Genomic DNA, 67,646 nt, shown 5'->3' on the forward strand with positions numbered 1-67,646 from the left:
CAGACCCAATTTAGGGTCCAGACCCCAATTTAGGGCCCAAACCCTAATTTAGGGCTGTGACCCCGGTTTAGGACCCAGACTCCAATTTAGGGTCCAGACCCCAATTTCAGGCCCAGACCCTGGTTTAGTACCCAGACCCCGGTTTAGGACCGTGACCCCAATTTAGGGTCCAGACCCCAATTTCAGGCCCAGACCCTGGTTTAGTACCCAGACCCCGGTTTAGGACCGTGACCCCAATTTAGGGCCCAGACCCCAATTAAGGACCATGACCCCGATTTAGGGCCCGGACCCAATTTAGGGCCCAAACCCTAATTTAGGACCGTGACCCCGGTTTAGGACCATGACCCCAATTTAGGGCCCAGACCGTGGTTTAGGGCCATGACCCTGGTTTAGGACCGTGACCCCAATTTCGGGATTAGACCCCATTTAGTACCCAGACCCCAGTTTAGGACCCAGACCCCAGTTTAGGACCCAGACCCCAATTTAGGGCCCAGACCCCAGTTTAGTACCCAGACCCCAGTTTAGGACCATGACCCCAATTTAGCGCCCAGACCCCAGTTAAGGACCATGACCCCAGTTTAGTACCCAGACCCCAGTTTAGGACCCAGACCCCGGTTTAGGACCCAGGCCCCGGTTTAACTCTGTGCCCCCTTTGGGTCCCCCTGTCCCCGCGGTGTCACGGGGTGCTGGCAGCTCCGTCACGTGGCCCCGGTGGCCCCGGCGCCGCCGGGCCCGGCCCAGGAAGGGGAAGTTGGGGTTTGGGGCCTTTCGGGGACTCTGGGGGTGCCACCGCCCAGTGCCGCCAGCGAGTGCCACCGCCATGTCCCTGCCCTCGGTGTACGGGGACAAACTGGCCGAGAAGCTGACGCTGCTCAACGAGCGGGGCCGGGGGGTCCTGGTGCGGGTCTACAACCTCAAAAAGGTCGGGGGACGCTCCTGGGGGACACCCGGGGGTCCCCAACACCGCCCGGCCCACGGGGAGCAGCCGAGGGCATCGGGGGAGAGAGGGACGGGGGGGTTTGGGGGATTTGGGGAGGGGGCACAGCCCAGGAAGGGTTTTAGGGGAGGTTTAGGGGGGCCCTGATCAGGGAGGGGCTTGGACAGGGGGGGTTTGGGGGGTCCCAGCCTTGAAGGAGAATTTTGGGGGGATCTGAGGAGGGGGAGGGCTCAGTTTTGGGGGGGGGGTTGGGGGTCCCAGCCTTAAGTGGGAATTTGGGGGTCCCAGCCCTGGGAGGTTTGGGGTGGGTGGGGTTTTGGGAAGGGTTTGGAGGGGATCTAAGGTTAGGGGGGGTCTCAGTTTTGGGGTTTTTTTGGGGGTGTCCCAGCCCTCAGAGGGGTTTTCGGGGTCATTTCGAGGGTTCTGATGCGGGGGTCCCCCAGACATTCTCGGACCCCCGTACGCGGCCACCCTTCCTCGGGGACAAGGCCATGGAGGCCTCGGCCAAGTTCATCCAGAAGAAATTCCCGCACCTGGACGTGCGGAGCTGCACCGTGAGCCACTGTCCCTGTGTCCCTGTGTCCCCGTGTCCCCGTGTCCCCATGTCCCCATCTCCCTGCTGTCCCTGTGTCCCTCTGTCCCCGTGTCCCTCTGTCCCCGTGTCCCTCTGTCCCCGGGTCCCCATCTCCCTGCTGTCCCTGTGTCACTCTGTCCCCGTGTCCCCGTGTCCCCGTGTCCCCGTGTCCCTCTGTCCCCATATTCCCGTGTCCCCGTGTCCCCGTGTCCCTCTGTCCCCATATTCCCGTGTCCCCGTGTCCCCGTGTCCCCGTATCCCCGTGTCCCCTTCTCCCTGCTGTCCCCATGTCCCCATGTCCCCATGTCTCTGTGTCCCTGTGTCCCTCTGTCCCCGTGTCCCCATCTCCCTGCTGTCCCCGTGTCCCCACTGTCCCCACCCCTGTGTCCCCACCCCCTGTGGGGATGTGCCACCCTACTCTGGGTGTCCCCATTGTCACCTCACCCTGGGTGTCCCCTCCTCGCACCCCTCCCCACTGTCCCCGGTGCCACCCTCTGTCCCCAGTGCCACCCCGCTGTCCTCTGGTGCCACCCCGCTGTCCCGTGTCCCCGCAGCAGCAGCTGGGCCCGGTGCACAGGGACAGAGGGGACATCGTGCGCGTGCTGGCACCGTTCTACCAAACCTTCCTGGACGTGCTGGAGTTCCGGGTGACCGCGACGGGACACCGGGAAACGGGGGGGACACCGGGGGGACACCGGGACACGGGGGGACACCGGGACACCGGGGGGACACCAGGACACGGGGGGACACCGGGACACCGGGGGGACACCGGGACACGGGGGGGACATAGGGGACAGGGGAACAAGGGGGACACCGGGGGGACATTGGGACACAGGGGGGACACTGGGGACAACGGGACACCGGGACACGGGGGGGACAGGGGGACAGGGGGACAGGGGACATAGAGGACACAGTGAACACAGGGGACACAGGGGACATGGGGGACACAGGGGACAGGCAGGGTCCCTCAGAGCCAGTGACACGGTGTGACATGGTGTGACACGGTGTGACACGGCGGTGACACGCGGCGCTGTCCCCAGGACCACGTGTACGAGCTGCTCAACACCATCGACGCCAGCCAGTGCTTCTTTGACATCGTGAGTGCCACCCCCTGTCCCCACGTCCCCTCTGTCCCCGTGTCCCCTCTGTCCCCTCTGTCCCCTCTGTCCCTGTGTCCCCTCTGTCCCCTCTGTCCCCGCTGTCCCCGCTGTCCCCTCTGTCCCCTCTGTCCCCGCTGTCCCCGCTGTCCCCTCTGTCCCCACTGTCCCCACTGTCCCCACTGTCCCCTCTGTCCCCACTGTCCCCACTGTCCCCACTGTCCCCTCTGTCCCCACTGTCCCCTCTGTCCCCTCTGTCCCCACTGTCCCCACTGTCCCCTCTGTCCACACTGTCCCCACTGTCCCCTCTGTCCCCTCTGTCCCCGCTGTCCCCGCTGTCCCCGCGGCCTCACGCTGTCCCCTCCCGCCAGCACATCAACCACGAGCTCACCAAGGCCTACCTGGACCTGGTTGTCACCTACGTGTCCCTGGTGCTGCTGCTGGCCCGCGCCGAGGAGCGGCGGCTGCTGCTGGGGCTCTACCACTGCGCGCACGAGATGAGCCACGGCGCCAGGTGCCACGCTGTGCCCACTGTGCCCGGTGTCCCCGGTGTCCCCGGTGTCCCCCGGTGTCCCCTGGTGTCCCCAGGGCGGTCCCTAGTGTGTCCCCAACACCACAACTGGCCCTGGGGCTGTCACCAGTGCCAGGGCTGTCCCCAGCGTGTCCCCAGTGCCAGGGCTGTCCCCAGTGTGTCCCCAGTGTGTCCTCAGTGCCAGGGTTGGCCCCAGCATGTCCCCAGTGCCAGTGTGGCCCCAGCGTGTCCCCAGTGCCGGGGTTGGCCCCAGCGTGTCCCCAGTGCCAGCGCTGTCCCCAGCGTGTCCCCAGCATGTCCCCAGCGTGTCCCCAGTGCCAGGGCTGGCCCCAGTGTGTCCCCAGCGTGTCCCCAGTGCCAGGGCTGGCCCCAGTGTGTCCCCAGTGTGTCCTCAGTGCCAGGGTCGGCCCCAGTGTGTCCCCAGTGCCAGTGTGGCCCCAGCGTGTCCCCAGCGTGTCCCCAGTGCCAGGGTCGGCCCCAGCGTGTCCCCAGTGCCAGGGCTGTCCCCAGCATGTCCCCAGCGTGTCCCCCAGTGCCAGGGCTGTCCCCAGCATGTCCCCAGCGTGTCCCCAGCGTGTCCCCCAGTGCCAGGGTCGGCCCCAGCGTGTCCCCAGCGTGTCCCCAGCGTGTCCCCAGCATGTCCCCGCCGTGTCCCCGCCGTGTCCCCGCAGCGAGCCCGGCTTCGCCCGCCTGGCGCAGATGGTGCTGGAGTACGAGCAGCCCCTGAAGAAGCTGCCCGAGGAGTTCGGGCCCCACACCAAGGTGGGTCGGGGGTCCCGCTGGGCGGCGGGGCCAGCGCGGCGGCCGGGCCGGTGTCCCCAGCGCTGGCTGTCCCCAGGCCGTGAGCAGCGCGCTGCTGTCCCTGCGGGCCCCGTTCGCGCGGCGCTGCCGGGACGCGGAGCTGTGGCGGCAGGAGCAGCTGCTGAGCCTGCTAGGACCCACGGGTGACCTGCTGAGCCCGGCCACGAGTGACAGCGTGAGTGACACGGGGATGGGGACATGGGGACAGGGACATGGGGACATGGGGACAGGGCTGGGACCCACGGGGGACAGGCTGAGCCTGGCCACAAGTGACAGTGTGAGTGATACGGGGACATGGGGACATGGGGACAGGGACATGGGGACATGGGGACAGGGCTGGGACCCACGGGTGACCTGCTGAGCCCGGCCACGAGTGACAGTGTGAGTGACACGGGGACGGGGACATGGAGACAGGGACATGGGGACATGGGGACAGGGCTGGGACCCACGGGGGACAGGCTGAGCCTGGCCACGAGTGACAGCGTGAGTGACACGGGGACATGGGGACATGGGGACAGGGCTGGGACCTGCTGGGGACACGCTGAGCCTGGCCACGAGTGACAGCATGAGTGACACGGGGACATGGGGACAGGGCTGGGACCCGCTGGGGACAGGCTGAGCCCGGCCACGAGTGACAGCGTGAGTGACACGGGGACGGGGACACAGGGACAGGGCTGGGACCCACGGGAGACAGGCTGAGCCCGGCCACGAGTGACACTGTGAGTGACACGGGGACGGGGACACGGGGACAGGGACATGGGGACATGGGGACACATGCCACGGGCACCGGGGTGTGCCAGCAGCCTGGGGATGGTGACACGGGGACACAGGGATGGGGACATGGGACAGTGGTGTGGTGGCACTGCTGTCCCCAGATGGCCTGTGAGTACCTGTCCCTGGAGGTGATGGAGCGCTGGATCATCTGTGAGTGCTGCCACCGCCCGGGTGTCCCCAAACCCTGGGCAGGGTCCCCAAACCCCCTGGGCAATGTCCCCAATCCCAGGCAGTGTCCCCAAACCCGTTGAGCAGTGTCCCCACACCCTGGGCAATGTCCCCAAACCCCCCGAGCAGTGTCCCCAAACCCCCTGGGCAATGTCCCCAATCCCAGGCAGTGTCCCCAAACCCGTTGAGCAGTGTCCCCACACCCTGGGCAATGTCCCCAAACCCCCTGAGCAATGTCCCCAAACCCCCTGGGCAGTGTCCCCACACCCTGGGCACTGTCCCAAACCCATGGTGCCCGTTTTGGGGTCCTTGGGTGTCCACTTTGGGGTCCCCGATGGGTGGGTGCACGTTCTGGGGTTCCTGGTGCCCTTTTGGGGTCCCTGAGGGTGGGTGCCCGTTTGGGGTCCCTGTGCCCGTTCCGGGTCCCCGTGCCCATTTTGGATCCCCGTGCCCATTTGGGGTCCCCGTGCCCATTCCGGGTCCCTGAGGGGTGGATGCCCGTTTTGGGGTCCCCGTGCCCGTTCCGGGTCCCTGAGGGTGGGTGCCCATTCCGGGTCCCCGTGCCCATTCCGGGTCCCCGTGCCCATTCCGGGTCCCCGTGCCCATTCCGGGTCCCCGTGCCCGTTCCGGGTCCCCGTGCCCATTCCGGGTCCCCGTGCCCGGTCCGGGTCCCCGTGCCCATTCCGGGTCCCCGTGCCTATTTGGGGTCCCCGTGCCCGTTCCGGGTCCCCGTGCCCGTTTGGGGTCCCTGAGGGGTGCGTGCCCCCAGTGGGGTTCCTGGTGTGCCCGGGGGCGCTGGCCGCCCCCCCGTGCCAGGAGCTGTGGCGCCAGGCGCTGCGCGGGTCCCTCGTGGTCACCCTGCTGCGCGACGAGGCCATCGCCGTGCACAAGGTCACCGAGGAGCTGCTGGGGGGGCTCAGGGGGTGAGCGGGGCACGGGGACACGGGGGACACGGGGGACACGGGGACACGGGGGGACACGGGGGACAGCGGGGACACGGGGGACACGGGGGACACGGGGGACACGGGGGAACACGGGGGGACACAGGGACACGGGGGACACGGGGGGACACGGGGGGACACGGGGGGACACGGGGGACACGGGGGACACGGGGGACAGCGGGGACACGGGGGACACGGGGGGACACGGGGACACGGGGGGACACGGGGGGACACGGGAACACGGGGACACGGGGGGACACGGGGGACACGGGGGGACAGCGGGGACACGGGGGGACACGGGGGGACACGGGGGGACATAGGGGACACGGGGGGACACGGGGACACGGGGGGACACGGGGGACACCGGGGGGACAGTGGGGGTGGCACTGCCCGGGGGGACACGGGGGGATAGTGGGGGCACGGGGGGGACAATGGGGGAATGGGGGTGGCACTGCCAGGGGGACAGTGGGGACACCGGGGGAGACAGTGCCAGGGTGGGGCTGGGGGTGTTCGGGGCACTTTGGGGGTGCCCGGGGGTCTCGGGGGTCTCGGGGTGCCCGGGGGGCTCGGGGGTCTCGGAGGTCTCGGGGGCCCCGGGGGTCTCGGGGGTCTCGGGGGTCTCGGGGTGCCCGGGGGTCTCGGGGTGCCCGGGGGGCTCGGGGGTCTCGGGGGTCTCGGGGTGCCCGGGGGTCTCGGGGGTCTCGGGGGTCTCGGGGGCCCCGGGGGTCTCGGGGGTCTCGGGGGGCCCGGGGGTCTCGGGGGTCTCGGGGGTCTCGGGGGGCCCGGGGGTCTCGGGGGTCTCGGGGTGCCCAGGGGTCTCGGGGGTCTCGGGGGGTCTCGGGGGCCCCGGGGGTCTCGGGGGTCTCGGGGGGCCCGGGGGTCTCGGGGGTCTCGGGGGTCTCGGGGGTCTCGGGGGGCCCGGGGGTCCCCCAGGGCCGTGCCAGGTGCCCGGTGCCCCTCGCCAGGTTCGGGAAACGCGTGGCCGACGTCAAGGAGTGCCGGGAGCACGCGGCGGCTCACAGGTCTGCAGGGGATTTTGGGGGTCCCGGGGGTTCGGGGGATCCCGGGGGTTTGGGGGAGCTGCGAGGTCCCAGAGCTCCCCAAAACCGGGGGGGGGGTCTCTGCCTCAGTTTCTCCCTCACCGCCCCCTTTGCCACACTCGCTGTCCCCTGGGGATGCCCGGGGGTTCGCGCGGGTTCTGGGGTGCCCGGGGGGGTCCCCGGGGTGACCCTGGCTGTGACCCCCCCCCTTATCCCCCCCTGCCCCCATCCTGAGCCCCCCAAATCCCCTCAACCCTCCCCCATCCCCATGGGGCCACCCCGGGGTCCTGCGGGGGGTTCTGCCCCCTCCCCCTGTCCCCCTCGGCTCCCCCCGAGACCCCGCGACCCCCGAGACCCTCAGGGACCCCCGGGGACCCCCCGAGACCCTCAGGGACCCCAAGGGTCCCCCCAAACCCGCCGTGCCCCCCAGCCCGGCGCTGCACCGGGGCCAGCGCTCGTTCCTGCGCGGGGCCGTGCGGGAGCTCGCGGCGCTGCTGGAGGATCAGCCCGGGCTGCTGGGACCCAAGGTGGGCTCCGGGGGGATTTGGGGGAGTTTGGGGGGGATTTGGGAAATTTTGAGGGGGTTTGAGGAGATTTGGGGGGGATTTTGAGGGGCATTTGAGAGATTCGGGGGGGGATTTGGGGAGATTTTGGAGAGATTTGGGGAGATTTTGGAGAGATTTTGGAGAGATTTTGGAGAGATTTTGGAGAGGTTTGGGGAGATTTTGGGGGGATTTTGGAATATTGCGGGGAGTTTAGAGGGAATTTTGGGGGATTTGGGGAGATTTTGGGAGGGCTTTGGGAGATTTGGAGATTTCGGGGAGTTTGGAGGGGATTCGAGAGATTTTGTGGGGTTTTTGGGAGATTTTGGGGGATTTTTAGGGGAATTTGAGAGATCTTGGGGAGATTTTGGAGATTTTGGCGGTTTTGGGGGGGGGGTTGAGAGATCTGGGGGGAATTTGAGAGATTTGGGGGATTTTGGAGGGGAATTTGGGGCGATGTGGGCGGTCCCGACCCCCTGTCCGTCCCCCCCAGGCCCTGCTGGTGTTCGTGGCGCTGTCGCTGTGTCGCGATGAGCTGAGCTGGCTGTCGCGACATGCCGAGCATGTGACCAAGAGCAAGAGCCCCGAGGACTTCAGCGACAGGTGGGGACAGAGGGGACAGAGGGGACACTGGGGACACTGGGGACATTGGGGGACAATGGGGACAGTGGGGATATTGGGGACACTGGGGAACATTGGGGACACTGGGGACAGGGGGGACATTGGGGACAGGGGGGACATTGGGGACAGGGGGGATATTGGGGACACTGGGGACATTGGGGACATTGGGGACAGGGGGGACATTGGGGACATTGGGGACAGGGGGGACATTGGGGGGACACTGGGGACAGGGGGGACAGGGGGGACAGGGGGGACATTGGGGACATTGGGGACACTGGCGACATTGGGGACATTGGGGGGTTGGAGACATTGGGGACATTGGGGACAGGGGAGACATTGGGGACATTGAGGACACTGGGGACATTGGGGACATTGGGGGGTTGGAGACATTGGGGACATTGGGGACAGGGGGGACATTGGGGACATTGGGGACACTGGGGAACATTGGGGACATTGGGGACATTGAGGACACTGGCGACATTGGGGACATTGGGGGGTTGGAGACATTGGGGACATTGGGGACAGGGGGGACATTGGGGACACTGGGGAACAATGGGGACATTGGGGACATTGAGGACACTGGGGACAGGGGGGACAGGGGGGACAGGGGGGACAGAGGGGACGGGGGGACACAGAGGACAGGAGGGGACAGAGGGGACATTGGGGACAGAGGGGACGGGAGGGACAGAGGGGACAGAGGGGACGGGAGGGACAGAGGAGACGGGGGGGACAGGAGTGGGGACCCCTCGAGTTTGGGGGGGTTTGGTGGTTTTTTGGGGGTGCCCCGGGAGTCCCTGGAATGGGCTCAGCAGTTTGGGGGTGCCCGGGGGACCCCTAGATGCGCTCAGCAGTTTGGGGGTGCCCGGGGGGAGCCCTAGATGCGCTCAGCAGTTTGGGGGTGCCCGGGGGGACCCCTAGATGCTCTCAGCAGTTTGGGGGTGCCCGGGAGGAGCCCTAGATGCGCTCAGCAGTTTGGGGGTGCCCGGGGGGAGCCCTAGATGCGCTCGGCAGTTTGGGGGTGCCGGGGGTCCCTGCCGGCCCGGGGGTCTGACCGCCCCGCTCAGCCGCATCGCGGAGCTGCTGTTCCTGCTGGAGCGGCTGCGGGCGCTGCTGCGGCGGCACCGGCGGCTCCTGCGCCGCTACCACCGGCACTTCCTGGCCCGCTTCGACGCCCTGGTGCTCAGCGACGTCGTGCAGGTACGGCACCGGGGCTGGCCCCGTCCCCCGAGCCCCCTCCGGGCCGGCGCCGTGCCCTGAGGCCGCCGTGTCCCCGCAGAACCTCCCGGTGTGTCCCGAGGAGGAGTCCGTGATCCTCTCGTCCTTCGTCAGCTCCCTCTCGGCGCTCTCGGCCAAGGAAGGTGCGGGGCTGTCCCCTCCCAGCTCGGGCTGTCACCTCCCGGCTGGAATTGTCCCCTCCCGGCCCGGGTTGTCACCTCCCAACTTGAATTGTCCCCCCTCAGCTCGAATTGTCACCTCCCAGATGGGATTATCCCCTCCCTGCCCGCATTGTCCCCTCCCAGCCCGAATGTCCCCTCACCGTGCCCCGCTGTCCCGGGAGCTCTGGGACAATCCCGGGCACCCCCAAGGGTGGTGGCTCCAGGGGGGTCCCCTGCGGTGGCACTGCCACCCCCAGCGCTGTCCCCGTGTCCCCACAGTCGATGACCAGGAGCAGTTTGACTTCACCGCGCTGCGCCTGGACTGGCTCCGGCTCCAGGTGGTGGCACTGTCCCTGTCCCTGTCCCTGTCCCTGTCCCTGTCCCCATCCCTGTCCCATCCCTGTCCCTGTGCCCATGTCCCCGTGTCCCTGTCCCTGTCCCATGTCCCTGTCCCTGTCCCATCCCTGTCCCTGTGCCCATGTCCCCGTGTCCCTGTCCCTGTCCCATGTCCCTGTCCCTGTCCCATCCCTGTCCCTGTGCCCATGTCCCCGTATCCCTGTCCCTGTCCCTGTTCCCATGTCCCCATCCCTGTCCCCATCCCTGTCCCATCCCTGTCCCTGTGCCCATGTCCCCGTGTCCCCATCCCCGTCCCTGTCCCTGTGTCCCCATCCCTGTCCCCGTGTCCCTGTCCCCATGTCCCCATCCCTGTCCCCCTGTCCCCATGTCCCCCTGTCCCCCTGTCCCAGGCCTACACCAGCGTGGCCAAGGCGCCGCTGCCGCTGGTGTCTCACGGGGACGTGGCGCGGGCCATGGGCCTGGTGGTGTTCCACACGCGCCTGCTGGACCAGCCCGAGGAGCTGCTGGAGGAGACCTCGGACCTGTCCCAGCTCTGGTGAGCCCGGCCGGGCCTGCTCCTTCCACCCCAGATCCCATATTCCCACCTTTTCCCACCCCAGATCCCATTTCTGCCCCTTCCACCCCAGATCCCATATTCCCACCTTTTCCCACCCCAGATCCCATTTTCTGCCCCTTCCACCCCAGATCCCATATTCCCACCTTTTCCCACCCCAGATCCCATTTTCTGCCCCTTCCACCCCAGATCCCATTTCCCCACCCTTTTCCACCCCAGATCCCATTTTGCTGCCCTTTTCCCATCCCAGATCCCATTTCCCCACCCCATAGCCCATTCCCACCCCGTATCCCATTTTTAACCCCTTTCCCACCCCGGCCCGGCGCAGTTTCCACGCGCGCTCCCTGGAGCGGATGTTCTCGGCGGCGCTGGACGAGCCGTCCATGCTGCGCTTCGCCATCGCCTTCCCGCTGCTCTGCGCCCACTTCTCGCGCTGCCCACACCCCATGTGCCCCGAGGAGGTGGGTGATGCCCGGGGGGGTCCGGGGGGTCCCCCGGCCCCGTCCCGGCTCTGAGGGGTCCCGGTGTCCCCCCCCAGTACCCCCAGCTGGAGGCGGCGGCGCTGGGGCTCTGCCACAAGTTCCTGGAGGAGCTGGCACGGGTGGGCAGCGCCTGTGTCCTGGACGCCTGCGCCGAGCAGCACAACCTGAGCCAGCAGGTCTGGGGGCCTCGGGGTCTGGAGGGTCTGGGGGGTCTGGGACCTTTGGGGGGCTTGGGAGAGTCGGGAGGATCTGGGACTTTTGGAGGGATTGGTGATCCCTGGGGCCTTCAGGACCTTTGGGGTCTTGGTGGCCTTTGGGGTCTCCAGGATCTTTGGGGTCTTGGTGAACTTTGGGGGTTTCAGGACCTTTGGGGGTTTCAGGATCTTTGGGGTCTTGGTGGCCTCTGGGGTCTCCAGGACCTCTGGGGTCTCTGTGGCCACTGGGGTCTCCGTGGCCTTTCTGTCCCCTCGTCCTCCTGTCCCCACCAAACCCTCGGGATGGGGAAGTTCCTCCATGGGGGCCAAACCTGCTGGGGCATCCCTTGTCCCAGCCTTGGGGACGGTGGCCTGTGGTCATGGTGGCCCCATTTGGGGTGTCCCCATGTCCCCATGTCCCCATGTCCCCATGTCCCCACGGCCCTGTCCCCATGTCCCCATGCCCCATGTCCCCATGGCCCTGTCCCCACCCCGCAGCTCCTGCCCAAGCACTGCGCGGCCACCATCAGCAGAGCCCGCGTCAAGAAAACCCCGAAGCAGCCGCCCCGCAAGGGGGACCCCCAAAGGGACAAGCCGGGCACAGAGAGCCAGCGGCGGGACCGGACCCTGACCACCAAGTGAGCGTCACCCAGGGCAGGGATTGTCCCCAGGGTCACGGGTCTGGGGACTTTGGTGGTCTGCAGAGCCTCTGGGGGCTTGGTGGCCTTTGGGGGCTTTGGGACCTTTTTGGGCTTGGTGGCTTTTGGTGGCTTCAGGAGCTCACCTGGAGCTACCAGAGCTTGGGTGTGGAGTGGAGACATGGTGTGATTGTCCCCATGGGACACAGATTGTCCCCCCGGGGTCACACTATGATTGTCCCCCTGGGGTCACACCACGATTGTCCCCCAGCATGGACAAGCTGCACCTGACCCTGTCCGAGCTGGCCCTGAGCTTCAACCACGTCCCCAACTTCACCGTGTTTGGGCACACGGTGACACCGGCCGAGTACCTGAGCAGCCACCTGGAGACACGCCTGACCAGGTGGGGACACGCCGGGGACACGCAGAGGACACACGGGGCCGGGGGGAAACACGGGGACCAGGGGACATGTGGGGGACACACGGGACTGAGGGGACAACGCCATGTCCCTCACCCCCTGTGTCCCCGCAGGGCCATTGTGGCCATGGCTGGCTACAGCCAGGCCACGCAGGAGGTGGCCCGGCCCTCGGAGGTGCTGGCCGGGCTGGTGGCCTACATGGGGCAGGTGCAGCGGCTGGGCCAGCTGGTGGCCCTGGACACGGGGCGGCTGCTGCGCGCCGTGCTGCTGCAGCAGAGCCAGCCCCGCGACGCCGGCGGGCAGCCCACGCTGGCTGCCATCTACACCGACTGGTCAGTGCCACCACGGGGGGACACGGGGACGGGCGGTGAGGGTCACCCATGGGGGGGACACGGGGACGGGCGGTGAGGGTCACCACGGGGGAGACATGGGGATGGTATGGTCAGTGACACCACGGGGGGACACGGGGACGGGCGGTGAGGGTCACCACGGGGGGACACAGGGACGGGTGGTCAGTGACACCACGGGGGGACACGGGGACGGGCGGTGAGGGTCACCACAGGGGAGACATGGGGATGGTATGGTCAGTGACACCATGGGGGGGACACGGGGACGGGCGGTGAGGGTCACCACGGGGGGACACGGGGACGGGTGGTGAGGGTCACCCATGGGGGGACATGGGGATGGTATGGTCAGTGACACCATGGGGGGGACACGGGGACGGGCGGTGAGGGTCACCATGGGGGGACATGGGGATGGGTGGTCAGTGACACCACTGGGGGTCACGGGGACAGGGTGGTCAGTGTCACCCATAGCTGGGGGACATGGGGACAGGGTGGTCAGTGTCGGGACGGGGTGGTCACGGTCACCCACAGGGAGTGGGGACACAGGGACGGGGTGGTGGCAGCAGGGACACGGGGATGGGGGTGGTGGTGGCAGCAGGGTGACGCTGCTGTGGGGTCATGGTGGCAATGCCGAGGGTGACACTGCCATGGGTGACAGTGCCAGTGCCATAGGTGACACTGCCATGGGTGACAGTGCCATGGGTGGCACTGCCATGGGTAACAGTGCCATGGGTGGCACTGCCATGGGTGGCACTGCCACGGGTGCCATGCCGCGGGTGCCAGTGCCGTGTCCCCAGGTACCTGGAGGCCCTGCTGCGCCAGGCCAGCACCGGCGCCGTGCTGCTGTCCCCAGCCCTGCAGGCCTTCACCACCGTGCCCCGCGAGGAGCAGCCCCCGTTCAGCGCCGCCGAGTTCTCCGACGTCTCAGGTGGGGTTGGGGGGCTCGGGGGGGCTGTCCCCACCTGTCCCCACCCTGTCCCCACCTGTCCCCACCTGTCCCTCCCACGGCAGAGCTGCGGGCGCTGGCCGAGCTGATCGGGCCCTACGGGATGCGGTTCCTGAGCGAGAACCTGATGTGGCACGTGGGGTCCCAGGTCACTGAGCTGAAGGTACCGCGGGGCTGGGACAGGGACGGGGACAGGGACAGGGACAGGGACAGGGACAGGGACAGGGACAGGGACGGGGACAGGGACGGGGATAGGGACGGGGACAGGGACGGGGACAGGGACAGGGACAGGGACAGGGACAGGGACAGGGGAGAGGGGACAGGGACAGGGACAGGGACAGGGACAGGGATGGGGACAGGGACAGAGACAGGGGAGAGGGGACAGGGACAGGGGAGAGGGGACAGGGACAGGGACAGGGACAGGGACAGGGACAGGGACAGGGGAGAGGGGACAGGAACAGAGACAGGACAGGGACAGGGACAGGGATGGGGACAGGGACAGGGACAGGGGAGAGGGGACAGGGACAGGGACAGAGACAGGGGAGAGGGGACAGGAACAGAGACAGGACGGGGACAGGGACAGGGACAGGGATGGGGACAGGGACAGGGACAGGGGAGAGGGGACAGGAACAGAGACAGGACAGGGACAGGGACAGGGACAGGGATGGGGACAGGGACAGGGACAGGGGAGAGGGGACAGGAACAGAGACAGGACAGGGACAGGGACAGGGACAGGGGCTGGGACAGGGGATGGGGCTGCTGGCACCATGACAGGGCAGGCAGGGCCACCCTGGTGCCACCCCAGCCCATCCCTGCACATCCCCTGGGCTCAGTGGGAGGGTTGGAGATGCCAGGTCCAGCTGTGTCCTCCAGTGTCCCCAGTGTCCCCGTGTCCCCGTGTCCCCGCAGAAGCTGGTGGCTGAGAACATGGACACGCTGGTGCAGCTGCGCTGCTGCAGGGCCGAGCAGAGGCCGGCGCTGCTGCCCCGCCTGAGCTGTGAGTGTCACCCAGGGGTGTCACCCAGGGGTGTCACCCACCCCCACTCGGGGGTGTCACACGTGTCACCCCGCTGCCCCTCGCGTGTCCCCGCAGCGGCTGAGAACGTGCTGAAGCGCATGACCATCATCGGGGAGATCCTGAGCTTCCGCGCCATGGCCCAGCAGGGCCTCCGGGAGGTGGGACCCCCGAACGGGGCACCCCCGGACCCTGGCACCCCCGAGACCCCCCAGGACACGCCCGGACCCTGGCACCCCCTGGGACCCCCCCAGGAAACTCCCGGACCTTGGGACCCCCGATCGGGGCACCCCCGGACCCTGGGACCCCCTGAGACCCTCCAGGACCCCCCAGACCCTGGGACCCCAGATCGGGGCACCCCCGGACCCTGGGACCCCTCGAGACCCCCCCAGCACACCCCTGGACCCTGGGTCCCCCCGAGACCCCCCAGGACACCCCCGGACCCTGGGACCCCCTGGGACCCCCCAGGGCACTCTGCACCCGGGACACCCCCAGACCTGGGACCTCCCTGGGACCCTCAATCCCCCCATTTGGGGACACAGGACCCCCCTCATTTGGGGACCCCAGACTCCCGTGACCCCCATTTGGGGGCCCCGGGCCCCATTTGGGGCCCCCGGCCCCCCGTGACCCCCCGGCCCCCCAGGTGTTCTCCCAGCACTGCCCCTTCCTGACGGGCCCCATCGAGTGCCTGGCGGAGCTGGTGACCCCCGACACCGACATCCAGGTGGGGACAGGGACACGGCCGTGGGGGTGGCGCCGCGTGGCACCGCGTGACACCGCATGTCCCCTGTCCCCGCGTGTGTCCCCAGGTCACCCTGAGCATCTTCGAGCTGGCCTCGGCCGCGGGGGTCCCGTGCGAGGTGGACCCGGCGCTGGTGGCCGCCCTGGCCAGCGGCAGGACAGGTGGGGGTGGCTCTGGGGACACGGCGGGGTGGCACTGTCACCCGGGTGGCGCTGTCACTGGCTGTCCCCTGTCCCTGCAGAGGGCTCGTCCCCCGAGGAGGAGTACAAGGTGTCCTGCCTGCTGCTGGTGTTCGTGGCCGTGTCCCTGCCGCTGCTGGCCGCGGACCCCGCGTCGCTCTACAGCCCCGAGCTGGACGGTGAGGGCTGTGTCACCGTCACTGTCACCGTCACTGTCACTGTCACTGTGTCACTGTGTCACTGTGTCCCCTCTAAAGCCCCGAGCTGGACGGTGTGGGCTGTGTCACCATCACTGTCACCGTCACTGTCACTGTCACTGTCACTGTCACTGTCACTGTCACTGTGTCCCCTCTACAGCCCTGAGCTGGACGGTGAGGGCTGTGTCACTGTCACTGTCACCGTCACTGTCACTGTCACTGTGTCACTGTGTCCCCTCTACAGCCCTGAGCTGGACGGTGAGGGCTGTGTCACTGTCACTGTCACCGTCACTGTCACTGTCACTGTGTCACTGTGTCCCTTCTACAGCCCTGAGCTGGACGGTGAGGGCTGTGTCACTGTCACCATCACCGTCACTGTCACTGTCACTGTCACCGTCACTGTCACTGTCACTGTGTCACTGTGTCCCCTCTACAGCCCTGAGCTGGACGGTGAGGGCTGTGTCACCGTCACCGTCACTGTCACTGTCACTGTCACTGTCACTGTCACTGTGTCACTGTGTCCCCTCTACAGCCCTGAGCTGGACGGTGAGGGCTGTGTCACCGTCACCATCACCGTCACTGTCACTGTCACTGTGTCACTGTGTCCCCTCTACAGCCCTGAGCTGGACGGTGAGGGCTGTGTCACCGTCACTGTCACTGTCACTGTCACTGTCACTGTGTCCCCTCTACAGCCTTGAGCTGGACGGTGAGGGCTGTGTCACCGTCACTGTCACCACCACTGTCACCACCACTGTCACTGTCACTGTGTGACTGTGTCCCCTCTACAGCCCTGAGCTGGACGGTGAGGGCTGTGTCACCGTCACTGTCACCGTCACTGTCACTGTCACTGTCACTGTCACTGTCACTGTCACTGTCACTGTCACTGTCACTGTCACTGTGTCCCCTCTACAGCCCTGAGCTGGACGGTGAGGGCTGTGTCACCGTCACTGTCACTGTCACTGTCACTGTCACTGTCACTGTCACTGTGTCACTGTGTCCCCTCTACAGCCCCGAGCTGGACGGTGAGGGCTGTGTCACTGTCACCGTCACTGTCACTGTGACTGTGTCACTGTGTCCCCTCTACAGCCCCGAGCTGGACGGTGAGGGCTGTGTCACTGTCACTGTGTCACTGTGTCATTGTGTTCCCTGTCCCTGTGTCCCTGTGTCACCGTGTCCCCACGTCCCCATGCTGGCCGTTCTCACCGTCCCATTGTCACAGCAGAGGGTTTGGTGGCACATGGGGACACCGGGTCTGTCACCGAGGCAGGTGGCACAGCGGAGACTCTGGGCTGTCCCCAACCCCCTCCTGTGTCCCCAACCCTCCCCTGTGTCCCCGGCCTTCCCGAACCCCCAGTCCCCCCAGTGCCACCTTTACTCACTGCCGTCCCCGCGTGTCCCCGCGTGTCCCCGCGTGTCCCCAGGCCACCAGAACAACGTGCACTGCCTGGCCAAGGCCATCGTGCAGCTCTCGGCCGCGCTCTTCACCGTGCACGGCAAGAACATCGAGACGCACCTGAAGGAGTTCCTGCTGGTGAGCCGGGCTGTCCCTGTCCCCTGTCACCTCCTGTCCCTGTCCCTGTCCCCTCTTGTCCCCTGTCCTGCTGGTGAGCCGGGCTGTCCCTGTCCCCTGTCACCTCCTGTCCCCTGTCCCTGTCCCCTGTCCTGCTGGTGAGCTGGGCTGTCCCTGTCCCCTGTCCCTGTCCCTGTCCCCTCCTGTCCCTGTCCTGCTGGTGAGCCGGGCTGTCCCTGTCCCCTGTCACCTCCTGTCCCTGTCCCCATGTCCCTGTCCCCATATCCCCAATATCCCCATGTCCCCATGTCCCCATGTCCCTGTCCCCTCTGTCACCTCCTGTCCCTGTCCCCATGTCCCTGTCCCCATATCCCCAATATCCCCCTGTCCCCATGTCCCCATGTCCCTGTCCCTGTCCCCTGTCACCTCCTGTCCCTGTCCCTGTCCCCATGTCCCCATGTCCCCATGTCCCACTGTCCCCATGTCCCCATGTCCCCACTGTCCCCATATCCCCAATATCCCCATGTCCCTGTCCCCTCTGTCACCTCCTGTCCCTGTCCCCATGTCCCTGTCCCCATATCCCCAATATCCCCCTGTCCCCATGTCCCCATGTCCCTGTCCCTGTCCCCTGTCACCTCCTGTCCCTGTCCCTGTCCCCATGTCCCCATGTCCCCCTGTCCCCATGTCCCCATGTCCCTGTCCCTGTCCCCTCTGTCACCTCCTGTCCCTGTCCCCATGTCCCCATGTCCCCATGTCCCCAGCTGGCCTCCAGCAGCCTCCTGCAGCTGGCCCAGGAGCCGGACAAGGCGCGGGCACGGAACCAGGACTCGGTCGTGCTGCTGCTGCACCTGGTGGGCACCGGGCACTGGGGGGCACCTGGGGGGCTCTGGGGGGGCATCTGGGACAATTGGGGGACACCTGGAGGACACCTGGGACACCTGGGGGGCTCTGGGGGAGCACCTGGGACAATTGGGGGACACCTGGAGGACACCTGGGACACCTGGGGGGCTCTGGGGGGGCACCTGGGACAATTGGGGGACACCTGGAGGACACCTGGGACACCTGGGGGGCACCTGGGGGACACCTGGAGGACACCTGGGGGGCTCTGGGGGGGCACCTGGGACAATTGGGGGACACCTGGGGGGCACCTGGGACACCTGGAGGACACCTGGGACACCTGGGGGGGCACCTGGGACAATTGGGGGGCACCTGGAGGACACCTGGGACACCTGGGGGGCACCTTGGCACAAGGGGGGCACCTGGGCAGCACCTGGGACACCTCGGGGCATGTGGAGGGACACCTGGGGACACCCGGGGACACCTGGGGGGGCTCTGGGGGCACCTGGAGGGCACCTGGGGGGGCTCTGGGGTGGCCCTGGGCCGTTCCCCATGTCCCCAGGACCATTCCAAATGTCCCCAGGACCATTCCCGATGTCCCCCGGCTGTGTCCCGCTGTCCCCGCGGGTGGGCTCAGGGATGTCCCCGAGCATCCTCCAGACCCCCCCCCCCGGGATTGTCATCCCGGGCCGGGCCGGCTCGGAGCAATTGAAATGCAAATATTTAAATATTTCAAATATTTATTGCAAATATTTCAAATATTTCAACCTGAGCCGGGCCGGGAGAGCCGCGAGGGGTCGGGAGGAGGAAGGGGGGGGGTCGGCAGGAGCGGGGGAGGGGTCGGGGGTCGGAAGGGGGGTGCTGATGGGTGCCCCCCTCCCCCCAAAATAAAGATCGTGGCCGAGTCGTCCTTCCTGACGCTGGACATGCTGGAGAGCTGCTTCCCCTACGTGCTGCTGCGCAACGCCTTCCGCCAGCTCTGCCGGGAGCCCCGGCCGGGACCCCCGCGCTGAGCGGGACCCCCGAGCCCCGGCCGGGACCCCCGAACCCCCCGATCCACACCGGGACCCCCCCGCACCGAGCGGGACCCCTGAGCTCCGGCCGGGACCCCCGAACCCCCCGATCCGCACCGGGACCCCCCCGCACCGAGCGGGACCCCCGGAGCCCCGGCCGGGACCCCCCCGCACCGAGCGGGACCCCCGAGCCCCGGCCGGGACCCCCGAACCCCCCGAGCCGCACCGGGACCCCCCCGCACCGAGCGGGACCCCCGAACCCCCCGATCCACACCGGGACCCCCCCGCACTGAGCGGGACCCCCGAGCCCCGGCCAGGACCCCCGAACCCCCCGATCCACACCGGGACCCCCCCGCACAGACCGCAGCCCTCAGACCCCCCGATCCGCACCGGGACCCCCGTGTTCCACCCCGAGACCCCCGCGGGACCCCCGTGTCCCACCCCAAACTCCTTAACCCATCCCCCCCCCCGGAACCCCAAATCCCCTCCCCAAATCCCCCAACCCGACCCCCTCAGGACCCCCGACCCCAAATCCCCACCCCTGTCCTCCCCAGGACCCCCAAATCCCAAACCTGGCCCCCCAGGACCCCCGTGTCCCTCCCCAAATGTCCCCAAATGTCCCCAAATGTCCCCAGCTGTCCCCCCGCTGTCGCCGCTGCCACTAAAATCCTCTTTTCACCCCAAATTCACCTCTCGGGAATTTTTGGAGTCCGCAGGCGCCGCCCACCCCGGGACCACCCCGGGACCACCCCGGGATCACCCCGGGACCACCCCGGGACGTCCCGGGGGCTCTGGGGAGGGGGTCCGGGGTGTCTGGGGGTGTCCGGAGTGTCCGGGGGTGTCCGGTGATGTCCGGTGATATCCAGTGATGTCCGGGGGTGTCCGGGGGTGTCCGGGGGTGTCCGGGGATATTCAGAGTGTCCGGTCATGTCCGAGGCTGTCCGGGGGTGTCCGGAGTGTCCGGAGTGTGCCTCAGTTTCCCTCCTCCGTCTCAGCGCCGGGGCCGTTTCCAGGCACATCCTGAGCCCCCCCACGCCCCGCCGGGGTTTTTAATTTTATTTTTAATTTTCCCCCATCTCCTCGCGGTTTCATTTCCCTCCCGTGCGGCGTTTTTGGGGGATCCGCCCGGGGCGGCGGCGGCCGCGGCCGTTTCCATTCCGTGCACGGCGGCGGCTCCGGGCTGAGTCACCGGCACCGGCACCGGCACCGGCACCGGCACCGGCACCGGCACCGGCACCGGCACCGGCAGCGCCCCGGGACCCCCCCGCGACCCCGACCCCCCCCAAAACCCGGCCTTGGGGGGCGCCCAGAACGCGTCCTCCAAAAATCGCGATAAACGCAAAAAAACCCCAAAAAAAACCCCTAAAACAAAGCAAAGCGACCAAAAAAAACCCCAAAAATGACAATCAACCCTCCCCCCCCAGGCGGGGGAGGGGCGGAGCGGCCCCCCCGCCCCCGGCCGCGCTCCCGGGGGGCTCGGCCGCCCCCTCCCCGCTCCCGGCCCGGGTTTATTTCGGTCCCGTCGATCACGAGCCCGAATCGTTCCCAGCGAGCGCCCCCGACCCTCCCGAGCCCCCCGAATTCCCCAGAACCCCCCCAAATCCCCCCAACACCCCCCGAGCCCCCCCGAAACCCCCCGACCCCCCCCGAGCCCCCCCCAAACCCCCCCAACCCCCCCCAACCCCCCAACCCCCCCTCTCCTCCCGCTTTTGTCTCGCGCGCGCCCACGGACCCCCCCGGGACCACACCCCAAAACCCCGCCCCCCCCCCCCCCGCAACCCAAAGTTTCGGCAGAGAAAAGAGAAGATTTGGGGGAGAAAAGAGAAGATTTGGGGTTTTTTTTAATTTTTTGGGGGTTTTTTTTTTGGGTTTTTTTGAACCCCAAATTCGACTCGAGGAGCCCGAAACGAGCGGTTCGGGCACCCCGAAAGTGATTTTAGGGGCCCTAAAATTGGTTTGAGCAGCCCCAAAATGAGTTTGAGAGCGCCAAAATCAATTCGAGGACCCCCAAAATCACTTCGAGCACCCCCGAGTTTATTTGAAGACTCCCAAAATTAGTTTGAGCACCCCCAAAATGAGTTTGAGAGCCCTAAAATCAGGTCGAGGATCCCCAAATCGGTTTGAGAACCCCCAAAATGCGTTTGAGACCCCCAAAATCTGTCCAAGGAACCCAAAATCACTTTGAGGACCCCCGAGTTTCTTTGAAACCCCCCCCAAAAATGAGGGGGGGACCCCCCACGAGGGGCTGGAGGAGCCCAAATTTGGGCTTGGAGACCCTCAAGGTGTCCCCGGTGGTGCCCGGGGGGGGGTCTCGGCCCGGGGGGGGCCCAAGGGTCCAAATCCGGGGGGGGAGGGACCCCCAAACACATTTTGGGGGTTAAACAGAGGGACCCCCCCGAATCAGCGGCTGCAGGGCCTGGGGGGGCTCTGGGGGCTCGGGGGGGCTCTGGGGGCTCGGGGGGGGCTCGGGGGGCTCGGGGGGCTCGGGGGGGCTCGGGGGGGCCCTGGGGGTGTCGGGGGGGCCCTGGGGGTGTCGGGGGGGCTCTGGAGGTGTCGGGGGGCTCAGGGGTTTCTGGGGGGGCTCGGGGGGCTCTGGGGATATCGGGGGGGCTCGGGGGGCTCTGGGGGTGTCGGGGGGCTCTGGGGGGGCTCGGGGGTTGTCGGGGGGGCTCGGGGGGGCTCTGGGGGTGTCGGGGGGGCTCGGGGGGTGTCGGGGGGCTCGGGGGGCTCGGGGGGCTCTGGGGATGTCGGGGGGGCTCGGGGGGCTCTGGGGGGGCTCGCGGGGGCTCGGGGGGCTCTGGGGGGGCTCGGGGGGGCTCCCCAGGGTGGGGCGGGGCCGCGGTGGGCGCTGCTCCCACCCACGCCGTTACATAAAGGCTGATGAATATTCCCGGGGGCGCGTGCCGGGGAGCCCGCGGGGGGGTCCCGCACCCCAAACCCCCCGGGACGGCCCGAGACCCCCCCCGGGCCCGCCATGGGGTCCCCGCACCCCAAAACCCCCCGGGACGGCCCGAGACCCCCCCGGGTCCGCCATGGGGTCCCCGCACCCCAAAACCCCCCGGGGCAACCCGAGACCTCCCTGGGCCAACTCTGGGACCCCCCCCACGTTATCTCTGAGGTCCCCCCGCCCCAAAACCCCCGGCCCAGCTTGAGACCCCCCCCCGGGTCAGTCCTGAGACCCCCCCGGGCAAACCCTGAGGTCCCCGCGCCCCAAAACCGCCCCCCCGGGCCACCCTGGGACCCCCCGGGCCATCTCTGGGACCCCCGGACCACCCCTGGGACCCCCTGGGACATCTCTGGGACCCCCCGGGCCACCCCTGGGACCCCCCGGGCCACCCCTGGGACCCCCCGGGCCATCTCTGGGACCCCCCGGGCCACCCCTGGGACCCCCTGGGACATCTCTGGGACCCCCCGGACCATCTCTGGGACCCCCCGGGCCAGCAGCGCCCCCGAGGGGCTCCAGGGGGGCTGGGGGCGCAGGGGCGGCACGGGGGGGCCGGGGGTCCCCTCAAGCTCCAGGTGCCCCCCCCAGCCCCGGGGAGCGGCCGCGGATTTTGGGGGGGGGCTGCTGACCCCCCCTCCCGATGGGGAGGGGACAAAGGGGCACTGCCGGGGGTCGGGCACCGGGGGGCACCGGGGGGCACCGGGGGGGTCACGGCCCCTCCCTGGGGGTCACCGGGGGGCTCGGAGCCCTCCCCCCGCTGCCAAAAGCGGGGGCGCCCCCACAACCCCCCCGGGGGTCCCGGGGCGCCTCCGCCTCCCCCTGGGGGTCCTGACCCCCACCCCCCCCCCGGAGCTTCAGGTGGTTTTGGGGTCCCCTCCCTCCTATTGGGGTCCTGACCCCCCCCCCCGGAGCTTCGGGAGGTTTTGGGGTCCCCCCCCCATTGGGGTCCTGACCCCCCCGGACCTTCAGGAGGTTTTGGGGTCCCCCATTGGGGTCCTGACCCCCCCCGGAGCTTCAGGAGGTTTTGGGGTCCCCCCCCATTGGGGTCCCCCCCGGAGGGTCCCGGCTGCCCCCGGGGGGTCCGGGCCCCTCCCTCCCCCCGGGGGTCCCGGCGGCGCGCGGGGCTGGGCGGACCCCCGGCCCCCCCGCTCCGGTCCCGGCCCCCGCCCCCGGCTCCCCCGCCCCGCCCCGCCCGCCGGTGCCGGTGCCGGTGCCGGTGCCGGCTCGCGGAAAGTTGCGGCGAGCCCCGGTCGGCGGCGGCTGAGCCGGCGGCGGCGGGGGACCGGGGCACGGCGGCGGCACCGGCGGCACCGGCGGCACCGGCCGAGCATCCCCCGGTAGGAGCGCGCAGCATCCCCGCTCCTCCGCTCCCCAGCCCGGTTCTTCCCCGCTTCCCCCCGGTCCCGGCGCTCCCGGTTCTCCCCTCCCGGTTCTCCCCTCCCTGTTCTTCCATCTCGGTTCTCCATTCCCGGTTCTCCATCCCCGGTTCTCCCCTCCCGGTTTTCCCATCCCGTTTCTCCATCTCAGGTTCTCCCATCCCGGTTCTCCATTCCCGGTTCTCCTCTCCCGTTTCTCCATTCCGGGTTCTCCTCTCCCGGTTCTCCACCCCGGTTCTCCATTCCCGGCTCTCCGTCCCCGGCCCTCCCCGGTTCTCCATCCCGGTTCTCCGTTCCCGGCCCTCTCTTCCCGGCTCTCCCCGGTTCTCCCCCGCCGCCGCTCCCACCCCCGGTGCCCGGATCCATCTTGGCTCCGGTGCTGCCTGCGCAGCCGCCGGCTACCGGGGGCGGGGGGAGGCCGGGCCGGGGGGGGCGGCCGCCGGGGCTGCGGCCGCTACCGGGGCCGGGGGAGCCACCGGGGCCGGGGAGCCGAGCACCGGGGCCGGGAGAACCGAGCACCGGGGCCGGGGAGCCACCGGGGCCCGGGGAGCCGAGCACCGGGGCCGGGGAGCCGAGCACCGGGGCCGGGGGAGCCACCGGGGCCGGGGGAACCGAGCACCGGGGCCGGGGGAGCCGAGCACCGGGGCCGGGAGAACCGAGCACCGGGGCCGGGGGAGCCGAGCACCGGGGCCGGGGGAGCCACCGGGGCCGGGGGAACCGAGCACCGGGGCCGGGGGCTCCGGGGTTAACGGGAGGCGCCGGGAACCGGCTCCGCGGAAAGCAGCGGCGGCGGCGGCGGGAGGGACCGGGGGCTACCGGAGGGACCGGGGGCTACGGGAAGGATCCAGGGGCTACCGGAGGGATCGGGGGCTACCGGAGGCACAGTGGGCTACCGGAGGCACAGCGGGCTACCGGAGGGACGGGGGGCTACGGGAAGGACCCGGGGGCGAGCGGCGGGACCCGGAGCGTACCGGAGGGACCCGGGGCGTACCGGAGGGACCCGGGGCGTACCGGAGGGACCCGCGGCCGGGCCGGGCTGAGCCGGCCGCCGGTGCCCAGGGGCGATGGAGCCGCCGCGGAGCCTCCCGGGGCTGGAGCGGGAGCGCGGCGCGCTGGACGCGGCCGGGGGCTGCCCGTCCCCGCTGGCTGCCCGGCAGGAAGGTCTGGGTCAAGCTGCGGGCGCTGTGAGTGACCCCCGAGCGCGGGACCCCCAAACCCGGGAGGGACCCCAGAGAGACCCCCAAACAAAGAGAGACCCCCAAACAGAGAGACCCCCGAGCGCGGGACCCCCAAACCCGGGAGGGACCCCTGAGAGACCCCCAAACAGAGAGAGACCCCCAAACAGAGACACCCCCAAACAGAGACACCCCAAACAGAGACACCCCCGAGCGCGGGACCCCCAAACCCGGGAGGGACCCCAGAGAGACCCCCAAACAGAGACACCCCAAACAGAGACACCCCCAAAGAGAGACACCCCCAAACAGAGACACCCCCGAGCGCGGGACCCCCAAACCCGGGAGGGACCCCAGAGAGATCCCCAAACAGAGACACCCCAAACAGAGACACCCCCAAAGAGAGAACCCCCCAAACAGAGACCCCCAAAACCCTGGGAGAGCCCGGGAGGGACCCCAGAGAGACCCCCAAACAGAGAGACCCCCAAACAGAGACACCCCCCGGCCGCGGGACCCCCAAACCCGGGAGGGACCCCAGAGAGACCCCCAAACAGAGACACCCCAGAGAGAGACCCCCCCCCAAACAGAGACCCCCCCCAACCCCCAAAGCGCGACAGCCAAACCCCAACGCTGGGCCCACAATGCGAGACCCCAAACCCCAAACCGGGACCCCAAACCCCAAACTGGGACCCCCAAACCCCAAACTGGGACCCCCAAACCCCAAACCGGGACCATGAACCCCAAACCGGGACCCCCAAACCGGGACCCCCAAATCGGGACCCCAAATCCCATGCGAGGATCCCCCCCCAGCCAAGCCCTGCCACCCCACTTTGGGGACCCCCACCCTCCTCTAGGACCCCCCCCAGCACCCCCGCCCCAAAAAGTCCCGCTGGGACCTCCGGGTGTCCCCAAGGACCCTGCGGGTGTCCCCAAGCCTCCATTTGGGACCCCTTGGGGACAGCCTTGAGGGTCCCCCTCCCCCCGCGTGGCACTCTGGGGGTGTCCCCTCCCCCTGGGTGCCACCCTGGGGTGACACAGGTGTCCCCGAGCCCGTGGGGACGGCGCAGGCGCCGCAGGTGGCACCTGCGGGGGGCAGCGGGGGGTGCCACCCCCTCACCTGTGTCGCGGGAGCTCACGTGTCCCCGCGCCCACCTGCGGCACGTGCGTGGGGACACGCGTGGGGACACGTGTGGGACGCGGCGGGTGGGGGGGGGGGGGACAGGCGGGGCAGGGTGGCCGTGTGGCACACGCGGGTGACACACCTGGGCCGCGTGTGACACACCTGAGAGCGCCAGGGGACACGCGGGGGTGGCACTGCGGGGGTGTCACCCGGGGGGTGGCACTCCGGGGGTGTCCCACGCGTGTCCCCACGTGTCGCTCCCACACGTGGGTGACCCCTGTGTCCCCACAGTGGGGGCGGTCCCCTCCTGAACCCCCCCCCTCCCCATTTCGAGGTCCCTGAGGCCACCCCGTCACCCGTGGGGTGGCCCTGGGGACACGGGGGTCACCGGCAGGGTGGCCCAGGGGGTGCCACCCGGCAGAGTGGCACAGCCCAACCCACCTTGTCCCCACGAGTGACACGGGGTCCCCAGGGCTGGGGTCCCAGGGGGTGGCCGTCCCCGGGGGGGTCCCCGGGGGTCCCCAGGGGGGTGGCCGGTCGCGGGAAGGTGACAATCGCCATCCCCAAGGTCACCGCAGCGCTGGTGACGTCTGCGCCCCCCCGCTCCCCCTGGCCGCCCCGCTGTCACCGCGGCCACCGTCACTGTCGCCGTGACCGGGGGACGTGGTGGCCCCTCCCCGGCGAGTGGTGGCCGCGGTGGCCGCACGCGTGTCCTTGCGCTGTCACCACCGCGGGTGTCACCACCCTGTGCCACCTGTGCCAACCCCCCGTGCCGTTCCGTGCCACCTGTGCCACCCTTTGTGCCACCTGTGCCGCCCCTTGGTGCCACCCGTGCCAGCCCTGCGGGGGCTGCGGGGGTGGCACTACCTGAGACCCCCTGTCCCCAGCCTGGGGGGGCTGTGACCCCTGTCCCCAACCTGGGGGCTGTCCCTGCTGTCCCCAGGGGTCAATGCCACCCTGTTCCCCCCCCCGGGGGTCAATGCCACCCTGTCCCCTCTGTCCCCAGAGGTCTCTGACCCCCTGTGTCCCCTCGGGGTGTCCCCCCGGGGGTCTGTGACCCCCTGTGTCCCCCCCGGGGCTGTTCCTTCTGTCCCGGGGGTCTCTGACCCGCTGCCCCCCGAGTCCCCCCGGGGGTCTCTGACCCCTGCCCCACCCCGGGCTGTCCCCCGGGGGTCTCTGACCCCTGCCCCACCCCGGGCTGTCCCCCCGGGGGTCTCTGACCCGCTGTGTCCCCTCGGGGTGTCCCCCCTCGGGTCTCTGACCCCTGCCCCACCCCGGGCTGTCCCCCCGGGGGTCTCTGACCCCTGCCCCCCCTCGGGGTGTCCCCCCGGGGGTCTCTGACCCCTGCCCCACCCCGGGCTGTCCCCCCGGGGGTCTCTGACCCCCTGTGCCCCCCCGGGCCCCCCAGACTGCGGTACCTGGTGAAGCAGCTGGAGTCGGGCGAGGTGAACGTGGAGGAGCTGCGGCGCAATCTGGAGTACGCGGCCTCGCTGCTCGAGGCGGTGTGCATCGACGAGACCAGGTGCGGGATAGCGGGGGACACGTGGGACGGGGGACACGCGGGGACACGCGGGGACAGCGCGGGGAACAGAGGGACACGCGGGGACAGCGTGGGGACAGTGTGGGGACAGCGTGGGGAACAGGGGGACACGCGGGGACAGCGTGGGGACAGTGTGGGGACAGCGTGGGGAACAGGGGGACACGCGGGGACAGCGCGGGGAACAGGGGACACGCGGGATGGGGGATACGCGGGGACAGCGTGGGGACAGCGTGGGGAACAGGGGGACACGCGGGGACAGCGCGGGGACAGTGTGGGGACAGCGTGGGGAACAGGGGGACACGCGGGGACAGCACGGGGAACAGGGGACATGCGGGACGGGGGACACGCGGGGACAGCGCGGGGACAGCGTGGGGAACTGGGGGACACGCGGGGACAGCGTGGGGAACATGGGGACACGTGGGGACAGCGTGGGGAACAGGGGACACGCGGGACGGGGGGACACGTGGGGACAGCGCGGGGACAGCGTGGGGACAGCGCGACACGCGGGGACATTGGGACACGTGGGGATAGCCTGGGGACAACCCCGAGGGACAGCACGACACGTGGGGACAGCCCCTGGGGACAGCCCCGGGACAGCCCCAGGGACATGCGGGGACAGCCCCTGGGGACACGCGGGGACAGCGGGGACAGCCCCGGGGACACGTGGGGACAGCGGGGACAGCCCCGGGGACACCGGGGACACCGGGGACTGCCCGCGGCCCACTCCCAGCGTGGCGTGTCCCCAGGCAGGCGCTGGACACCGAGGACGAGCTGCGGGACATGGGCTCGGACGCGGCCGTGCCCTCCGAGGTGCGGGACTGGCTCGCCGCCACCTTCACGCAGCAGGCGCGGGCCAAGGGGCGCCGCGCCGAGGAAAAACCCAAATTCCGCAGCATCGTGCACGCCGTGCAGGCTGGCATCTTCGTGGAGAGGTGACACGGGGACACGGCCGGGGACGCGGCCGGAGGGGCACGGCGGGCACGGGGAGGGCACAGGGGGGACAGGGACACCCTGAGCAGGGTGCAGAGGGGACAGGGACACCCTGAGGAGGGCGCAGAGGGGACAGGGACACCCTGAGCTGGGCGCAGAGGGGACAGGGACACCCCGAGGAGGGCGCAGAGGGGACAGGGACACCCTGAGCTGGGCGCAGAGGGGACAGGGACACCCCGAGGAGGGCGCAGAGGGGACAGGGACACCCTGAGCTGGGCGCAGAGGGGACAGGGACACCCCGAGGAGGGCGCAGAGGGGACAGGGACACCCTGAGCTGGGCGCAGAGGGGACAGGGACACCCCGAGGAGGGCGCAGAGGGGACAGGGACACCCTGAGCTGGGCGCAGAGGGGACAGGGACACCCCGAGGAGGGCGCAGAGGGGACAGGGACACCCTGAGCTGGGCGCAGAGGGGACAGGGACACCCCGAGGAGGGCGCAGAGGGGACAGGGACACCCTGAGCTGGGCGCAGAGGGGACAGGGACACCCCGAGGAGGGCGCAGAGGGGACAGGGACACCCTGAGCTGGGCGCAGAGGGGACAGGGACACCCTGAACAGGGCACAGAGGGGACAGGGACACCCTGAGCTGGGTGCAGAGGGGACAGGGACACCCCGAGGAGGGCACAGAGGGGACAGGGACACCCTGAGAAGGGCACAGAGGGGACAGGGACACCCTGAGGAGGACACAGAGGGGACAGGGACACCCTGAGAAGGGCACAGAGGGGACAGGGACACCTCGAGAAGGGCACAGAGGGGACAGGGACACCCTGAGGAGGACACAGAGGGGACAGGGGCACCCCGAGGAGGACACAGAGGGGACATGGACACCCTGAGCTGGGCGCAGAGGGGACAGGGACACCCCGAGGAGGGCGCAGAGGGGATAGGGACACCCTCAGCTGGGTGCAGAGGGGACAGGGACACCCCGAACAGGGCACAGAGGGGACAGGGACACCCCGAGGAGGACACAGAGGGGATAGGGACACCCTCAGCTGGGTGCAGAGGGGACAGGGACACCCTGAACAGGGCACAGAGGGGACAGGGACACCCCGAGGAGGGCACAGAGGGGACAGGGACACCCCGAACAGGGCACAGAGGGGACAGGGACACCCCGAGGAGGGCACAGAGGGGACAGGGACACCCCGAACAGGGCACAGAGGGGACAGGGACACCCCGAGGAGGGCACAGAGGGGACAGGGACACCCTGAACAGGGCACAGAGGGGACAGGGACACCCTGAGCTGGGTGCAGAGGGGACAGGGACACCCCGAGGAGGGCACAGAGGGGACAGGGACACCCTGAGAAGGGCACAGAGGGGACAGGGACACCCTGAGGAGGACACAGAGGGGACAGGGACACCCTGAGAAGGGCACAGAGGGGACAGGGACACCTCGAGAAGGGCACAGAGGGGACAGGGACACCCTGAGGAGGACACAGAGGGGACAGGGGCACCCCGAGGAGGACACAGAGGGGACATGGACACCCCGAGGAGGGCACAGAGGGGACAGGGACACCCCGAACAGGGCACAGAGGGGACAGGGACACCCCGAGGAGGGCACAGAGGGGACAGGGACACCCCGAACAGGGCACAGAGGGGACAGGGACACCCCGAGGAGGGCACAGAGGGGACAGGGACACCCTGAACAGGGCACAGAGGGGACAGGGACACCCTGAGAAGGGCACAGAGGGGACAGGGACACCCTGAGGAGGACACAGTGTGTCCCCAGTCCCCGTGGGTCCCCAGGGTGTCCCTGGGTGTGTCCCCAGGGTGTCCCCAGGGTGTCCCCAGCCCCGGGGTGTCCCCAGGGGTGTCCCCAGGATGTCCCCAGGGTGTCCCCAGCCCGGGGGTCCCCAGCCCCCCAGCCCCCCCAGCCCTGCCTCCCCCCAGGATGTTCCGCCGGACGTACACGGCCGTGGGGCCGAGCTACTCCTCCTCCGTGCTCAACTGCCTGAAGGTACCGGGGCGCCCCAGACACCCCAAACACCCCAAAAACAACCCCTAAACACCCCAAAACAGCCCAAACACCCCAAAACAACCCCAAACACTCCAAACCCAACCCCTAAAACAGCCCAAAACAGCCCAAAACAGCCCAAACACCTCAAAACAGCCCAAAACACCCCCAAACAGCCCAAAACCAACCCCTAAAACAGTCCAAAACAGCCCAAACACCTCGAAACAGCACAAAACAGCCCAAAACAGCCCCAAACCAACCCCTAAAACAGCCCAATAACAACCCAAAAACCCTGGGGGGTTGCTGGGAGCCAGTGGAAATCTCTGAAAATCAACGGGAATAACTGGAAATCAATGGGAATCAGTCTCTGGGAATTACTGGGAATCACTGGCGTTTTACTGGGAATCTCTGGGCACCCCTGGGATTCCCGGGCACCCCCCAATGTCCCCGACATCCCCAATGTCCCCAATCCCCCCAGTGTACCCCCAGTGTCCCCGGTGTCCCCAGTGTCCCCGGTGTCCCCAGTGTCCCCGGTGTCCCCGGTGTCCCCGCAGGGCCTGGACCAGTGGTGCTTTGACGTGTTCTCTCTGCACCGCGCGGCCGAGGAGCACTCGCTGCGCACGGTGGTGTTCGAGCTCTTCACCCGCCACAACCTCAACAGCCGCTTCAAGGTGTGCCCGGGACCCCAAAACTCCCCAAAATACCCCAAAATAACCCCAAAATACCCCCACAACCTCAACAGCCGCTTCAAGGTGTGCCTGGGACCCCAAAACTCCCCAAAATACCCCAAAATAACCCCAAAATACTCCCACAATCTCAACAGCCAGTTCAAGGTGTGCCTGGGACCCCAAAACTTCCCAAAATACCCCCAAAATAACCCCAAAATACTCCCACAACCTCAACAGCCGCTTCAAGGTGTGCCTGGGACCCCAAAACTCCCCAAAATACCCCAAAATAACCCCAAAATACTCCCACAATCTCAACAGCCAGTTCAAGGTGTGCCTGGGACCCCAAAACTTCCCAAAATACCCCCAAAATAACCCCAAAATACTCCCACAACCTCAACAGCCGCTTCAAGGTGTGCCTGGGACCCCAAAACTCCCCAAAATACCCCAAAATAACCCCAAAATACTCCCACAATCTCAACAGCCGGTTCAAGGTGTGCCTGGGACCCCAAAACTTCCCAAAATACCCCCAAAATAACCCCAAAATACTCCCACAACCTCAACAGCCGCTTCAAGGTGTGCCTGGGACCCCAAAACTCCCCAAAATACCCCAAAATAACCCCAAAATACTCCCACAATCTCAACAGCCGGTTCAAGGTGTGCCTGGGACCCCAAAACTTCCCAAAATACCCCCAAAATAACCCCAAAATACTCCCACAACCTCAACAGCTGCCTCAAGGTGTGCCCAGGACCCCAGAATACCCCAAAATAACCCCAAAATACTCCCACAACCTCAACAGCCACTTCAAGGTGTGCCCAGGACCCCAAAACTTCCCAAAATAACCCCAAAATACCCTCAAAACACCCTCACAACCTGAACAGCTGCTTCAAGGTGTGACCTGACATCCAAAATCCCCCAAAACACCCCCCAAAATCCCAAAACAGCCCCAAAACTCCACCCCAGGACCCCCAAACTCCACCCCAGGACCCCAAACCTCCACCCCAGGCCCCCCAGACTCCCCAGGCCCTCGGGGACGCCCCGGGGACCCCTCGGGGACGCCCCAGCGGTGTCACCGCGCTGTCCCCACCGCAGATCCCCGGCGCGTTCCTGACGGCGCTGCTGGAGGCGCTGGAGGGCGGCTACGGAAAGTTCCGGAACCCCTACCACAACCAGGTGCACGCGGCCGACGTCACCCAGACCGTGCACTGCGTCCTGCTGCGCACCGGCATGCTGGTACGGACACGGACACGGACGCGGACGCGGACATGGACACGGACACGGACACGGGACACGGACACGGACACGGACACGGACACGGACACGGACACGGACACGGGACACGGACACGGGACACGGACACGGACACGGACATGGGACACGGACACGGACACGGACATGGACACGGACACGGATACGGACACGGACACGGACACGGACACAGACATGGACACAGGACATGGACACGGACATGGGACAGGGGACAGGGGACACGGGACATGGGACACAGGCACGGGACACAGGACACAGACACGGGACATGGGATAGGGGACATGGACACGGACACGGACATGGGACATGGGACAGGGGACACGGGACATGGGAAAGGGGACATGGGACATGGGACATGGGACAGGGGATACGGGACAGGGGACATGGGGGCATGGGGACACGGGAGAGGGGACAGGGGACAGGGGATGCGGGACACAGGACAGGGGACACAGGACATGGGACACGGGATAGGGGGCATGGGGACACGGGAGAGGGGACAGGGGACAGGGGACACGGGACACAGGACAGGGGACACAGGACATGGGACACAGACACGGGACAGGGGACAGGGGACAGGGGGACATGGGGACATGGGGAGACAGTGACACTGGGACATGGGGACATGGGACACAGGGACCCAGGCACAGTCACCGAGGGTGGCACCGTGCCACCCGCCTGGTCCCCAACACACCTGGAGGTGCCCGTTGCCATGGGAATGTCCCCAGGGTGGCCCTGGGCGTGGGGGACAGCTGGACACACACGGGGTGGCACCTGGGACGTGTCTGTGCCCAGTTGTCACATGCATGATGGCACCCGGCCCAGCTGGCCCCAGCTGGCTGCCACACGTGGGGTGGCACCTGGTGCACGTGCCGCCTGTTGTCCCCACGCTACGGCCACGGCACACCCGGGGTGTCACATTCACGGCGGGGGTGGCCCTGTCCCCATCTTTGTCCCTGGCCCTGACTTGTGGTCCAATCTCTGTCCTGTCCCTGTCCCCTCTGTCCCCTCTGTCCCCTCTGTCCCCTCTGTCCCCTCTGTCCCCTCTGTCCCTGTCCCTGTCCCCTCTGTCCGTGTCCCTGTCCCTGTCCCTGTCCCATCTGTCCCCTCTGTCCGTGTCCCTGTCCCTGTCCCATCCCTGTCCCTGTCCCATCCCTGTCCCTGTCCCCGTCCCTGTCCCATCCCTGTCCCTGTCCCTGTCCCTGTCCCTGTCCCTGTCCCCTCTGTCCGTGTCCCTGTCCCTGTCCCTGTCCCATCTGTCCCCTCTGTCCGTGTCCCTGTCCCTGTCCCATCCCTGTCCCTGTCCCTATCCCCTCTGTCCCCTCTGTCCCTGTCCCTGTCCCCTCTGTCCCCTGTGTCCCCTCTGTCCCCAGCACTGTCTCTCCGAGATCGAGCTCTTGGCCATCGTCTTCGCCGCCGCCATCCACGACTTCGAGCACACGGGGACAACCAACAGCTTCCACATCCAGACCAAGTGAGGGCACGGGGTGGCACGGGTGGCACAGCGTGGCACGGGGACACAGGGTGACACAGCATGGCACGGGGGACACGGCATGACACAGATGGCACAGCATGGCACGGGTGACACAGCAGATGTGACACAGCATGGCACAGCATGGGTGGCACAGTATGGCACAGATGGCACAGCATGGCACAGGTGACACAGCAGATGTGACACAGCATGGCACAGCATGGGTGGCACAGCATGGCACGGGTGACACAGCAGATGTGACACAGCATGGCACAGCATGGGTGGCACAGCATGGCACAGCATGGGTGGCACAGCATGGCACGGGTGACACAGCAGATGTGACACAGCATGGCACAGCATGGGTGGCACAGCATGGCACAGATGGCACAGCATGGCACAGGTGACACAGCAGATGTGGCACAGCACGGCACAGCATGGGTGGCACAGCATGGCACGGGTGACACAGCACGGCACAGGTGACACAGATGTGACACAGCATGGCACAGGGGACACAGCACGGCACAGGTGGCACAGCACGGGTGACACAGCACGGCATGGGTGACAGCACAGGTGACACAGCACGGCATGGGTGACAGCACAGGTGACACAGCATGGCACAGATGGCACAGCATGGCACGGGTGACACAGCAGATGTGGCACAGCACGGCACAGCATGGGTGGCACAGCACAGGTGACACGGCCTGGCCCGGGTGGCACCCACGCTGTGGTGGCATGGAGTGTCCCAGGCGGGGCTGCGCACCAGGGGGCAACTTGGAGACACCCGGGCAACCAACAGGGCCACCAACACAGCCGGGACACAGCTGTGCTGCCACCCCTCGCTCCGGGCTCCTGTCCCCATGCCCGGTGTCCCCATGCCCAGTGTCCTGGTGTCCCCGTGCCCAGGTCGGACACCGCCATCCTGTACAACGACCGCTCGGTGCTGGAGAACCACCACATCAGCGCCGTGTTCCGCCTGATGCAGGACGAGGAGCTCAACATCTTCGTCAACCTCACCAAGGACGAGTTCGCGTAAGGTCCCCCCGGCGCCGTCCCCGCTGTCCCCTCGCTGTCCCCTCGATGTCCCCTGCTGTCCCCTGAGCATGTCCCCTCCCACAGGGAGCTGCGGGCGCTGGTCATCGAGATGGTCCTGGCCACCGACATGTCCTGCCACTTCCAGCAGGTCAAGTCCATGAAGACGGCGCTGCAGCAGCTGGAGAGGTGGGTGGGGGTGGCGGAGGGGGAGGTCCCCGGCCCCCAGGCGTGTCCCCAGGGGTGGCTTTGGGGACAATCTGAGCGCCGGGCGCTGTCCCCAGGCTGGACAAGTCCAAGGTGCTGTCGCTGCTGCTGCACGCGGCCGACATCAGCCACCCCACCAAGCAGTGGGCGGTGCACAGCCGCTGGACCAAGGCGCTGATGGAGGAGTTCTTCCGGCAGGTAGGGCCGGGGCCGGGCGGGGGACGCGGGGCCACCCCGTGGGGACGCCGCCGATGTCCCTTGCCTTGCCAGGGGGACAAGGAGGCCGAGCTGGGGCTGCCCTTCTCGCCCCTCTGCGACCGCACCTCCACGCTGGTGGCCCAGTCGCAGATCGGTGAGTGCGGGGAGGTTCCCGTCCCCGTCCTGTCCCCGCGCGTCCCCGGCGCGTCCCCAGCCGCGCCGCGTCCCCTCCTGTCCCCAGGGTTCATCGACTTCATCGTGGAGCCGACCTTCTCGGTGCTCACCGACGTGGCCGAGAAGTTGGTGACGCCGCTGGCCGAGGACGGCTCCAAGGCCAAGGGCAACCCCGCGGCCACCCAGCAGCCCAGGTGGGTGTCCCCGTCCCCACGGTTCGTGCCCTGCGGTGGTGGCGGTGGCCCTGGCCCGCTGCCAGCTGTCCCCGTCGTCCCCCAGCTCGCAGTGGCGGCAGCCGTCCCTGGATGAGCACCTGGAGCTGGGGGACCTCAAAGCCGACCTGGCCGGGTTCCGCTCCACCTGGACCAAGCACATCCAGGAGAACAAGCAGAAGTGGAAGGAGAGGGCGGCCAGCGGTAGGGAATGGCCACCACGGCCACCACGGCCACCATGGCCACCATGGCCACCAGGGCCAATATGGCCTCCATGGACATTGTGGCCACTATGGTCACCACAGCCAGCATAGCCACTATGGCCACTGCGGCCAGTATGACCACCATGGCCACTGTGGCCAGTATGGCCACCATGGCCCTTGTGGCCACTATGGCCACCATGGTCAGTATGGCTACCATGGCCATAGTGGCCACTATGGTCATCACGTCCACCATGGCCACTATGGCCACCATGGTCCCCACAGCCACCATGGCCGGTATGGCCTCCATGGACATTGTGGCCACTATGGTCACCACAGCCACCATAGCCACTATGGCCACTGTGGCCAGTATGGCCACCATGACCACTACGGCCTCTATGGCCACCACCACCACTACAGCCTCCAGGGCCACCAGGGCCACCAGTGAGGGGCTGGGGACCACCGTGAACAGCTCAGGGCCAGCTCTGTCGCAGCGTCCCCAGACCGGAGGTGACACAAACGTGGCGCGGGTGGCACAGCCTGGGCTGGGCAGGGGGTGGCCCTGGGTGGGGACAGGAGTTCTGGGGTGTCCGTGGTGACCCTGGTGACCCGGTGACCCGGTGACCCCGGCCGTGTCCCCCAGGCATCACCAACCAGGCGTCCATCGATGAGCTGTCCCCGTCCCCGGGAGAGGAACCCGCGGCCACCGGGCCCCACAGCGAGAACGGGGACGTGGAATAGCGGCGGGAGGAGCGAGGTGGGGACACCGCAGGGGGTGTGGGGACACCGGGAGAGAGGTGGGGACACCGGAGTGAGGTGGGGACACTGGGATGGGAATGGGGACACCGGGAGAGAGGTGTGGACACTGGGAGAGGGGTGAGGACACCGGGAGAGAGGTGGGGACACCGGGATGGGAATGGGGACACTGAGAGGGGTGGGGACACCGGGAGGGAGTGGGGACACGGCGGTGACTGTCCCGTCCCAGCAGGTCCTTGTCTGACCCAGTGACACCGTCTCGTCTTCGATGCCATCGAGTTCAGCACCATCCGCAGGGCAGGAGCCCCCGGGCCGGGCTCGGATCGGTGTCACCCCCGTGCCAGGACCGGTGTCACCCCCGTGCCGGGACCGGTGTCACCACCATGCCAGGACCAGTGTCACCCCCGTGGCAGGACCGGTGTCAACCCCGTGCCGGGACCGGTGTCACCGCCATGCCGGGACCGGTGTCACCTCTGTGCCAGGAGCCCCCCAGGCCGGGATTGGATCGGTGTCACCCCCGTGGCAGGACCGGTGTCACCTCTGTGCCAAGATCGGTGTCACCCCTGTGCCAGGACTGGTGTCACCCCTGTGCCAAGATCGGTGTCACCGCCGTGCCAGGACCGGTGTCACCTCTGTGCCAAGATTGGTGTCACCGCCGTGCCAGGAGCCCCCCGGGCTGTCCCCTCTGCCACCGGTGCCACCGGTCCCTCACTGCCACCCGGCCGGGCTCGGTCCTTCGGGATTTTTAGAAACGCTTTTCCCGCTCGGGAGGGGCTGGGGTGGGGACAGTGGCGCTGGGGACAGCCCGGGGGGACACGATGGCACCGCCAGGGCCACCGCGCTCCCCTCGGTGCCCGCGGGGTCTGGCTGGTGACACCGTGAGGGTGGCACTGTGCCCTGTCCCCATCCCGCGTGGGGACGGGGACAAGAGAGGGACAGGAGGGGGACAGGAGAGGGGACAGGGACGGGTACGGGGACGGGGACAAGGACAGAAAGTGGGGACAGGGACAGGGACAGGGACAGGGACAGGGATGGGGACGGGGACAGGGACAGGGACAGGGATGGGGACGGGGACAGGGACAGGAGAGGGGACAGGGACAGAAGGTGGGGACAGGAGAGGGGACAAGAGAGGGGACAGGGACAGAGAGGTCCCCGCGGGGTCCCGGCCGGCGCGGCGCGGGTGGCGCTGGGGACACGGAGCGGCGGGACAGGGACAGATCCCGCTCCGGTGTCCCCCGGCTCCAGGACCGGAATGTCCCCACTTCCTGCGACATCCGGGAATGCTCGGGAATGCTCGGGGATGCTCGGGAACGCTCCCACACCCCGCTCCAGCCGCCTCGGGACCCCAGAATGTTTGGGGCATCCCAGAATGTTTGGGGCACTCTGGGGAATCCCGGAATGTTTGGGGCATCCTCGGGAACCCCGGAATGTTTGGGGAACCCCGGAATGTTCGGGGCCCCCTCTGGCCCCCGCCCCGTGCCTTGGGAACCCGCGCGCATCCCGGATCATTCCCGCCGGGGATCCCGGATCATTCCCGCCGGGAATCCCGGATCATTCCTGCCCGGGAATCCTGGATCATTCCTGCCCGGGAATCCTGGATCATTCCCGCCCGGGAATCCCGGATCATTCCCGCCCGGGAATCCTGGATCATTCCCGCCGGGGATCCCGGATCATTCCCGCCCGGGAATCCTGGATCATTCCCGCCCGGGAATCCCGGATCATTCCCGCCCGGGAATCCCGGATCATTCCCGCCCGGGGATCCCGGATCATTCCCGCCCGGGAATCCCAGATCATTCCCGCCGGGGATCCCGGATCATTCCCCCCCGGGGATCCCGGATCATTCCCGCCCGGGAATCCCGGATCATTCCCGCCCGGGAATCCTGGATCATTCCCGCCGGGGATCCCGGATCATTCCCGCCCGGGAATCCTGGATCATTCCCGCCCGGGAATCCTGGATCATTCCCGCCCGGGATCCCGGATCATTCCCGCCCGGGAATCCTGGATCATTCCCGCACGGGAATCCCGGATCATTCCCGCCCGGGGATCCCGGATCATTCCTGCCCGGGGATCCCGCAGGATCCTGGATCCACCCTCAGGAACGTTCCAGGATCCTGAATCCACCCTCAGGAATGTTCCAGGATCCCGAATCCAGGCTTGGGATCTTCCAGGATCCTGGATCCAGCCTCGTGAACATTCCAGAATCTCGGATCCGATCTTGGGATCTCCCAGAATCCCAGAGCCAGCCTTGGGAATGTTCCAGAATCCCAGATCCAGCCTTGGGAATCTCCAGGATCCGAAATCCACTCTCGGGAATGTTCCAGAATCCCGGATCCGCCGCCCCTTGAGCACCACCACACCCTCACCCCAAAATCCTGGATTCCCTCCGGCTGCCCCGAGCCCTGGGAATGTTCTGGAACGTCCCCGGGAATGCTCGGGAATGTTCTGGAACACCCGGACCATTCTCCCCACCCGCTCCGGCCCTGGCTCCTGGCACACCCCCCATTTGTATTTTTGTCCCCCGTGTCCCCCCGTGTCCCTCCATGTCCCCCCATGTCCCCCCCGTGTCCCCCGTGTCCCCCCGTGTCCCCCGTGTCCCCCCGTGTCCCACCCGTGTCCCCCCGTGTCCCCCCCGTGTCCCCCCGTGTCCCACCCGTGTCCCACCCGTGTCCCCCCGTGTCCCCCCGTGTCCCCCTATGTCCCCCCGTGTCCCCCCGTGTCCCCCGTGTCCCCCCGTGTCCCCCCCGTGTCCCCCGTGTCTCCCCATGTCCCACCCGTGTCCCCCGTGTCCCCCTATGTCCCCCCGTGTCCCCCCGTGTCCCCCCGTGTCCCCCCGTGTCCCCCCCGTGTTCCCCGTGTCCCCCGTGTCCCCCGTGTCCCCCGTGTCCCCCCGTGTCCCCCCGTGTCCCCCGTGTCCCCCCGTGTCCCCCCGTGTCCCCCCGTGTCCCCCCGTGTCCCACCCGTGTCCCCCGTGTCCCCCTATGTCCCCCCGTGTCCCCCCGTGTCCCCCCGTGTCCCCCGTGTCCCCCCGTGTCCCCCCGTGTCCCCCGTGTCCCCCGTGTCCCCCGTGTCCCCCCGTGTCCCCCCGTGTCCCCCGTGTCCCTCCGTGTCCCCCCGTGTCCCCCCCTCGGTCACCGCTGCCAGAGCTCCTGCCCGCCCCCCCCGCATGTGTCCCCCCCGCGCCGCCGCTAACGAGCAATTCATTAATTAATTAATGAGTTAATTAATAAACGCCGCCGCCACCACCACGGCCGCGCTCCGGCCACTGCGGGGGGTAGAATTTGGGGAGGGGGCAGAACCCGGCATGGGGCGGCCCCAGAGGGGGTCAGGGGTCTCTTTGGGGGGGTCCTGGAGCCCCCCCAGCACCCAAAAGGGAGTCCTGGAACCCCCCACCCCAAAAATGGGGTCCTGAACCCCTCCCCCAGCACCCACAAAGGGGTCTCGGGTCCTCCAGCACCGACTGGGGGGGGGTCCTGGAGCCCCCCAAAAAGGGTTTTGGACCCCCCCCCAAAGAGGGGATCCCCCCCACCCCCGGCGCAGCCCAAGCAGGAGGCGGGGGGGGAAAGGATCCCTTTAATTCCGGCTGGGGGGGTCCCCGCGCCCCCCGTGTCCCCGTCCCCACCCCCCGTGTCCGTGTGCACGCGCGTGTCCCTGTCCCCTCCCCTGTCCCCTCCCCTGTCCCCTCCCCGTGCCCAGGTGTCCCCCCAGGTGTGCACGGGGTGGGGGGGGGCCCAGGGGACACCCCGAGGGTGGCAGTGACGGGGGGGGGGGCGTGGGCTGGGTGTCCCCAGTGTCACCCGCCCTGGGGACCCGGGGGTGGCAGTGCGGGTGGGGGGCACGCAGGGTGTCCCCAGTGTCACCCAAGGGTGACAGTGAGGGGGTGGGGGGTGTGTGGCACTTGTCACCTGCCCTGGGGAGCCCGAGGGGGTGGCAGTGAGGGGGGGTCTGCTCAGTGTCCCCAGTGTCACCTGCCCTGAGGTCCCCAGGGGAAGGGGACATCCCAGGTTGGGGGTTCCCAGACCCTTCCCCCCCTCCCCACCGGTGGGGACATGCCCATGGGAATAAAATAAAATATAAAATAAAATAAAATAAAAAATAAAATAAAATAAAAAATAAAATAAAATATAAAATTAAATTTAAAAAATAAAATAAAAAATAAAATAAAATAAAATAAAATAAAATAAAATAAAATAAAATAATAAAATAAAACATCCCAAAATCGTTCTGGGCAGCCCCAAAATCTTAGAAAATGGAATAAAAAAGTCTCCGCTGGGCAGCTGCGGCCACACCTGGGGACAAGGGACAGTGCTGGGCACCGGGGAGGGGACACCCCTGTCCCTGTCCCTGTGCCAGCAGTGCCACCCTGGCCCTGCCACTGTCCCCGTCCCTGGAGAGTGGCGGGAGTGTCCCGGTGACATCCCAGTGACATCCAGGAACATCCAGGGACATCCCAGTGACATCCAGGAACATCCAGGGACATCCCAGGACATCCCAGGGACATCCCAGGGACATCCAGGAACATCCCAGTGACATCCAGGAACATCCAGGGACATCCCAGTGACATCCCAGGGACATCCAGGAACATCCCAGTGTCCCCAGTCCCCCAGCACCCCCAATGTCCCCCCCTGCCCCCAGTGTCCCCACTGTCCCCAATCCCCCCATTGTCCCCAGCACCCCCGGTGTCCCCAATCCCCCCACTGTCCTCAATCCCCCCGGTGTCCCCAGTCCCCCTGGTGCCCCCATTGTCCCCAGTCCCCCCGGTGTCCCCACTGTCCCCAGTCCCCCCGGTGTCCCCAATCCCCCCACTGTCCCCAATCTCCCCGGTGTCCCCATTGTCCCCAGTCCCCCCGGTGTCCCCAATCCCCCCGGTGCCCCCATTGTCCCCAGTCCCCCCGGTGTCCCCAATCCCCCCGGTGCCCCCACTGTCCCCAATCCCCCCGCTGTCCCCGTGTCCCAGCCGTACCTAGTGGCCGCTGCCCGCGCTGTCCCCAGGCTCTATATGGGTCCCGTCCTCGGCCCGGCCGCGCCGCACGGTCCCGGGGGTCCCGGCCCGGGGGGTCCCGGCCTGGGGGGTCCCGGCTTGGGGGGTGCCATCGCCGGGTGTCCCTGCGGGTGTCCCAGCACAGGGGTGACCCCAGAGCCCCCCAGCGCCCCGTGCCCCCATCCCGAGCCCCGACTCACGGTGGCCGCCCAGGCCGGGGCAGGAGCCGCCGGGGCTGTGCCGGTGCCCGGGCTCGCCGCGGGGGCAGCGGGCGGCGGCCGCCGCCTCGTCGTCGTCGTCGGCGCCCTGCGCCTGCTTGCACAGGTGGTGCTCCACCATGGTCTGCAGCTCTGCGGGGCGGCAGCGACGCTGGGGGGGCTGTCACCGCCCCGTGTCCCCCCCGTGTCCCCCCGTGTCCCCCCTGTGCCCCCTCATGTCCCTGTGTGCCCCCATATGACCCTAATGTCACCTCCCCGTGCCCCTCCGTGTCCTCCCGTGTCCTCCCGTGTCGCCCCGTGTCCCTCCGTGTCCTCCCGTGTCCCCCCATGTTCCCCGTGTCTCTCCGTGTCCTCCCGTGTCCCCCCGTGTCCCCCCGTGTCCCCCTTGTGTCCCCCCTGTGCCCCCTCATGTCCCCGTGTCCCCCCATATGCCCCTAATGTTACCTCCCCGTGTCCCCCCGTGTCCCCCATGTCCCCCCGTGTCCCCCCCGTGTCCCCCCGTGTCCCCCGTGTCCCCCCGTACCTTTCATGGTGGGGGTGCTCCTGGCCACCTTCTTCCTCTGCCGGGGGGACATGGCCAGGCCGGACTGGGGGGACAGCGGGGCTCAGGGGGGGGTCCCCCAGCTTTGGGGGGGTCCCTCCTGTCCCCCCGTGTCCCCCTGGCAGTGTCACCTACCTTCAGCAGGGGGTTGGGCAGCCGGTCCTCATCGATCTCTGGGGTGGGGGGGGCAGGAGGTCAGCAGAGGGTGGGGGGCTCATCCTGCGCCCCCCCTTGTCAATCCAGCCCCATGGGGGGGTCTCTGTCCCCTGGGGATGCCATGGGGACAGTGCCACCACCCCCACCCCCCCCTCATTGTCAGGGGGATTTGGGGTCCCACCCGCCCCATGTGTGGGGGTCCTGAGCATCGAGGGGGGGCTGGAATGTGGGGAGGGGGGCTGAGCATCATGTGGGGGGCGCTGAGCATTTTTGGGAGGTCCCTGAGCACGTGGAGGGGCCCCTGAGTCATTTAGGGGGTCCCTGAGTAATTCTGGGGGTCCCTGAGCCCCTTGGGGGGTCCCGAGTGCCCTGGGGTGCCCTGGGTGGGCCGGGGCCGGGGGTGACGCGGGGACACCGCTCGGACCCACCTGGGGACGATTGGTCACTGCTCAGGACAAGGTTGGCCGGAGTCGGCCGACGCCGCCGGATCTGGGGGGACAGAGGAGAGAACTGGGACCCCGAACTGGGACCCCAAACTGGGACCTCGGGACATGGAACTGGAACCCCGAACTGGGACCCCGAACTGGGACCCCAAACTGGGACCCCAAACTGGGACCCCGAACTGGGACCCCAAACTGGGACCCTGGGACACGGAACTGGGACCCCGAACTGGGACCCTGGGACACGGAACTGGGACCCCGAACTGGGACCCTTGGACACGGAACTGGGACCCTGAACTGGGCCCCCAAACTGGGACCCCGAACTGGGACCCTGGGACACGGAACTGGGACCCTGAACTGGGCCCCCAAACTGGGACCCCGAACTGGGACCCTGGGACACGGAACTGGGACCCTGAACTGGGACCCTGGGACACAGAACTGGGACCCTGAACTGGGACCCTGGGACACAGAACTGGGACCCCAAACTGGAACCCCGAACTGGGACCCTCGGACCCCGAACTGGGACCCCGAACTGGGACCCTCAGCTGTGCCCCAGCCCCGCTGGCCCCGAGCCCGCCGTGTCCCCGAGCTCAGGGTGGTGGTGGCCCTTGGGGACAGCGGTGGCCGGACACGCGTGGCTTTTCCATCTGGAGCTAATTGTACCCGCGTGGGGACAGCGACACCGGGACAGCGACACGGGGACAGCGACACGGGGACAGCGACACGGGGACAGCGACACGGGGACAGAGACACGGGGACAGGGACACGGGGACAGCGACACGGGGACAGCGACACGGGGACAGAGGCACGGGGACAGCGACATGGGGACAGAGACACCGGGACAGCGACACGGGGACAGAGACACGGGGACAGCGACACGGGGACAGTGGAGGGGCCCTGCCCTTCCTCCGCGGCCGCTGTCCTTGCCCAAGGTCACCTGGAGCCACTTCGGCCCCGCCGCGGCCTTTTGGGGGGGTTGGTGGCCGCGGAGTGGCCGTGGTGGGGACCGTGGGGACAGCGGTGGCATTGGGGACAGCGGTGGCACTGGGGACAGCGGTGGCACTGGGGACAGCGGTGGCATTGGGGACAGCGGTGGCCGTGGGGACAGCGGTGGCCGAGGGGACAGCGGTGGCATTGGGGACAGCGCTGACCCCGCGCCCCCTTTCCCCGCTGACCCAGTAACTGAGCGCCGCCGGAAAATGGATTTCCCAGCGAGGATTCCCTAATGAGGCGGGCTGCCTAATGAGATGCTAATGAGATGCTAATGAGGCGGGCGAGCGGCCGGCAGCTCCGCACCTCCCCCGGCCCCTGCCCACCCCCGGCCCCCGGCGCATCCTCCCGTGCCGGCCCCGTTGCCGTGGAAACGCGGCTGGATGTTGAACGGAGATTAGCGGGAACCGGGAATCGCCGGGAATCGCCGGGAATCGCCCCGGCCCCGCCGGCCGTCCACGGGCGACCCCCCCACTTTGGGGCCGGGGTCCCCCCGTCTGCCCCCTCCCCACCCCGCGATGGGGCTGGGAGGGTTCGGGGTCCCCCGGGGCCCCGCAGCTCCGGGAGGGGCCCCGCGGAGCCGCGGCCCCCCCGGGACGCTGCCGCCCCTCCGGAGCCCCCCGGGGGTGGGGGGCGAGGCCGTGCCCACCCCCCCAACACCCCGGGCGCGACCCCCGGGGCGGGGATGGGGAGGGGACAGCGGCACCACCTGCTCAAGGTGACCCAGGTGGAGCCGAGCGCCGCCGGCTGAGCCGCCCCCTCCCCGAATTCCGGGGGTCCGGGGAGGGCGGGGGGATCCCGGTGCTCCGGGGAGGGGATGCGCCGGTCCTCCCCCCCCCCCCCCGGCCGCTCGCTCCCTCCCTCCGTCCTCCCCTCCCTCCTCCCTCCTCCATCCCCCATCCCTCCTCCATCCCTCCATCCCTGCCTCCCTCCCGGCGCTATTTTTAGATCAATCTCCAGCATCGATTAAGGGCGAGCGGCGCGATCCGGGGGCAGCCGGGACGGGGCCGCCTCCGGCACCGGGAGCGGGCACCGGGAGGGGGACCGGGAGCGGGCACCGGGCGGGAGCGGGAGGGGCCCGGCTCGGCTCGGCCCGGCCCGGCCCAGCAAAACCCCCCCGGGATGGTCCCCGCGGCCCCGGGGACACGCGCGGGGGGAGTCGGGGACACGGGCAGAGTGCGGGACAAAGGCCTGGGCCGGGCCTGGCACCGGGGGGCACCGGGGGGCACCGGGGGGCACCGGGGGGCTCAGCTGAGATGGGGGTGAGGGGGCTGCCGGACCTGCGGGGGGGACACGGCGGGGACACGGGGGGGACACGGGGGGACGAGGTCCTGCGGGAGGGTGGGGCTGGACGGGTTTGGGGACGGCCCCGCAGGACACAGGGACACCGCGGTGCCACCCGGAGCGGGGTGGCACGGCCGAGCCCCCCGTCGCTGCGAGGGGACACCCCAAAAAAAGGAGCGGGAGGGGGACATCGGCAGTGTCACCTGCTGCCACCGCACGGGGCCGGGGTCGCCCCCGGCTCAGGGCGCTGAGAGGTGCCGGGTGAGACCCCCCCGGCAGGGGAAACTGAGGCAGGGCAGGGCAGGGGGGTCCCCGGGCTGGGCAGTGCCCAAGCCCGACTGCGATGGGGACGGGCTGGGGGTGTCCCTTGCTGGGTGCTGGGGGGCTCGTGCCCCCCTCCCCCGCCGGTCTCCCTCTCTCTCCTGGGGACCCCCAAACTCTCCCCCTCCCTGCTGGGGACCCCCGCTGCTGCCACCGAGCCGGGTGGTGGCCCCAGATGGGCACAGGCAGTGACAGTGCCACACTCGGCCCCGCTCCGTTGGCACCGGGGGGTCCTGGCCCCCCACCCCAGGACTCCCAGCTGGGGGGACACGGAAGGGACCCCCCCTCTTCTCCTCACCCCCCTCAAGCCCCCGCGGTGGGGCCGAGGGGTCCCCCCAGAGCCCTCCTGTGCCCTGCAGCCCCGGGGCCGGGGGGAGGTGGCAGGAGGGGCTCGGGGTGCCCGGGGGTCCCCGGCCGCGTCCCCGCGGGGTCACCCCGTGCCCGGGGCCGTCCCGGGACCGGCTCTGACGGGAGCAGGGCCCGGGGGTCCCGGGGTGGCCCCGGGGTGGCCCCGGTGGCGTCGCGCAGAGCCGGCACATGGCCCCGGCACTGCCACCCCCCGCCCCACGGCCCTGCGGGGCTCTGGGGCAGCGGCGGCCGCTCCGCGCGGGTGGCCCCGGCACCGGGCGGCTGCAGCCTCCGGTCGCCGCTGTCCCCGCGTCACCCCCGGCCCCGGCGGTGCCACCCCCGGGCCCCCAGCCCGGGCCGTGCCCCCGCCGTGCCCGCAGCCCTCCGGAGCCCGCCCGGCTCGCTCCTCCGCGCGGCCCCGCCGCCCCCCCGGTGCCGCCCCGGTGTCGCCCCGGTGTCCCCCCGGTGTCCCCCCGGTGTCCCCGCGGTGCCGCCCCGGTGTCCCCGCGGTGTCCCCGCACCTGCTCGGCCGCCTCCGGGTCCAGGTGCGGCTCCAGCAGCGGGACCGTGAACTGGATCTTGCGGGGGCTGTTGGGCTCCATCGCGGGCGCGGCGGCTCCGGCGGCTCCGGCGGCTCCGAGCGGCCACGCCCCGGCCACGCCCCGGCCACGCCCCGGCCACGCCCCGGCCACGCCCCGGCCACGCCCCGGCCACGCCCCGGCCACGCCCCGCGGAGGCCGCGCCTCGCCCCGGGCCCCGCGCGCGGGACACGGGGATGGACAGAGGGACAGACACGGGGATGGACAGACACAGGGATGGACAGAGGGAACAGACAGACACGGGAACACAGGGATGGACAGAGGGACAGACACGGGGACACGGGGATGGACAGACACAGGGACACGGGGATGGACAGACACAGGGATGGACAGAGGGACAGACATGGGGATGGACAGATGGACAGACACGGGGACATGAGGATGGACAGAGGGACAGACACAGGAACATGGGGATGGACACAGGGACAGACACGGGAACATGGGGATGGACACAGGGACATGGGGACAGACAGACAGGCACAGGGACATGGGGACAGACACAGGGACATGGGGACAGACACATGGACAGAGTCAGGAGTGTGGGACAGAGCCTGGGACATGGGGACAGACACAGGGACACGGGGACAGACACATGGACAGAGTCAGGAGTGTGGGACAGAGCCTGGGACATGGGGACAGACACAGGGACACGCAGACAGACATGGGGACACAGGGATGCACATGCAGGGGGACCCTGAGACATGGGGACAGACAAACAGACACAAGGATGGACTCCAGGCCGCAGGGACAGACGTGTGGACAGAGCCAGGATGAAGGGACAGACAGAGGGACACGAGTACAGAAACAGGGATGGACCCTGGGACATGGGGACAGACAGACACAAGGACAGACTCGGGAACACTTGGGATGGGGATGGGAATGGGGACAGGGACAGGGACAGGGACAGGGATGGGGACAGGGACAGGGATGGGACAGGGACAGGGACAGGGACAGGGACAGGGATGGGGACAGGGACGGGGACAGGGACGGGGATGGGACAGGGATGGGACAGGGATGGGGACAGGGACAGGACAGGGACAGGGATGGGACAGGGATGGGGACAGGGACAGGGACAGGGACAGGACAGGGACAGGGACAGGGACAGGGACAGGGACAGGGACATGGACAGGGACAGGGACAGGGACAGGGACAGGGACAGGGATGGGGACAGGGACGGGGACAGGGACGGGGATGGGACAGGACAGGGATGGGGACAGGGACGGGAACAGGGACAGGAACGGGGACAGGGGCAATGGCACCATCGATCCCCCCTGGCTCCAGGACAAGGGGACAAGGCCAGCACTTGGGGACTGTCCAGCAGAGCCCGGACACGTGGGGGACACCCCAGAACCCCTAAACCGGCACATTTGGGAGTGGGGCTGGGAGGGTTGTGGGGCAGGAGGAGTTTGGGGACTGGGGGGGTTGTGGGCTCGGGGGGGTTCCGGGCGCGGGGCTGGGGTGGTTTTGGGGCTGGGGGGGGTTGTGGGGTCGGGGATTGTGAGGCCAAGGGGGTTCCAAGTGTGGGGCTGGGGGGGTCTGAGGACTGTGGGGGCTGTGGGGCAGGGGGATTTGTGGGGCTGGGGGGTTTGTGGGGCCGGGGCTTGCGGGCCGGGGCCCCCCCGCGCAGCCCCGAGTGCGTGCCCCATCACTTATTCATGGAGCCGGGAGCCCGGGCGGCTGCGGGATCTGCCGGCAGGGATCCGCTAAGTAGGTCAGGCGGGGGGGGCCCGCCCGAGCCCCGCCGAGCCCCCCCGCCAGCCCCGGGGGTCCCGCCCGAGCCCCTCCTCCAGCCCCGGGGGTCCCGCCCGAGCCCCCCGGCAGCACCGGGGGTCCCGCCCGAGCCCCCCCGCCAGCCCCGGGGGTCCCGCCCGAGCCCCCCCGCCAGCCCCGGGGGTCCCGCCCGAGCCCCCCCGCCAGCCCCGGGGGTCCCGTCCGAGCCCCCCGCCAGCCCCGGGGGTCCCGCCCGAGCCCCCCCGCCAGCCCCGGGGGTCCCGGGGGGGCACCGGGGGCAACGCTGGGGCACCTCGTGGGTGCCGGGGGTCGGGATAAAGGTGCTGGTGGTTTTGGGGGAGGGGGCGTCCCCAGCTTTGGACCCTCCCCCCGAAGTCCGGCGTGACGCCCCCAGCCCCATCCCGGGGGTCCCCGGGAATTTTTGGTGGGAAAGGCCCCTCGATCCCCCCTCAGCCTCCCCTGCGCTTCCCGAGGGAACGTGGGTGGGGATGGGACTGAGGGGACACCGGGGGGGTCGTGCAGTGACAGTGGCCAGGCCGTGGTGGCACTGAGGGTCCCCTGGCTGTGCCGCAGCCACGGACACCCCTGGGGACATCCTGGGGACATCTCGGGGACATCCCTGGGGACATCCCTGGGGACATCCGTGGGGACACGCTCGGGGCCGGCCGTGTGCAGGGTGTGACGGCGGGGACAGGACGGGGCCAGCGAGGGGCGAGCCCGGAGGGGTCTGCCCAGGGCTGTGTCCGTCCGTCCTGGGGATGTCCGTCCGTCCTGGGGATGTGTCTGTCCGTCCCTCCTGGGGGATCTGTCCGTCCTTCCAGGGCTCTTCCTACCCTTCCCCGGAATATTCCCGTCCTTCCCAGGGCTCTCCCCATCCTTCCAGGGCTCTTCCCGTCCTTCCCAGGAATGTTCTTATCCTCCCAGGGGGTATTCCCGTTCTTCCGGGGGTATTCCCGTTCTCCCCGGTGGTATTCCCACCCTCCCGGGGGTATTCCCGTTCTCCCCAGCGGTATTCCCGTTCTCCCCGGTGGTATTCCCACCCTCCCGGTGGTATTCCCACCCTCCCGGTGGTATTTCCACCCTCCCGGGGGTATTCCCGTTCTCCCCGGTGGTATTCCCGTTCTCCCCGGGGGTATTCCCGTTCTCCCCAGCGGTATTCCCGTTCTCCCCGGTGGTATTCCCACCCTCCCGGTGGTATTCCCGTTCTCCCGGTGGTATTCCCGTCCTTCCCGGGGGTATTCCCGTTCTCCCGGTGGTATTCCCACCTCCCGGTGGTATTCCCACCCTCCCGGGGGGCTCCCGTCCTGCCCGGTACTGCCCCCCCGCCCGGGCCGCCTGAAGGAACGCTTAATTCGGGGCTTTATCCACAAACACTCCCGGGCTAAAAATATCCCGGCGGAGCGGGCGCGGCGCTCCCGGCCGGAGCTGCTTTGCCTTTTTTGACGGATCCCGGCCGGGGCAGCGCCGGGGCTCCCGCTCCGAGCCCCGCGTGCCACCCGGAGCCGGGACACAAGGCCCGGGGACCCGGATCCCGGCTGCCCGGAGCCTGGGAATTCCAGAGCCTGGGAATTCCAGATCCTGAGATCCCCAGAGACTGGGAATTCCAGAGCCTGGGAATTCCAGAGCCTGGGAATTCCAGATCCTGAGATCCCCAGAGACTGGGAATTCCAGAGCCTGGGAATTCCAGAGCCTGGGAATTCCAGATCCTGAGATCCCCAGAGACTGGGAATTCCAGAGCCTGGGAATCCAGAGCCTGAGATCCCCAGAGCCTGGGAATCCAGAGCCTGGGAATCCAGATCCTGAGATCCCCAGAGCCTGGGAATTCCAGAGCCTGGGAATTCCAGAGCCTGGGAATTCCAGATCCTGGGGATTCCAGATCCTGGGAATTCCAGCTCCTGGGTTCCTCAGCTCCTTGGAATTCTAGCACTCAGGATCCCCAACTCCTGGAGATTCCACATCCTGGGAATTCCAGCACTTGGGGTACCCAACTCCAAGGAATTCCAGCTCCTGGGGGATCCAACTCCTGGAGATTTCAGCTCCTGGGGTCCCAAACTCCTGGGAATTCCAGCTCCTGGAGATTCCAGCTCCTTGGGGACCCGTTGGAATGGATGAGGGGCCAGGGGGGCACCTCAGTGGCCGTGAGGTGAGTGCTGTCCCCACTCTGGGGATGTCCCCACTCAGGGGACACCTGGGGACGCCTTGGGAGGGTTTGGAACCCTTTGGGAAGGTTGGAGACACCTCGGGAACGTTTGGGACACCTTGGGAGGGTTGGAGACACCTAGGAAGGTTGGGGACACCTTGGGAGGGTTGGAGACACCTCGGGAAGATCAGGGACCATTTGGGAAGGTTGGGGACATCTCAGGAAGGTTTGGGACTCCTTGGGAGGGTTGGGGACACCCAGGAAGGTTGGGGACACCTTGAGAGGGTTGGAGACACCTCGGGAAGATCAGGGACCATTTGGGAAGGTTGGGGACATCTCAGGAAGGTTTGGGACTCCTTGGGAGGGTTGGGGACACCCAGGAAGGTTGGGGACATCTCAGGAAGGTTTGGGACACCTTGAGAGGGTTTGGGGTCACCTCGGGAAGATCAGGGACCCTTTGGGAAGGTTGGGGACATCTCAGGAAGGTTTGGGACTCCTTGGGAGGGTTTGGGATCCTTCGGGGTGGTTGAGGACACCTTGAGAGGGTTGGGGACACCTCAGAAAAGTTGGGGACCCCTTGGGAGGGTTGGGGACCCCCGGGAAGGTGGCGGGGGGTGCCCGGGCCGCTCTCAGCCCCCGCTGGGCTGGCACGGAGCTTTTCCCGTGGCGCTGGCGGATGTGGGGCAACGTTTGAGGTTCGGGCTGGTGATTTTTGTTTTTAATTTTTTTTAATTTCCTCTTCCAAGCCGATGAGGTTCCTCCCGCTGCGCTGACGGACGGGGCCGGGCGGGGCGCGGGGGGCAGGAGGCCGCTGCCCGCGGCTCCGGGTGGCCGCAGGGAGCTGCCCGGTGGTGCCCGGTGCCGGTCAGTGCCGCAGGGAGCTGCCCGGCGGTGCCCGGTGCCGGTCAGTGCCAGGGAGCCGCCGGTGGGCACGGAGGGATGCGAGGGGAGCGAGCTGGGGGGCACGGGGACCGGGGCCCGGGGGGGTGGGGGCACCGGGAGAGGGGATTCCAGAGCCCGGAGCTGGGGGGAAACAGCGGGAGGGGCAGGGGGGTGAGGAGGAGGAGGATGAGAAGGAGGAGGAGGAGGAGGAGGAGGAAGAGGAGGATGAGGAGGAAGAGGAGTAGGAGAATGAGGAGGAGGAGGAGGAGGAAGAGGAGGATAAGGAGGAAGAGGAGGAGGAGGAGGAAGAGGAGGAGGAGGAGGATGAGGAGGAACAGGAGGATGAGGAAGATGAGGAGGAGAAGGATGAGGAGGAACAGGAGGATGAGGAGGATGAAGAGGAGGAGGATGAGGAGGAACAGGAGGATGAGGAAGATGAGGGGGAACAGGAGGGTGAGGAGGGAAAGGAGGATGAGGAGGAGGAGGAGGAACAGGAGGATGAGGAGGAAGAGCAGGATGGGGCTGGGGGTGCTCTGAGACACGAGCCCTGCTGGGGACCCCCCCCACATTTCCAATGCCAGGCCCAGCCGGGGAGGGGTCCCCGGGAGCCGGGCCGGGGGTCCCGGGGTTGGAGGTGGCCTCGATGGGAGGTGGCACCGGAGGTGACATCCCCGCCCTGGGCATCCCGGGGGAGCCGGGCTGGTCCTGCCAGCCCATCCCGGAGCTTTCCCGGTGGGATTGGTGCCGGGGGCGCCGCGGGGTGGGCGAGGGGCGTCCCCTCCCCCGGGGAACCACGGGAGCGGGCCGGTCCCGTGCTCGGGGGATGGCCGGGCTGGGACATTCCCGGTGGGAATCTCGTCCCGGGGGGAGCCCCGGGAGATCCGCAGCCCTCGCTCCGCCCCGTGGGGCAGCGCCACGCGTTTATCTCGGCTCCGCATCTCTTCCGCCCCTCCGGCAGCTCCGGGCCCGTCCCACTCCGCCCCTCGGCGCCCACTGGCACCGGGAAATCGCCGGGGAGGGGGCGGAGAACCCCCGGGATGGCCCGAGCCCACCCTGGGATGGCCCGAGCCCACCCTGAACAGCCCCAAGCCCACCCTGGGATGTCCCAAGCCCACCCTGAACTGCCCTGAGCCCACCCTGGGATGTCTCAGGACCACTCCAAGATGTCCCGAGCCCAACCTGGGATGTCCCAAGCCCACCCTGAACAGCCCCAAGCCCACCCTGGGATGGCCCGAGCCCACCCTGAACAGCCCCAAGCCCACCCTGGGATGGCCCGAGCCCACCCTGGGATGTCCCAAGCCCACCCTGGGCACCTGCCCGTGGAACCCCCGGTGGCCCCCAGCACCCCTGGGTCCCTTACGTCCCCCTCACGTCCCCGCTGTCCCCGCAGGACCCCCCCGGCCCCCCGGCCATGGAGGGCGCCCCGGTTCTCGGGCCCTGCTCGTGGCACAAGCGGCAGAGCCGTGGTTGGTGCGGCCCCGCGGGGCAGGAGCAGGAGGAGGAAGAGGAGGAGGAGGAGGAGGATGAGGAAGAGGAGGAGGAGGAGGAGGTGGCCGCTGTCCCCCAGGAGCCACCACAGCCGGACCCCGCTGTCCCACAAGGTCAGGGCCACCCCAGGGTGCGGGGGCACCCCCGGGCCGGGTCCCTCACAGCCTTTGTGTCCCCCCAGGCGGCCTCGGCAGCGAGGACGTGGCTGCGGGACTGCGGGTGAGGGGGACCCGGGGGTCCCGGGGGGTCCCCAGGGCTGGGCTGGGGTGGGGGCACCGTCCCCCCTCACGCCTCGGGGGTCTCAGGGGCGTCGGGGGTCCCTGGGGTTGGGGATGTGCCAAAAATGAGCAGAGCCACCGCCTGTCCCCACCCCGCCGTGCTCTGCTGTCCTGTGCCACCTCCGCTCCCCCGGGACGGGCTCGGGGTCGGGTTTGGGCTCGGGGTCAGGGCTCGGGGTCAGGGGTCAGGGGTCAGGGGTCAGGGGTCAGGGGCCGTGACCGGGGCCGTGCTCTGGCGCAGGGCGGCAGCGCCGGACGAGCCGGGATTGCCGGGCCCCTGCCGTACGTCAGCTTTGTCCCCTCGCTGTCCCCAGGGGCCACGGGGCGGTGGTCCCGGGGGTCCCCGGCGATGTCACAGTGTCCCCTCCCTCTCGCAGCGTGCGGCAGCAGCGGGACGAGCCGCGAGGACGAGCTGGCCCTGGGAGCTGAAGGTACCGGTGCCACCGGCACGGCCCGAGGGGACAGCGGGATGGGGACAGCGGGATGGGGACAGGGAGATGGGGACAGCAGGAAGGGAACAGCGGGATTGGGGACAGTGAGACTGGGGACAGGGGGATGGGGACAGCGGGATGGGGACAGGGGGATGGGGACAGGGGGGATGGGGACAGCGGGATGGGGACAGCGGGAAGGGAACAGCGTGATTTGGGACAGCGGGGCCGGGGACAGCCACCATCAGCTCCCCCAGGAGGGGTTCGGTGTGGTGGGGCTGTCCTCAAGCTCTGCGTCCCCCCGGAGCTGTGACAAGAGCAGGACATGTCCCCAAAGCAGCGCGAGTCACCCGCTGTTGTCCCCCCGCTCCTTTTTCCAGCTCTGCTGCTCCCGGGGAGCCCCCAGGCCGCGGGCAGGTGAGATTTGGGGTCCCGGGGGAGGCTGGCGGGGCGGGGGACACTGTCCCCGTGTGTCCCGCTGGCACTGTCCCCTCCCCAGTACGGCTCAGCGGGACCGGCGGCTCAGCCCTGGGGACAGCGTGGCTTTGAGTGTCCCCTCCGGTGTCCCCTGCGGTGTCCCCTCCGGTGTCCCCAGCAGCTCCAGGTAGGGGCACACCGCTCGGGGACCCGCGTCCCCGCCGCCCCCGGTGTCGCCGCGGCGGGGCTGAGGCGGGGCTGTCCCCTCCCGCAGCCTGGCCGCGGCGCTGGCCTGCTGGCAGTCGGACGCCGAGGAGATCCTGCACAGCCTGGGCTTCGTGGGCAGCGAGGCGGGGGTCGCGTCGCGTGTCCCCCCCCGCTTCCTCTCGGCCCCGTCCCGCGCCAGCGGCATCGACCTCGGGCTCTTCCTGCGGGCCCAAGCGCGGCGCCTGGAGATGGAGGACCCCTGCCTGCTGCTGGCCAGTGCGTGTCCCCGCTGTCCCCGCTGTCCCCGCTGTCCCCGGCCCGCCAGCCGCCCTCTGCCGGGGATGGGAAACGCTCGCCTGCCTCAGTTTCCCCGGGCGGGAACTGTGGGGTGGGACGCGCTAACTGCTCCTATCGGCGGTGGGAAACCGCGGCCGTGCCTCAGTTTCCCCAGGAGGGAGCTGGGAGGACCCTCCCCGAGCCCCCCCGACCCCCCGCATGTGGCCCGCAGGTCGCTTCCAGCAGGTCCAGGCCCTGGCTGCCACCGCCGACGCTTTCTTCTGCCTCTACTCCCACGTGTCGCGGACCCCCGTGCGGCGCATCGCAGCCCCCCTGCCCTGTCGCGACATCGCCGACAGCGCCGAGCGGCCCGGGGAGCGCCTGAAGCGCGCCGTGTCCTCGCTGTGCCTCCACACTGGGGGGGGACACGGCGACACCGGCCCCGGGCGGTGCCCGTGGTCCCCGGGGCCGCCCCCGGCGTGGGGACACCCCGAGCGCTCCCGGTTCCACGGACGGGGGGTTCGGGGGCGCGGGGGGGCTCCGTGCCCGGCGAGAGCAGCGCGGGGGGACACGGGGGACACGCGGGGCGATGTCGCCGTGTCCCCCCCACGCGCCGGCGGGGTCGGGGTCACCCCCGAGCGCCCCGCGGGGCCGCGACCCCCGAGCGGCTCCGGCCGCGGCTCTCGGGGCCGCCCCGGGGTCGCCGCGGGGCTGCAGCCCCCCGGGAGGGTCCCCGAGGCCCCCGAGCCCCCAGGAGCGGCGGAGGCCTTGGAGCTGGAGGAGGTGAGGAGGAGGAGGAGGAGGAGGAAGGGCGAGGAAGGCCCCCCCGGCTGGCGCGGGGAAGGAGCTGGAGCGGGAAATGTCCCCGGAGCTCCGCAGGCTTTTAAGGTTTAAATGATTCAGAGGCTCGGGCGGGGCCGGCCCGGGGCGAGCCGGGGGGAGCCGCGGGCTCAGTCACGCACAGGCCGGGCCGGGTCACGCGTGGGGACACGAGGGACACGCGGGGGCGGTGCCACACCTTTGTCGCCGCAGCGGTGACACGCTCAGCCCCGCACCCACCCCCTGCCCCCGCAGGTGCTGAGCGAGGAGGAGGAGGACGGTGATGACGATGATGAGGAGGATGATGATGATGCTCCCCATCTCTCCCTCAGGATCCCAAGGAGTGAGTTGGGGTCTTCCCCACCCTCCTGGGGGGCACGGCTGCTCGGTGCCAGCGTGTCCCAACCTTGTCCACCGTGTCCCCCCCGTGTCCCCTCCGTGTCCCCCCTGTGTCCCCCCTGTGTCCCCCCCGTGTCCCCTCTGTGTCCCCTCTGTGTCTCCCCGTGTCCCCTCTGTGTCCCCCCCGTGTCCCCCCTGTGTCCCCTCTGTGTCCCCTCCATATCCCCTCTGTGTCCCCTCTGTGTCTCCCCGTGTCCCCTCCATGTCCCCCCTGCAGGCTCCGTGCTCCGTGGGCGCTCCAGCAGCAGCGGCTCCGGGGAGGAGCCGCTCCCCACCTCGGCACCCCCGGCTCCCACTGGGTGACCGGAGGCCACCTCAGGAGGAGGTGGCACCTTGGCCGGGTGTCCCACGGACGTTTTGGACACGCGTGTGACACGTGTGCGTGTGTGGGTGTGCACGTGTGGCTGTTTGGCACAGAAAAACCTCCAGGCCTCGGGATTTTGTCCCAGTTTTTGTCCCTCCCTTGTCCCCCGGCCCTGCGGCTCGCTCAGGGCCTGTGGCGGGGATGTGTCCCAGCCCTTGGGAACGTGTCCCCAGCCCTTGGAAACGTGTCCCCAGTCCTTGGAGACATGTCCCCAACCCTTGGGGATGTGTCCCAGCCCCTGGGGATGTGTCCCCAACCCTTGGGGGACATGTCGCCAACCCTTGGGGACGTGTCCCAGCCCCTGGGGACGTGTCCCCAACCCTTGGGGAATGTGTCCCCAGCCCCTGGGGATGTGTCCCCAACCCTTGGGGACGTGTCCCAGTCCTTGGGGGATGTGTCTCCATGTGTCCCCAGCCCTTGGGGACGTCACTTGCACTTTGGTCGCTTGCACTAGAAGGGGGTGGGGACACAATAAAGTCCCTGAAGGGATGACGGTGGCTTTGTCCCTGCTGGGGGGTGGCATCCCGTTCCCGTTCCCATTCCCGTTCCCGTTCCCATTCCCGTTCCAGCCCTGGCTCTGCCTGGCCCTGGCTTGGCCCAGGAATAAACCCGGGAGTAGCTGGGAGAGCCTGGAGGGGGCTGTGGACACCTGAGCTGAGCTCAGGGACCACCCCTGGAGGTGTCACCCACCCCTGGCAGATGTCACCCACCCCTGGGGGTGTCACCAACCCCTGGGACACCCGGGGCCGGTCCCATCCCACTGGGAACCAGACTGGGACAGGGATGGGGTTGGGGACACGCTGGGACATCTTCCTCCAGCTCTCCACAGGGACATCAGCAGCTCCAGCACATTCCATGGACACCCCGGAGCCCGCGGTGCTTCCCAGGAGGGTTTTAGGGGGATTCTGGGCCCATTTAGGATTAATGAATCAGTGGGATGAGGAACCTGTGGCTGCTGGAGCAGCACAAAGAGGTCCCTCATGCCATGAGGTGTTTCTGCCTCCCCACGGGGGCGTTTGGGGATTATCTCCCTGATCCAGGATCCCAATCCCTTCCTGGGGGCTCTGGCTCTGTCTCCCGGATCTGGCTGCCCCAAATCCCTGCCCGGGGCACGGCTGGGCCCTCCTCACCCTCCTCGTCCCAGCGGGAATGAACGGGGCCCTCTGAGCCACCAGGAACAGGCGGGAAGGTGGCACAAATCCTCCCTCGGGCGCTGGGATGATGGAAAACACCCAGGATTCATCCCTCGCCTCGGCAGCCAAGAGGAAGGACGTGGCCAAGCCGTGGGAGCCGCTTCCCACGGGGAGCAGGAGCTGCCGGGGGGCAGGGAAGGGCTGGGGGAGCTGCCACGGGGCCCCGAGTCCTGCATTTGGGGCTGGCTTTGTGCGGGGTGCTCGACCCCCTGGCACCAATTCCAGCCCCGTCCACATCCAGCCCCAATTCCAGCCCCAATTCCAGCTCCAATTCCAGCTCCAATTCCAGCCCCAATTCCAGCCCCGTCCACATCCAGCCCCAATTCCAGCCCCAATTCCAGCCCCAATTCCAGCCCCATCTACATCCAGCCCCAATTCCAGCCCCAGTTCTAGCCCCAGTTCCAGCCCCAAATCCAGCCCCAATTCCAGCCCCAATTCCAGCCCCAATTCCAGCTCCAATTCCAGCCCCAATTCCAGCCCCAATCCCAGTCCCAATTCCAGCCCAAATTCCAGCCCCGTCCACATCCAGCCCCAATTCCAGCCCCAATTCCAGCCCCAATTCCAGCTCCAATTCCAGCTCCAATTCCAGCCCCAATCCCAGCCCCAATTCCAGCCCAAATTCCAGCCCCGTCCACATCCAGCCCCAATTCCAGCCCCAATTCCAGCCCCAATTCCAGCCCCAATTCCAGCCCCAATTCCAGCTCCAATTCCAGCCCCAATTCCAGCCCCGTCCACATCCAGCCCCAATTCCAGCCCCAATTCCAGCTCCAATTCCAGCCCCAGTTCCAGCCCCAATTCCAGCCCCAGTTCTAGCCCCAGTTCCAGCCCCAAATCCAGCCCCAATTCCAGCCCCAATTCCAGCCCCAATCCCAGCCCCAATTCCAGCCCAAATTCCAGCCCCGTCCACATCCAGCCCCAATTCCAGCCCCAATTCCAGCCCCAATTCCAGCCCCAATTCCAGCTCCAATTCCAGCCCCAATTCCAGCCCCGTCCACATCCAGCCCCAATTCCAGCCCCAATTCCAGCTCCAATTCCAGCCCCAGTTCCAGCCCCAATTCCAGCCCCAATTCCAGCCCCATCTACATCCAGCCCCAATTCCAGCCCCAGTTCTAGCCCCAGTTCCAGCCCCAAATCCAGCCCCAATTCCAGCCCCAATTCCAGCCCCAGTTCCAGCCCCAGTTCCAGCCCCAATTCCAGCCCCAGTTCCAGCCCCAGTTCCAGCCCCAGTTCCATCCCCAAATCCAGCCCCAATTCCAGCCCCAATTCCATCCCCAATTCTAGCCCAAATCCCATTTCCATCCACATCCAGCCCCAATTCCATCCTTACCTCACCCATCCCCAGTTGTATCCCCAATCCCAAAGGGAACAGGGATGTTCTGCCCCATCCCAAAGGGAACAGGGATGTTCCTGTCCCATCCCAAAGGGAACAGGGATGTTCCTGCCCCATCCCAAAGGAACAGGGATGTTCCTGTCCCATCCCAAAGGAACAGGGATGTTCTGCCCCATCCCAAGGGAACAGGGATGTTCCTGTCCCATCCCAAAGGAACAGGGATGTTCCTGTCCCATCCCAAAAGGAACAGGGATGTTCCTGTCCCATCCCAAAGGGAACAGGGCTGCTCTGCCCCATCCCAAGGGAACAGGGATGTTCCTGCCCCATCCCAAGGGAACAGGGATGTTCCTGTCCCATCCCAAAAGGAACAGGGATGTTCCTGTCCCATCCCAAAGGGCACAGGGATGTTCCTGTCCCATCCCAAAGGGAACAGGGCTGCTCTGCCCCATCCCAAAGGGAACAGGGATGTTCCTGCCCCATCCCAAAGGGAACAGGGATGTTCCTGTCCCATCCCAAAGGGAACAGGGCTGCTCTGCCCCAGCTCCCCAAGCAGAGCCACGCTCCCGTGGTGCTCCAGTGGGACAATTCCCATCACCTGCCCCCCAGATATCCCCACCAGGGCTGGGACTGGGTTGGCTTCACACCCCCCGTCCCCCTGTCCCTCCCTGTCCCCAGATGTCCCCCAATGTCCCCTCCTGTCCTTTTCCCATCAGTGTCACTGCAAACCCAGCGCTGGGGCGGGGCTGCGTGGGGTCACCGGGGTGCCCTGGGCACTCTGGGGTGCTCCGGGCTGCTCTGGAGTGGGGGATCCTGATCTGGGGGGGCAGGAACTGCTCCGGGCTGGGGCTGGGCCGGCCGGGGGGGCTGCGGGGCTAATCCGGGCTAATCCCGGCCTGGCACGGGCACCTGGCCACACCTGGAAAATCGCACAGGTGCCCGAGCCCTGCCCCGGTCCCTTCATAAGGGGCAGAGCCCGGGCCGGGCTCATCCCGTGCTCTCCGCTCGCCATCCGTGCCCCGAACCCGCCGCGAGGATGAAGCTCTGGGCAGCGCTGCTGCTGGCCGGGCTCGTGGGCAGCCTGGCCGCTGCCCGTGAGCCGGGGACACGGGTGGCACCGGGGTGGCACGGGGGTGGCACCGGGGTGGTACTGTGGGTGGTACTGCGGGTGGCACTGGGGTGGTACTGTGGGTGGCACCGGGAAGGTCCTGGTGGGTGCGGGAGGGGGGTCAGGGTGTCCCGGGTGTCCCCCAGACTGGGGGGGGGTCCTGGGGCTCCCTGCCCAGGTGGGCGATGCCAGCTCTCCTCTTCCTCCCACAGTCCCCGTGGAGAAGGTGGATTTCGAGGGGCTCCTGAAGGAGCTCGGCAAACTGCTGGACCCCGATGAGGGACCCCAGGAGCTGGAGGAGCCCAAGGAGAAACCCCAGGAGCTGTTCTGGCTGCTGGACCCCGATGAGGAACCCCAGGAACAACCCTTGGTAAGAGCTGCAGAGCCCGAGGATCCTGAGGAGAGCCCAGAGGAGCCCAAGGAGAGCCCTGAGGAGTCTGAGGAGTCAGAAGATCCCACAGAGAGCCCTGAAGAGTCTGAGGATCCTGAGGAAAGTCCTGAGGAGTCGGAAGATCCCAAAGAGAGCCCTGAGGAGTCAGAAGATCCCAAAGAGAGCCCTGAAGAGCCTGAGGATCCTGAGGAGTCAGAAGATCCCACAGAGAGCCCTGAGGAGTCTGAGGATCCTGAGGAAAGTCCTGAGGAGTCGGAAGATCCCAAAGATAGCCCTGAAGAGCCTGAGGATCCTGAGGAGTCAGAAGATCCCAAAGAGAGCCCTGAGGAATCTGAGGATCCTGAGGAAAGTCCTGAGGAGTCAGAAGATCCCACAGAGAGCCCTGAGGAGTCTGAGGATCCTGAGGAAAGTCCTGAGGAGTCGGAAGATCCCAAAGAGAGCCCTGAGGAGTCAGAAGATCCCACAGAGAGCCCTGAAGAGCCTGAGGATCCTGAAGAGAGCCCTGAGGAGTCTGAGGATCCTGAGGAGAGCTCTGAGGAATCTGAGGATCCCGAGGAGAGCCTGGAGGAGTCAGAAGATCCCAAAGAGAACTCTGAGGATTCTGAAGATCCTGAAGAGAGCCCCGATGAGTCTGAAGATCCTGAAGCAAACCCAGAAGAGCCCGAGGATCCTGAAGAGAGCCCTGAGGAATCCGAGGATCCCGAGGAGAACCCTGAGGAGTCTGAGGATCCTGAAGAGAGCCTGGAGGAGTCAGCAGACCCTGAAGAGAGCCCTGAGGAGTCTGAGGATTCCAAAGAGAGCCCAGAGGAGTCTGAAGACCCTGAAGAAAACCCTGAGGAATCTGAGGATCCCGAAGAGAGCTCCGCTGAGTCAGAAGATCCTGAAGAGAGCCCTGAGGAATCCGAGGATCCTGAAGCAAACCCAGAAGAGTCAGAAGACCCTGAAGAAAGCCTGGAGGAGTCAGAAGACCCCAAAGAGAACCCCGAGGAGTCCGAGGATCCTGAAGAGAGCCCTGAGGAGTCGGAGATCAGGTTGGATCCGAATGTCCTGGTGGAACTGGCAGACAAACTCAAAGGTTTGCAACCCCCCCAAACCCCCCGAACCTCCCAGGGAAGGGCAGATCTGGTTTGGGACCCCCCGGACCCCCAGGGAAGGGCAGATCTGGTTTGGGACCCCCCAGACCCCCAGAGAAGGGCAGATCTGGTTTGGGACCCCCCGGACCCCCAGGGAAGGGCAGATCTGGTTTGGGACCCCCCAGACCCCCAGGGAAGGGTGGACTTTTGGGTTCTGTCTCTGTTCCAAGGTGGGGTTGGTGCTGCCGGGTCAGTTTGCTCCCGAGGGTTGGGAACGATCCCAAATCCCTGTCCCGGCTCCGAGCGGGAGGGAATGGGGGGCTCGGACCCCCCCGAGGCACAGACAGAGCCAGGACAGGGGACGGCGGCGCCGCCGGGCGTCACACGGGGGGTCAGGACGTGCCAGCGCCAGCGCTTTGGGTGGGGGGGACCCCGAGGAGAGGGCGAGGAGCCCCTCGGGGTGCTGGAGCCCCCCGGGGTGCTGGAGCCCCCCGGTTTTACCCCGCAGAGGCGCAGGAAGGCAAGAGGAACGAGGGGGTCCTGTCTCTCGTGATGGACGCGATTAACTGGCTGGTGACCCATCTGAGCAACCACATCTTCGGGTGCGCACGGGGGCTCGGGCGGCCGCCCCGAGGTCAGCGCCCCAAAACGGCTCCCGGGCCCTCCCCGCGCCTGGGGGGTGGGGGGGCGGCCGGGGGGTCCCAAGGTGGGATGGGGGGGCTGGGCCGGGGCTGAGCTCCGCTGTGTTTGCTCTTTTCCAGGTGAGCAGTGAGCGCCCTGAGCGCCCTCAGCACCCTGAGCACCCTGAGCGCCCTGAGCACCCTGAGCACCCTGAGCGCCCTGAGCGCCCTGAGCACCCTGAGCACCCTGAGCGCCCTCAGCACCCTGAGCGCCCTGAGCACCCTGAGCACCCTGAGCACCCTGAGCGCCCTCAGCACCCTGAGCGCCCTGAGCGCCCTGAGCGCCCTGAGCGCCCTGAGCGCTCTGAGCACCCTGAGCGCTCTGAGCACCCTGAGCACCCTGAGCACCCTGAGCGCCCTCAGCACCCTGAGCGCTCCCCCCAGGGCCGGGACACGGATCCCGCTCCCCCCGCTGAGCTCCGGCTCGTCCCGCGGCTTTCCCCGCTCCACGCACCCCGCACATCCCAAATAAAGCCGGTCCCAAACGCTGCCCGTCGTGTCCTGCCGGCTCCTCCGGGGGCGGGGGAAATGGGGCCGGGGGCGGGGGGAAATGGGGCTGGGGGCGGGGGAAATGGGGCTGGGGGCGGGGGAAATGGGGCCGGGGGCGGGGGGAAATGGGGCCGGGGGCGGGGGGAAATGGGGCTGGGGGCGAGGGGAAATGGGGCCGGGGGCGGGGGGAAATGGGGCTGGGGGCGAGGGGAAATGGGGCCGGGGGCGGGGGGAAATGGGGCTGGGGGAAATGGGGCCGGGGGCGGGGGGAAATGGGGCTGGGGGCGGGGGGAAATGAGGCCGGGGACTGTGCTGGGGCCCACCACAATGAACCCAGGACCCCCCACCCCATCCCGCTGCCCGTTTTTGGGGTCTTCAGCCGTGTCTTCCATCCTCATCCATCCCGGAGAGCCTCCTGCTGCTCCGCAGGGATGGGGGCACCCCTCCAGCTGTGCCCAGCTGTGCCCAGCTGTGCCCAGCTGTGCCTCCGGGTCCTGCAAACGCCAGAACCGCAGACCCCAACCCCCAGCCCCCCTTCCCGCTCCCCAAATTCTCTGTCCCAGCCCGGAGCTGGGCCCGGCTCTCCTTAGGGGTGCTGGGGGGGGGGGTCGCTCTCTCCCGAGACTCTCCCAGGATGGGCAGGAACAGCTCGGGGGTCCCCACGGGGGTCCCCAGCTCACTGGGGGCGGCACGCGGGGACCCTTGGGTGGCCGGGGAGTGGCGGGGGACAGCCTGGTGCCCTGTGCCACCCCCAACACCCCCGTCCTCGTCCCTTTCCCGTCTCTCCTCCCTGCGGGGCTGACCGCCACCCTTTGGGGGGGGGGTCCCAGACAATCCCCGGGGGTGTCCCCGGTGCCACGGCCGGTCCCATCCCCCCGGCACGGGTGTCCTGTTGGATTGGCAGCTCTGGCACCCCCGGCTGTGCCAGAGCCGTGCCCGGGGGGGCGGGGGGCTGCGGTTTCCATGGCGATGGCGATGAGGTGGCAGCTCCGTGGGAAGCGGGAGATCGGGGGAGGAAGGCTGGGGGGGGCTGAGGGGAGAAGCTCCGCGTCTTGCGGGAGCCGCGGGACCCTCCCGAGGGACCCCGGCCCCGCCCGGGATCAGCCCGGTCCCGGTTCCGTGAAGTCCTTGGGGTTGTTCCCCCCCAAAAACCGCACACGGGCCCAGGGCAGGCGGCTGAACTGGCGCCCACTGGTTCCCAGTTTGGAGCCCAGCAAAGAACGTCGCGTGGCTCCGTGTCCCCTCTCTGCTCACCCCCAGCTCACTCAGCTCTCCGAGAGCAGGAGAACACCCCAAATTTCTGATTTTCCCCTCAATAAATCCCGTCTAGGAACAAACGCGGCCCCTCCCGGCGCAGGGGATGCCTCATCCCGGTGTGAAGAGCTGCCTCATCCTCATCCTCATCCTCATCCTCATCCTCATCCTCATCCTCATCCTCCTCCTCCTCCTCTCTGGCTGGCATCTCACCGCGCCTCCTCCCACCGCTGCCGGGCAGCTTTTCGCCAAACCTGCCGCTTTTTTGGGCCGTTTTTCCCCAGGGAAAGGCTGGGGGGGATGCAGAGCCCCGCTGGGAGCCAGCCCAAGGGACGCCGAGGAGGCGGAAAAATGAATTCGGTGCGAGCTCCCAGCGCAGGTGAGAGAATTCACAGCTTCACAAAAATCTGCTTTTCCGGCTGCTTTGGGGTGGTTTTTTTCTCTTTTTTTTTCCCCGGAAAGAAGCTGTCGGCGAGCAGAGCCGGGCTCTGAGTGGGATGTCCCCGGGGAGGTGGCACAAGTCGTTCCCGACAGCTCCTGGCGCTGTCACTGTCCCCGAGGGGGAATGGAGCGAGGTTTGGGGCTGCAGCGGGGTTGGGATCAGGCTCCGGCCGCTGGGACCCAGCCGGGTGGGGCCACCGGTGTGGAAATGTCACCTGCGGCCACCTGGGCGCGGGCCGGGCGTGACAATGTCCCCAAAGCGCGGGAATTGACCCCAAATAAAGGACGGAGCGGAAAAACGGAGCCGGGGACCCCGCAGAGTTTTGGGATCAGCAGGGTGGTGACGTGAGGTGACGTCATCAGCTGGCAGGTGTTGACGTATGTGACGTCATCGGCTACCAGGCGGTGACGTCATCAGCTGCCAGGTGGGGACACCCAAACGTGTCACCTCCTGCTGGCTCCCGGGATGTCCCCGTCCGGAGCGGGGCCCCGAAAGGCCGCGATGTCCCCAGGGAAGGGAGTGGGGGGCACGGGGGCACGGGGGGCACGGGGGGCACGGGGGGCACGGGGGCACGGGGGGCACGGGGGGCACGGGGAGCACGGGGGGCACGGGGGGCACGGGGGGCACGGGGAGCACGGGGGGCACGGGGGGCACGGGGGGCACGGGGGGCACGGGGGGCACGGGGGGCACGGGGGGCACGGGGAGCACGGGGGGCACGGGGTTCCAGGCCCCATCCCACACCTGCGAGACAAGGGAAGGTTTTTCCTGGCTCTGAAGGCCGGGATGGGGATCGGATGGAGGGATGGGGATGGGGATGGGGATGGGGATGGGGATGGGATGGGGATGGGATGGGGATGGGGATGGGATGGGGATGGGGATGGGGATGGGGATGGGGATGGGGATGGGGATGGGGATGGGGATGGGGATGGGGATGAGGATGGGGATGGGATGGAGGGATGGGATGGGGATGGGGATGGGATGGAGGGATGGGGATGGGGATGGGGATGGGGATGGGGATGGGGATGGGGATGGGGATGGGGATGGGATGGAGGGATGGGATGGAGGGATGGGATGGGGATGGGGATGGGATGGAGGGATGGGGATGGGGATGGGGATGGGGATGGGGATGGGGATGGGGATGGGGATGGGGATGGAGGGATGGGGATGGGGATGGGGATGGGGATGGGGATGGGGATGGGGATGGGATGGAGGGATGGGATGGGGATGGGGATGGGGATGGGGATGGGGATGGGGATGGGGATGGGGATGGGGATGGGGATGGGGATGGGATGGAGGGATGGGATGGGGATGGGGATGGGGATGGAGGGATGGGGATGGGGATGGAGGGATGGGGATGGGGATGGGATGGGGATGGAGGGATGGGGATGGGGATGGGATGGAGGGATGGGGATGGGGATGGGATGGAGGGATGGGGATGGGGATGGGGGCGGGGATGGGATGGAGGGATGGGGATGGGGGCGGCTCTGGGGCCGCTCGCGGGGGTCCCTCGGAAGGAGCGGGGACAAGGAGCCCCCCGCGATGTCCCCTGCACCCCCGTCCCCTCGGGAGCACCCCCGGATCCGCCGGGATGTGGATCCTGGAGCCGGAGCCTCGGCCGGATGCAAGGACGCGACTCGGAGCAGCCGCGCTTGGAGGATCCGATCCTAATTAATTTCGGTTCATCGAGTAATTAATGGATTTGCCTGGGAAGGCTCGGGAAATCCCCGTTCCCTGCGCGGAGCTGCGCGGGGGGCCGGGGGTCCCCCGGGATCTCTGCCTCGACCCTGGCAAAGGCCCCCAAGCGCCCCCCGGGGTCGGCGGAGGGGCCGGGGCCGCTCATCCCGAGCGATTTTCCGCGGAGCTGGCGCGGATCCCCCGCTCCCTCCGGGAGCGCCGGCGCGGCCCCGCGCCTGGGTCGGGGCCAGGCCGGCCCAGGTGCCGCCGCGGGCCCCGGGGGACACCGGGGCCGTTCCGGGGGGGTTCGGCAGCCCCGGCTGCGGAGCCGCGGGACAGGGGCGGCAGCTGGGCGAGGACGCTGCCAAACGGGCAAAGCCGTGCCCGCAGCTCAACATCTGGGGCCCGCGGTCGCCGTCCAGCCAGCAGTGCCCCCGCCTGTGCCAAGGCCGCCTGCTCCTCCTCCTCCTCCTCCTCCTCCTCCTCCTCCTCCTCCTCCTCCTCCTCCGAGCCCGGCCGGGGGCGGCGCGGCTGGGGAGGAACCTTCTCCATGCCCTGGGAATGTTGCGACAGGCGCCGGGAGCCTCTCCAAACCCCCCGGCAGAGCCGAACCCCAAATCCCGACTCTCCAACCCCCCGGCAGTGCCGAACCCCAAATCCCGACTCTCCAAACCCCCCGGCAGTGCCGAACCCCAAATCCCGGCTCTCCAAATCCCCCCAGCGATGTGCCAAACCCCAAATCCGCCCCGGCAGTGCCGAACCCCAAATCCCGACTCTCCAAATCCCCCGGCAGTGCCGAACCCCAAATCCCGACTCTCCAAACCCCCCCAGCGATGTGCCAAACCCCAAATCCGCCCCGGCAGTGCCAAACCCCAAATCCCGACTCTCCAACTCCCCCGGCAGTGCCGAACCCCAAATCCCGACTCTCCAAATCCCTCCAGAGATGTGCCAAACCCCAAATCCCCCCCGGCAGTGCCGAACCCCAAATCCCGGCTCTCCAACCCCCCCGGCAGTGCCGAACCCCAAATCCTGACTCTCCAACCCCCCCGGCAGTGCCGACCTCAAACCCCCCCGGCAGAGGCCGCCCAGCCCCTCTGGGCCCCCCGCCCGCGGATCCCAGCCCGGACAATCCCGGCTGCCCCAAATCCCCGCTCGGGCCGGGATGGGGGCGCCGGGGACCCCCGAGCGGGCCGGGGACCCCCGGGGGGGCTCGGCCGCTGAGTCCCGCCAGCAGAGGTCAGCTCCGGCCCGGGGATGCGGGAGCCGCTGCGGGCGGACCCGGGCGCGGCTCCGCGGCGATTCCCGGCCTGATTCCAGGGTGATTCCCGGCCTGATTCCATGTGCAGCTCCATGGATGATTCCTGGCCTGATTCCCTGGGATTCCATGGGTGATTCTCTGTGATTCCATGGGTGATTCTCTGTGATTCCATGGATGATTCCATGTGTGATTCCGGGTCTGATTCCATGTGTGGCTCTGAGGGTGATTCCCGGTCTGATTCCAGGGTTATTCCCAGTCTGATTCCATGTGATTCCATGGGTGATACCCTGTCTGATTCCCTGTGATTCCATGGGTGATTCTCTGTGATTCCATGGGTGATTCTCTGTGATTCCATGGATGATTCCATGTGTGATTCCCAGTCTGATTCCATGTAATTCCATGTGCACCTCCATGGGTGATTCCCGGTCTGATTCCAGGGTTATTCCCAGTCTGATTCCAGGGTTATTCCCGGTCTGATTCCATGGGTGATTCCTGGTCTGATTCCAGGGTTATTCCCAGTCTGATTGCATGTGATTCCATGTGCGGTTCCATGTGTGATTTCCTGTGACTCCCTGTGCCATTCCATGTGCAATTCCCAGTCTGATTCCATGTGAAATTCCCGGTCTGATTCCACGGGTAATTCCCTGAGATTCCACGGGCAATTCCCTGAGATTCCACGGATAATTCCCCGTGATTCCATGTGAAATTCCATGTGAAATTCTCAGTCTGATTTCAGGTGGTTCCCTGTGCGATTCCCTGCGCAATTCCATGAGTGATTCCCTGAGATTCCCTGTGGGATCCCTGTGATTCCATGGATGATTCCCTGTGTGATTCCTGATTGCTGCCACCTCCCCTCGGGGGGTGACAAAGGCGCCCCAGCCCACCCAGGACCCCCCCATGATCCGTGTTTCCAGCAGGAAAATCCCCTCTCCGGGGGTTCAGTTCCAAAAAGTTCTTTTCTCCCTGCCCCTTTCCCCACCTCCTTCCCAGCTCTGGGAAACTGGAGCAGGAAAATGGGGAAGGGGAAACTGAGGCAGGGGAAACTGAGGCAGGAGCCATGTAAGAGGCTCACCCCGCACATGTTAGGTGCCCCCCCACTTTTCCACCCACACCCGGAGGTTTTGGGGGGCCAGGAGATCCCCCCCGAGCGTCCCCAGCCCTGACGTGTCCCTTCTGCAGCGCCAGCACTTCCACAATTTCCACCGGCGTGGGGAAATTCCCCCCGGAGCCCCCGGGACCCCGCGGTTGGGGGGTTTGGGGACCCCAAAACTCAGCCCGGGGGGACCCCGGGACAGCGTCCCTTTGTCCCCGCCGCCCCCGCGCCACCTCTGCCGGTGCCACCATCGCTCAAAGTGAC

The 67,646-nt window shown here is 68.1% G+C and overlaps 4 protein-coding genes across 4 annotated transcripts; 3 read left to right on the top strand and 1 right to left on the bottom strand.

Moving 5' to 3' along the window:
* Positions 1–670: 670 nt before the first annotated feature.
* On the top strand, positions 671–18,829 carry NCKAP1L (NCK associated protein 1 like). The gene is made up of 31 exons (XM_077788581.1): positions 671–922; positions 1,381–1,491; positions 2,066–2,158; positions 2,552–2,608; positions 2,980–3,122; positions 3,812–3,902; positions 3,979–4,116; positions 4,817–4,865; positions 5,653–5,806; positions 6,790–6,846; positions 7,295–7,391; positions 7,900–8,009; positions 9,092–9,224; positions 9,304–9,385; positions 9,683–9,741; positions 10,150–10,295; positions 10,642–10,774; positions 10,852–10,971; positions 11,488–11,627; positions 11,899–12,030; positions 12,160–12,378; positions 13,188–13,318; positions 13,402–13,499; positions 14,246–14,333; positions 14,430–14,512; positions 14,995–15,075; positions 15,161–15,254; positions 15,335–15,451; positions 16,891–17,000; positions 17,741–17,830; positions 18,710–18,829. Exons 1-31 carry the CDS (start codon positions 821–823, stop codon positions 18,827–18,829), a joined length of 3,378 nt encoding a protein of 1,125 aa, XP_077644707.1. The 5' UTR covers positions 671–820.
* A 5,271-nt stretch (positions 18,830–24,100) lies between these two features.
* On the top strand, positions 24,101–36,739 carry PDE1B (phosphodiesterase 1B). The gene is given in 16 exon segments (XM_077788695.1): positions 24,101–24,293; positions 24,295–24,333; positions 26,850–26,963; positions 27,728–27,913; positions 29,854–29,920; positions 30,472–30,588; positions 31,676–31,816; positions 33,223–33,323; positions 34,224–34,349; positions 34,437–34,538; positions 34,634–34,754; positions 34,827–34,908; positions 34,996–35,122; positions 35,208–35,344; positions 35,984–36,097; positions 36,329–36,739. Coding segments are annotated over 15 exon segments (1,638 nt in total). The 5' UTR covers positions 24,101–24,213; the 3' UTR covers positions 36,082–36,097; positions 36,329–36,739.
* Positions 36,740–39,915: 3,176 nt separating this feature from the next.
* PPP1R1A (protein phosphatase 1 regulatory inhibitor subunit 1A) lies at positions 39,916–46,035 on the bottom strand. Its single transcript, XM_077788598.1, has 7 exons — positions 45,894–46,035; positions 42,418–42,478; positions 41,969–42,006; positions 41,816–41,879; positions 41,275–41,424; positions 41,057–41,199; positions 39,916–40,382 (listed from the first exon to the last, which is right to left on the bottom strand). Exons 1-6 carry the CDS (start codon positions 45,972–45,974, stop codon positions 41,057–41,059), a joined length of 537 nt encoding a protein of 178 aa, XP_077644724.1. The 5' UTR covers positions 45,975–46,035; the 3' UTR covers positions 39,916–40,382.
* A 12,907-nt stretch (positions 46,036–58,942) lies between these two features.
* LOC110481650 (uncharacterized) lies at positions 58,943–61,661 on the top strand. The gene is made up of 5 exons (XM_077788582.1): positions 58,943–59,014; positions 59,241–59,472; positions 59,770–60,494; positions 61,001–61,094; positions 61,254–61,661. Exons 1-5 carry the CDS (start codon positions 58,957–58,959, stop codon positions 61,255–61,257), a joined length of 1,113 nt encoding a protein of 370 aa, XP_077644708.1. The 5' UTR covers positions 58,943–58,956; the 3' UTR covers positions 61,258–61,661.
* Positions 61,662–67,646: the final 5,985 nt, after the last annotated feature.

This window comes from Lonchura striata, chromosome 27, assembly GCF_046129695.1.
Source record: "Lonchura striata isolate bLonStr1 chromosome 27, bLonStr1.mat, whole genome shotgun sequence".
Lineage (NCBI taxonomy): Eukaryota > Metazoa > Chordata > Aves > Passeriformes > Estrildidae > Lonchura > Lonchura striata.

Excerpts from the sequence above, each read along its gene's own strand:
- NCKAP1L (XM_077788581.1), top strand. The coding sequence starts at position 821 with ATGTCCCTGCCCTCGGTGTACGGGGACAAACTGGCCGAGAAGCTGACG. Across the intron at positions 12,031-12,159 it reads CTGGAGACACGCCTGACCAG|GGCCATTGTGGCCATGGCTG; the intron begins GTGGGGACACGC and ends GTGTCCCCGCAG. Across the intron at positions 15,255-15,334 it reads CCTGGCCAGCGGCAGGACAG|AGGGCTCGTCCCCCGAGGAG; the intron begins GTGGGGGTGGCT and ends CTGTCCCTGCAG.
- PPP1R1A (XM_077788598.1), bottom strand. The coding sequence starts at position 45,974 with ATGGAGCCCAACAGCCCCCGCAAGATCCAGTTCACGGTCCCGCTGCTG. Across the intron at positions 42,007-42,417 it reads CAGTGACCAATCGTCCCCAG|AGATCGATGAGGACCGGCTG; the intron begins GTGGGTCCGAGC and ends CCCCCACCCCAG. Across the intron at positions 41,425-41,815 it reads GAGCACCCCCACCATGAAAG|AGCTGCAGACCATGGTGGAG; the intron begins GTACGGGGGGAC and ends GCCGCCCCGCAG.
- LOC110481650 (XM_077788582.1), top strand. The coding sequence starts at position 58,957 with ATGAAGCTCTGGGCAGCGCTGCTGCTGGCCGGGCTCGTGGGCAGCCTG. Across the intron at positions 59,473-59,769 it reads AGCCCTGAGGAGTCTGAGGA|TCCTGAGGAGTCAGAAGATC; the intron begins GTCAGAAGATCC and ends TCCTGAGGAAAG. Across the intron at positions 60,495-61,000 it reads ACTGGCAGACAAACTCAAAG|AGGCGCAGGAAGGCAAGAGG; the intron begins GTTTGCAACCCC and ends TTTACCCCGCAG.